This window comes from Tenrec ecaudatus, chromosome 7, assembly GCF_050624435.1.
Source record: "Tenrec ecaudatus isolate mTenEca1 chromosome 7, mTenEca1.hap1, whole genome shotgun sequence".
Lineage (NCBI taxonomy): Eukaryota > Metazoa > Chordata > Mammalia > Afrosoricida > Tenrecidae > Tenrec > Tenrec ecaudatus.
This window is the reverse complement of record NC_134536.1, coordinates 124,992,831-125,064,603: the sequence shown is the minus strand read 5'-3', so window position 1 is coordinate 125,064,603 and position 71,773 is coordinate 124,992,831. Positions and strand designations below refer to the sequence as shown.

At 45.4% G+C, this 71,773-nt stretch overlaps 2 protein-coding genes and 1 pseudogene across 3 annotated transcripts in view; 2 read left to right on the top strand and 1 right to left on the bottom strand.

Annotated features, from left to right (window-relative positions):
* Positions 1–1,173, top strand: part of TDRD6 (tudor domain containing 6) — a 9,761-nt gene extending 8,588 nt beyond the window's left edge. Inside the window, exons 3-4 of the mRNA XM_075553783.1 lie at positions 336–425; positions 1,168–1,173. Coding sequence (XP_075409898.1) covers positions 336–425; positions 1,168–1,173 — 96 coding nt within the window. The remainder of the gene's footprint in view (positions 1–335; positions 426–1,167) is intronic.
* Positions 1,174–16,489: 15,316 nt separating this feature from the next.
* On the bottom strand, positions 16,490–64,676 carry PLA2G7 (phospholipase A2 group VII). Of its 2 annotated transcripts, XM_075555000.1 has the most exons (12): positions 64,470–64,676; positions 38,723–38,878; positions 32,679–32,773; positions 32,088–32,232; positions 28,262–28,355; positions 25,636–25,704; positions 24,839–24,965; positions 23,921–24,034; positions 22,804–22,895; positions 20,607–20,777; positions 17,650–17,798; positions 16,490–16,698 (listed from the first exon to the last, which is right to left on the bottom strand). In XM_075555000.1, exons 2-12 carry the CDS (start codon positions 38,829–38,831, stop codon positions 16,595–16,597), a joined length of 1,269 nt encoding a protein of 422 aa, XP_075411115.1. In that variant the 5' UTR covers positions 38,832–38,878; positions 64,470–64,676; the 3' UTR covers positions 16,490–16,594. The 2 variants fall into 2 exon arrangements, with proteins under 2 accessions (XP_075411115.1, XP_075411116.1); XM_075555001.1 differs by lacking the exon at positions 38,723–38,878.
* A 6,731-nt stretch (positions 64,677–71,407) lies between these two features.
* Positions 71,408–71,773, top strand: part of LOC142452496 (nucleophosmin-like) — a 2,826-nt pseudogene continuing 2,460 nt past the window's right edge.

The following is a 71,773-nucleotide window of genomic DNA, read 5'->3' as shown; positions in this document are numbered from 1 at the left end:
CTGTACTTCCTACCTTGTCTGTGATCTGCTTTGAGGTCTGTCCGTCCACTAGATGTTGAACGTCTTGAGGTAAGATCCAAGGTAAGACCTTCATCTTTGATCTCCAGGTGCAGCTACTGTCTGTGCACCCGTTCAACGGAAGCACCGTGCAGTTAAAATGCAAGGTTGGAGTTTAATAAATCCTTTTAAAAGCGCAAGTGAGGGACTTCGGAACAGTGGAAGATAATTTTGGAAGCCCCCTTGTATTTCACTTCAAACAGGATTGTTGGCACATAAATCAGGTAGAGTTTTGGGGACCTGCCCGTTTTTATGAAGTGTTCTGTTTTCTCTTGAAGGTTTTGAACCTTTCGAATGGTCTGGAGGAGACAGTGGATCCTGAGAATGTCTGGAACGCCATCCCCAACTTGGCTAAGAGTCCATCTGAGGTATCCCACTGTGCAATCCAAAATTAATCAGAGCATTGCCCGTCACGTTGAAAGGTTACTTAGGAAAAGCATCCCAAAGTCCTTGTGGTAGGAAAAATGGAGACACAGCGATTCCAAAGAGCAACTAAAAAACAAATAATCAAGGGTTTCTGGACTTTAGAGAAAATGAAGGATTATTGTTTGGTTACTTGATTTTCACCTTGGGATTTAAAACATAGGAATTCGTTTGGCATCATGACTTTTGAAAACTATATTCTTGGTGCAGAAAACTTTGGAAATAGGACATTAAGGAGTGGACATTAACAGTCACATGTAGCATGCACACACAAGGTTAGCAGGCATTTTTATTTCGCGTGTTTACATTTTACATGGCACCTAAGTGTATCTGTGTAGGCAGGAGCCCTGCTGGGCCAGTGGTGAAGCACGGGGCTGCTAATGGACATGGGGCTAAAGGTTACAGCCAGAAATCCTTTTGGGGCAGTTCTGTGCCACACAGGGTCACTGTGAGTTGGAAGCAGCTTAGTGACATGCAGTGATGCCTACCTAATCTGACCATCATTGATTTCATTCGACATATATTTGGGGTGATGTTTTTTTTTTCACTTAAAACTATGGTAATTGTCATGCCATTATTTAGCCGGTTTGGAAATTGCTGAACTTTTATTTTTAAATCAGTTTGCCTGATGGTTCTACTACACGGGCGTCTCAGCTATTCCCTCAGTTGATGGCTTTTCCCCTTCAGCAATGATAGATTTTCCTGGTCCTTTGTACTCTGGGTAAAGGTAGATTTTTATCCTGAATGTTTCGAATAATATAAGATTCGGGGTTCTGTTAAAATCCTGTGGGGAAAGAAAACACCATTGAGGTTTCTGTTATATCAGGCAATCATCCCCGTTAGGTTGGTCCCACAGGTTCTCTCCCATCTTATGTGACTGACGGCGTCAATGGTCAGTTTAGTTTTCAAAACGTTCACCGTGTGGATTGGGCCTTTCTATTTTTACAGCTCGAAGACTTGGGCAGTGATTTATATTACAGTTTGGCTATTGGGTCTCTGGTGCTTCCTTGATTGTGTTGTGCACATATACATAGCTCAGGTCTCGGGCTGCTGATCCAAATATTTGAGGTTCGAGTCTCCCCAGAGGTACCTTGGCAGAAAGGCCTGGCTCTCCGCTTTCACCAGAGTCCTCTAGCTCCTGAAAGCCCTATTAGGGTGTGGAGTCCTGCTCTGACTCTCCTGGGTGACCCTGAGTTAGACAGGACTGACTTTAAGTCTTTCATATGAGGAGCCTTCAAAAAATGTGTAGAAAAATGCTCTGAAATGACATTGGGGTTTATTTCCACACACTTATTGAAGCCCTTTCAGACAGCATTTGTGGCCCATCACAGATGATATGATTAAACAGCTGCCCCTTGTCAGGAGCTTGAGAGTTGAAATGGGTTTAAGGGTACTTTCTCTGTGTGAGGCGTGGTCTGGTGGGGAACATTCCAGAGAAAGCGCATTGAGCCGTGGAAACTCTGTAAGGTGATTCTTAACCACAAAGTCAGATTGTCATCATTTTCCTTGGAATATATTTTTGTTGTTGACCCCACCCTTTTAGTTCCCCCCTGGAATCACCCACGGTCCTTTCTGCTTCTCAGTGCTTTGCACCTGTCGTAGGGAATTGAGAGTCACGCAGATGTTTCTTTTGCTAGGCTGCATCCCAGACTGGGGGGAAGGAGCTTCACTTCACATCACTGGATGGGACTGCCAGGAAAGGTAACGTGTGTTTTTGAAGCAAAACACCTGCACCACTCAAAATCACCACGGGTGAAGGCGATATTGTTACCTTGAGTCTCGCAAACTGAAACGATGGATTACTTTCCTTGGAAGGGAATCGTAGAGGTGGGGGAAATGCAGTAGGCAAAAATATGAAATGTTTTGTATGGTGCTAACCAAAGAAGATAATTTTTCAAAACGTCATTGGAAGTTTGTGGAGGGAATTAACCTTGGCGTGAAATTATGAATTGGATACTTTATTTAAGGATTTCTAATTTTTTTCTCAGAGTCAATTAGGGCATCAGTTCAAATGGTTTTCATATGTTAAATATGCTCTTGGAATGTTTCTCCGTTACTAGTTTCTGTACGTGCCGTGGACCATGTTGAACGTGTCTGGTTATTGCGTGGTATCTCGCATGTAATCGCATACTGGTTCTTGATTGGAGGAACAGGAGGGTGGAATCCCTGTTTGATGACTCCAGTTCTAGAGGAAAAGTACACACTAACCCACGAGTGAGAACCGTTTGGTCATCAGCCTGGTGGACATCATCCTAGTACAGTGGAAAATGTGGCACTTTGATGAATATCTCTGGGAAATTACTTTTGATAGTAGTGTATCAGGGCTGGGTTTTCCATAGAAACAAAACCAGCGATGCTTATGTAAGAAAGACAGTTCTATTGAGTCAATGTCCCACACAGTCACGGAGCCTCACCCCAGGCCTTCTCCACCCTTGCAGCCACCCGCTGAGGAAGGCGGACAAACCAAGAATCAGGCAGACCCCTGGCCAGTGCAGGCAGATTGAGTAGATCCAATACTGACAGGCTACCGACCACTCCCGGGGTCAGCAGGTCACACAATGGGGCACCTCGCCACCCAAGTCCCAAGAAACCAGAAGCAGGATCCAGGCCAGAGGAAGAAGAGAGCAAATTCCACATTCTCTGTTTACAGACATGAAAGAGACCACACCCCAAAGGAGACTTTGGCTGCCTGTGAGCTATGCCTTACGGGGGAGGCCAAACCCCTGTTGATCCTGGCCCAGCCTAGTGGACACAAAACCTAACTATCATACTGTGTGAGGCCCTAAATACATGAAGAGAAATCAGTTCTGTCGGAACAATTCACCGGAGTCCATGGAACACTCATCTGCTTCATCCCCCCACCCCATCCACCACTCTTTAAGGGATAGATAAGGTGCTCTGGCCATATCTGTGAATAACTTTTGTTGTCATTTCTCAAACTTCTGAAAATCTCGTTTTAGAAAAGAGTTCCGGAGGTGATGCGGATGGAATTGTGGGTCCCTAGATGTGGCCGACAGACAAGCTGCTCTCTGGCGAGTGCCATCCAACCAGGAGCAACGAGAGAATTTGGGGGAAAGTGTGAGCAAGTCACCACGTGAAGTCGTCATCTGGGGAAACTTTGCCATGTGCCTACAGCAAGATGGGTCTCAGGCGGACGGCGCGGGTGCCGTGCAATGGCATCGCTGCGTCCGCAGGTGTGGGAGATTGCCTCTCCTTGAACTGCTTTGTGCCTCTTCTGCAGAGCAGTGTGTTAACGCATCTATTTACGTTTCAAAAATGTATTTGGCTATCTTTTGGTCGTCCTGTTTAGAATAAAATAGAAAAACATAGCTTATGGCCAGTCTTCCATGCTTCTTAGATAGATAAGATAGCTGACTTTCTTGGGAGAAACTTCCTGCAGAATTTTTTGTGTTGTTCTTAAAAGCTTGGACTCATCTGTCTAGTTAAATATGCGACTAATCCCTGTTTGGATTTATGCTTCGTGTGTGAAGATTGAAATAAAAAGTTTCTCCTTCAAAGCATGGTGGTCTCATTTCATGATAAAAGAAGGTTTGGTTCTAGGATGGGTCTTAGCTCTCATGTCTTAAATGCTCCGCAGGTCCCTTAAAGACATGGTTCTATTTGATCCTCAACCATGAGGTAGCTTATTAACCATACAGTGATACTCCATCTCATGTACTGGGCGCATGCTTTCAGCAGAAGGACGTCATGCTTGGTAGAGGGACTGAAAACCGGGAAGCCCTTCAAAAAGATGGATTGACCCAGGGGCTACAACAAGGGGTTCAAATATAAGCACAATTGTAGAGATGGCACAGGACCAGGAAGGGGTTCGTTCTTTTATGCATAGATAGGGTCGCTATGGGTTGGGACTGACTCACCGTCCCTACCACCACCACCGAATTTTTATAGGTGAGAAACGTAACATTTTAGAGAAGTTAAATTACTTTCCCCGGGTCAAGTAGCTACTGAGGCGCAGACTCTTGATGAAACCCCAGGCCCATCTAATGGTAAAGCCCAAGAATTTAAACCTGGTTTGTGCAGCTTGTAGCTTGTACAGATCCTGGCTTTTGGACGCAGAACCTAGCTATATGCTGCTTATAGATAGGTGCAGCAAGGAGTTTATGAAGCATCGTAGACCCTGAAGTTTGGTGGGAATGGTAAGGAATAAGACGGGTATACTTTCAAGTACCAGATATGCTCAAGTACAAGTTGACCCGAATATCAGCCAAGGCACCCAATTTTACCACAAAAACTGCATTAAAATATGTACTGACTGACCCATAGCCCTACAGGGGACAACACTGGAGACAGTGAATTGCACCCGATCTGAGCCCACCACCCTGAGGCACAACACTAAGGGCGTGCAACAGAACAGCAAGGGGAGCAGAGCATGGAAGTCCCAGAGAGTACCAAAAATAGGCTTTGGGGCCAGGGCGTGGCACCCCATCAGACTCCAGAAAATACTCCTAAAGGTCAACAAACAGACCGTGAACTAACTACAAGCTTTTATTTTTCTTGTCATTGTTTTTTTGTTTGTTTTTATTTTTTAAACATTTTACTAGGGACTCACAACTCCTCACCATCTATACATCAATTATATAAAGCACATCTGTACATTTGCTCTCATTTTCAAAGCATTTGCTCTCCACTTAAGCCCTTTGCATCAGGTCCTCTTTTTTACCCCTCCCTCCCCGCTCTCCCCTTCTTTATGAGCCCTTGATAATTTGTTATTTTGTCATATCTTGCTGTGTCCGACATCTCCCTTCACCCCCTTTTCTATTGTTCATCCCCCAGGGAGGAGGTCACATGTAGATCCTTGTAATCGCTTCCCTCTTTCCAACCCACTCACCCTCTACCCTCCCAGTATCGCCCCTCACACCCCTGGTCCTGAAGGTATCATCCGCCCTGGATTCCCTGTGCCTCCAGCTCCTCTGCTCTATCCAGACTTGCAAGGTAGAATTTGGATCATGATAGTTGGGGTGGGGAGAGGAAGCATTTAGGAACTGGAGGAAAACTGTGTTCTTCATTGGTGCTACATCACACCCTGACTGACTCATCTCCCCTAGACCCCTCTGCAAGAGGATCTCCAGTGGCCGACAAATGGGCTTTGGGTCTCCACTCTGTACTTCCCCCTTCATTCACTATGGTAAGATGTTTTCTAGTTTTTCTCAGCTGATGCCTTATACCTGATCCCTTGGAAACCTCACGATCGCACAGGCTGGTGGGCTTCTTCCATGTGGACTTTGTTACTTCTGGGCTAAATGGCTGCTTGCTTACCTTCAAGCCTTTAAGACCCCAGATGCTATCTCTTTTGATATCCGGACACCATCAGCTTTCTTCGTCACATTTGCTTATGCACCCGTTTGTCCTCAGCGATTGTATCATGGAGGTGTGCACCCATTGATAGGATTTTTTGTTCTTTGATGCCTGATAATTGATCCCTTCAGAACCACGTGATCACACAGACTGGTGTGTTCTTCCATGTGGGCTTTGTTGCTTCTGAGCTAGGTGGCCACTTGTTTATCTTCAAGCCTTGAAGACCCCAGACCCTATATCTTTTGATAGCCAGGCACCATCAGTTTTCTAGAAGAAATTATTCATCCATTGAGGGAGTACTTGAGCAGAGGCCCAATGTCTTTCCACCAACTTAATACTAAACCTATTTATATAGGCACATAGATCTATTTCCCCATCCTCATATATATATATATATTTGCATATGTGCATGTCTTTGTCTACACCTCTACAAATGCCCTTTGCCTCCTAGCTCCTCTATTTCCCTTGACTTTCCTCCTGTCCTACTATCATGCTCCGTCCCCACTGGTGTTTCAGCTATACCTCTTCGTTACATTACCCTTGATCATTCCCTACCAGGCCTGCCACACCCATCTCACTACCAATTTGGATCACTTGTTGTTCCTTTGTCCCTGGGTTTGTTAACACTACTTCCTTACCCCCCACCTCCCCGTATCCCATGTCCCCCCAGAACTGTTGGTCCCATTGTTTTTCCTCCAGATAGCTCATCCAGCCTATCTTATTTAGACAGACCTGTGGAGATAATAACATGCACAAAAACAAGACAGAGGAAAACAAAGCAACAGTATACAATAAAACAACAACAAACCACTGACAAAGAAAACAAAACACAACAAGGAAAAGCTTGTAGTTAGTGCAAGGATCGTTTGTTGACCTTTAGGAGTGTTTTCCAGTCCAGTCTGTTGGGGTACCACGCCCTGGCCCCAAAGTCCGCTTTCAGCATTCCCTGGGAACCTTCCTGCTCCATTCCCTTGCTGTTCCGCTGTACTTCCCCAGTGCTCTGCCTCGGTGTGGTGGGATCAGGTCGGGCGCAATTCCCACACTGTGTCTCTGGTCCTGGCACCTGCAGGGCCATGGGTCAGTGAGGGATGTTTCATAGTGGTCCTCTCTATGGACTGGCTGTTCTAATTGGGGTCATCATCCTCAGGGCCTGGTGGGCCAGGATGTGCTCCACTCTCTCCTACTCCCCCTTCATCTGCTCCCGTGTGCTCTGATCAGATATGTCCCTCTCCCGGAGCTGCAGATTCAATGTCATCCTTTTAAATAAATTCTTCTGGGGGGGAGGGGCAGGCATCCACTTAGTATTTGGTACTGGGGCCAGCCTCCCAAACCTACTCCACGCCAGGATGTTGCATTCACACCTTGAGGCACTGGGTTGAATCTGATCCCTCTTTCCCTGTGGACATATAAACAATGCCCTCCCCTTGGGTTGGTTAGTGCCCCATGCCCCCACTCCCCTTCCTTATATTCATCTCCCCCCCCCCCTTTCCGCACCTCCTCCCCAGTTGTATACCATGTGCATCCCTGGATTTGATCTGGTCTCTGCAATACTACATGGTCCTCACTCCAAGTATGTTTGTATACAGTAGCTTTTTCCCTATATCCCTTTTGCTTTTTTAATTTTTAATTCCTCAGCGGGCTCATGTTGTACTTGTCCTTTTGTGCCTGATTTACTTTGCTTAGCATGATTTCCTCCAGTTCTTCCCATGCCGCTATGTGCCTCATACGTTCATCACTGCTTTTGAGTGATGCGTAGTACTCCATTGTATGTATATACCACAGTTTTTTGATCCAATCATCAGTTGATGGAAATTTGGGTTGATTCCAACACCTTGCAATTGTGAACTGTGCCGCAATAAACATTGGAGCACAGATGTCTCTCCTTGGTTTGTTTCTTGCCTCTTCTGGGTATATGCCCAGTAGGGGGATTGCTGGGTCATATGGTAACTCTATTTCCATGTTTTAGGTATCGCCAGATTGATTTCCATAGTGGCTGTTCATACTTACAGGTCCACCAGCATTGGATAAGAGTTCCTGTCTCCCCACAGCCCCTCCAACACTTGTTGCTTTCAGATTTTTTTAATTGGGCTACCTTTGAGGGTGTTAGGTGGTACCTCATTGTTGTTTTAATTTGCATTTCTCTATGGCTAAAGATCGGGAACATTTTCTCATATGTTTGTTGGCCATTCGGATTTCTGCCCCTGTGAAATTTCTGTTCCTTTGCCCATCTCTCAAGTGGGCAATTAGTTTTTTTTCTTTTTTGGAAGCTAGCAGAGTTTTGTAGATTTTAGTGATAAGGCCTTTGTCTGATGTGTCATTGCTAAAGATGTTTTACCAGTCCGTGGACTCTCTTATTACTCTCTTGGTAAAGTCCTTCACTGTTCACAGGTGTTTTATCTTCAGTATATCCCATTTGTCAATTTGTGCCTCCTCTGTGTTTGTGTCCTTCCCTATTTCTGATAGCCTATGTATTCCCTGCGCCAAAGTTCTCAAGTTGGTCCCAATTCCCTCATTGATGGTCCTAATAGTTTGGGGTTTAATTTCAAGGTCTGTGATCCACCTTGAGTTTATTCTTGAGCATGGAGTGAGATAAGGGTCTTGCTTCATTTTTCTGCAGGTAAATATCCATTTTTTTCGGTACCACTTGTTAAAGAGGGCATCTGTTTCCCATCTGATATTTTTGGGGCCCTTATCAAAGATCAGTTGTCTGTATGCTGATGATTTTATTTCTGGGTTTTCAGTTCTTTTCCATTGGTCTGAGTATCTGTCATTGTACCAATACCATGTGGTTTGACCACTGTGGCTGTATAGTATGTGCTAAAGTCAGGTAAAGCAAGCCCTCCCACAGTGTCCTTCTTCTTGAGGAGTTCTCTGCTAATTCTGGGCTTCTTCCCTCTCCATATGAAGTTGGTAATCAGTTTTTCCATTTCTTTGAAGAAAGATGAGGGTAATTGTATCGGGATTGCATTAAACTTATACAGTGCCTTTGGCAGAACTGACATCTTAACTATATTGAGTCTTCCAATCCCCGAGCATGGGATATTCTTCCATTTGTTGAGGTCGCTCTTGGTTTCTTGTAATAGTGTTCTATAGTTTTCCTCATATAGATCTTTTGTTGTTTTTAGTCAGCTATATCCCTAGATATTTCAATTTGTATTTGGCTATTGTGAAGGATACCACCTTTGTGATCTCTTCTTCTGTGGTCTTATCTGATGTGTATAACAGTCCGATGGACTTCTGTTTGTTGATCTTGTATCCTGCCACTCTTCCAAACTCCTCTATTGCTTCCAGTACTCCCCTTGTGGAGCTTTTGGGATTTTCCATATATAAAATCATATCATCTGCAAATAATAATTTCACCTCTTCCTTCCCCAGATGAATACCTTTGATGTCTCTTCTTTGCCTTATGCTGTTAGCTAAAACCCTCAGCACAATATTAAATAAGAGTGGGGACAAGGGGCATCCTTGTCTGGTCCCCCTTTTCCGTGGGATTGTATTAGTCTTTTCTCCATTGACTACTATTTTGACTGTTGGTTTTTCATATATAGCTTGTATTATCTTGAGGAACTTTCCTTCCATTCCTATCTTCTCAAGTGTCTTAAACAGGAATTGGTGTTGGATGTTGTCGAATGCTTTTTCTGCATCTATCGATATTATCATGTGTTTCTTATAGTTTTTCATGTCAATGTGACGATTAATACTAATGGTCTTTTGTATGTTGAACCATCCCTGCATCCCTGGTATGAATCCCACTTGGTCATGGTGAATTATTTGTTTTATATACGTTTTTATTCTGTTGCCTAGTATTTTGTTAAGGATTTTTGCCTCAATGTTTATTAGGGATATTGGTCTGTAGTTCTCGATTCTTGTGGGACCCTTGCCCGGTTTGGGTATCAGAGTTATACTAGCTTCATAGAAGGAGTTCAGGAGTTTGCCATCTTTTTCTATGTTCTGGAAAAGTAGGATTGGTGTTAGTTCTTCCCTAAATGCTTGGTAGAATTCTCCAGTGAAGCCATCTGGTCCAAGGGGGTTTTTTTGTTGGCAATCCCTTGATAACCTTGTCTATTTCTTCTATTTTTATGGGTCTACTGAGTTCTTGACGTCCACCGAGGATAGTCTAGGGAGGGATTGTTTTTCCAGGAATTTGTCCATGTCTTCCAAATTGTTGAATTCATTGGAGTACAATCCTTCATAGTACTGTGTAACTATCTTTTTTATTTCATTTGGGTCTGTTGTAATGACCCCTCTTTCATTCCTTATTCTTGATATTGAGATTTGTTCCCTCCTTTCTTTGGTTAGGTTTGCCAATGGTCTATCCATTCTGTTTATCCTTTCAAAGAATCAACTTTTAGCAGTATTAATTTTTTCAATAGTTTTCTTATTTTTCCTCTCTTGGATCTCAGCCCTGATTTTTATTATTTCTTTTCTTTTGTGATTAGTAGTTTTGTCCTGTTGACTCTGCTCTAGTTGTTGTAAATTTTGTGCCAGCATATCAATCATGAGTCTCTTCCTTTCTCAGGTGTGCATGTATTCCTATGAAACTTCCTCTGATAACTGCATTTGCTGTGTCCCATAAGTTTTGATACATCGTGTGCTCATTTTCATTTTCTAGAAATTTCCTAATTTCATCTCTGATCTGCGCCAGTACGCATTCCTTTTGCAGTAGAGAGAGTTATTCATCCTCCAATTGTTTGCTCTTGTTTTCTTTGTCTTCCTTTTGTTGATTTCCAGCCTTATGGCACAATGGTCAGAGAGAGAGGTCTGTATTACTTCAATGTGTTTAAATTTATGTAGATTTGCCTTATGCCCCAGTATGTGGTCTATCTTCGAATATGTGCCATGGGGACTTGAAAAGAATGTGAATTTTTTTGTATTTAGATGAAAAGCGCTATAAATACCTATCAGGTCAAATTGTCTAATTGTGGCGTTTAGCTCTCTAGTCTCCTTACTGAGTTTCTTTCCCTGTAATCTATCTTTCTCAGAGAGTGGTGTGTTGAAGTCACCCACTATAATTGTCGAGTCTGTGACTTCTTTTTTAATCTTTTGGAGTGTTTGCTTGACGTATTCAGCCGGTTTCTCATTCATGGAATATATGTTTACAATGCTTAGTGGTCCTTGGCCTACCATTCCCTTGAGCATTATATAGTGTCCCTCCTTATGTCTTTTTATGGTTTGCTCTTTGAGGTCAATTTTATCCGAGATTAGGATTGCAGCCCCTTCCTTTTTTTGTATTGCTGTTTGCTTGGTAGGACTTTCTGCAGCCTTTGATTCTCAGCCGAATTTTGTCTGTAGCCTTGAGATGTGTCTACTGTAGGCAGCAAATTGATGGGTTGTGTTTTCTAAGCCAGTCTGCTAGTCTCAGTCTTTTAATGCCTGAGTTCAGGCCAATGATATTCAGGGTTATTATCTCCGTCTGTGGACTCTGTGGTGTCATCATATACCTTTTATGTTGGGAGTTTTCCTACTTTCCTTTCTCATTAGTGTGTTGTGCATGTGTGTGTGTGTGTCTATCATTCTTGACTTCTTTCCATCCTTCAGCCAATGCTATCTTGGGGTCTGTTTTTTCTTTGTTGCCCTCTGGTTGAGCTTATTCTATGTGGCAATCTCTTATTTATGCTTGGTGAGTGTTGTTCTTCTGCCCATACTGAGTCGGCAAGGATCTTTTGTAAGGCTGGGTTTCTTCTAACATATTCTTTGAGTTTTTCCTTGTCTGGGAAGACTCTTACTTCTCCATCTATCTTGATCGAAAATTTGGCTGGGTAGAGTATTCTTGGATTTGCGTTGTTTTCCTTCAATTTTTGGAATATGTTACTCCACTCTCTCTTCTTCATAGTTTCTGCTGATAGGTTTGAGCATAGTCTGATGTGAACCTTTATATGTGATTGCTTGTTTTTCCCCTGCTGCTCTCATGATTTTCTCCTTTTCCTCAAAGTTGCATAGTTTAACTATTATGCACCTTGGTGACTTCTTCTTGGGGTTCAATCTTGCTGGTGTTCTTTCAGCCTCCTGAATGGTTGCCTGGTTTTCATCCATTAAGCTTAGGAAGTTTTCCTCCAAGAATTCTCTCACTATTGTTGTAGATGACTTCTTTGTTGTGTCTTCCTCCAGTAAGCCTATAATTCTGTATTTCCACTTCATCACATCAGACATAGCTCTTAGGTTTTCTTCAGCTTCTCTGATGATCTTATTAGATTTTTGTTCACGTTTGTTAAAGTCTGCTTGGCTGTCCTCCAATTCACTGATGCGGTTCTCTTATTCCTCCAATTGATTCTCAAGGCCTGTGTTTCTGCTACTGGTTTTTGTTATCTCCTCCCTAAGCTCCTGTATTTCCCTTTGGTGTATGACCTTTATCATTTCATCCCTTTTCTGTATTGTTTCCCTCATATCCTATATGATTCCAAGCAGCAGTCTCAAAATTTCTTTCTGTGGCAGCTCAATGTCTGCTTCTTCTATGTATGTTGTTATGTTCCGGCCATCTTCTGGCATTGCCTTTTGTTTCTCCTGTGTTTTTCGCTGGGGTCATTGGGTCTGATGGCTGTTTGCTTTGCATTGTTTTAGAGGGGTCAGGTGCCATTTTCCAGGGAGGCAAAGAGCACTGGCTCTCTCTGGGAGATTTCTAGGAATGCTTCTTCAACGGCCTACATCTAATTTTACTATGGGATTACCCTACCTCTTTATCCTCCTATGGCTTCCCTATCAGGGGATTGCCCCAGAAGGCTGGTGGGTTGCCTGCTTTGGTGTTGCAGAGGTTGGGCAGAGGTTCCTACAACAGTTTTGAATGTGAGTGTTGGCTGAGCTGCCTTATGCCCCCAAGTACACAGGCAGGAATTCCCTGGTGAGAAGTTGGGCAGAGTAATCCATGGAGGAGAAGCGGGCGTAAATGCCCTAGGGCAAAGGGAGTGTTCTATAGGTCAGCAGTGGTGTGTGAGAGAACAGGAAAGAGACAAAGAGGAGGAGCAAAATTAAAAAGTAAGACAGTTTAGACTGTGCAGGAATATTGGGAAGAGAAACAAAAGAAACTATGTAGCTGAGTCCCACTCCCTGCTGTGGAGCTGCAAGGGTTTAGTCCCTGCCCCGAGGCAGCCAGGCAAGCCCCAGTGGCAGGCCTCAGCTGAGCCACTAGAAAGACCAGGAGAAAGCCTCTGAGCAGCCCTTAAAGACGGTGGAGGGACAGAGAGCAGAGATGTAAACAGAAGCAGTAGTGTAGCTGAACCCCAATCCCTGCCTCTTGTCATTGTTTTTTGTTATCATTTTCTTTTGTCAATTTGTTTTGCTCTTGGTTTTTTGTGCATATTATTATCTCTGCAAGTCTATCTATCTACATAAGATAGGCTGGATAAACAATCTGGAGGAGAAAACAATGGACAGATGATTCCGGGAGGACATGGGAGAGAGGGAGGTTGGGGAAAGGAAGTGGTGTTAACCAACCCAGGGACAAGGGAACAATAAGTGATCCAAAATCAGTGGCAAGGAGGGTGTAAGAGGCCTGGTAGGTATTGATCAATGGTAATGTAACCAAGAGGAATTACTGAAACCCAAATGAAGGTTGAACATGATAGTGGGACAAGAGGAGAGTAAAAGGAAATAGAAGAAATAACTAGGAGGTAAAGGGAATTTATAGAGGTCTAAATACAGGCATGTACGTATGTAAACATATATATGACGATGGAGAAATAGATCTATGTGCACGTATTTATAGTTTTAATATTAAGGTAGTGGATGGACATTGGGCTTCCAGTCAAGTACTCCCTCGATTCAAGAACACTTTGTCCTATTAAATTGGCATTCCATGATGCTCACCTTACCGACAGGATTGCTGAAAACAAATGGGTGCATAAGCAAATGTGAAGAAAGCTGATGGTGCCCGGCTATCAAAAGATATAGCATTTGGGGTCTTAAAGACTTGAAGTGGCCATCTAGTTCAGAAGCAACAAAGCCCACATGCAAGAAACACACCAGCCTGTGTGATCACAAGGTGCCAAAGTGATCAGGTATCAGGCCTCAAAGAACAAAAAATCATATCATGAATGAGGGGCAGTGCAGAGTGGGGACCCAAAGCCTATCTGTAGGCAACTGGATATCCCTTACAGAAGGGTCGTGGGGAGGAGACAAGCCAGTCAGGGTGCAGTGTAGCAATGATGAAACATATAACTTTTCTCTAGTTCTTAAATGCTTCCTCCTCCCACCATCATTGTCCCAATTCTACCTTATAAATCCGGCTATACCAGAGGATGTCCAGTGGTACAGATAGGAACTGTAAATACAGGGAAACCAGGAAAGATGATCCCTTCAGGACTAGTGGTGAGAGTGGCAATACCAGGAGGGTGTAGGGGTAACCGATTATAAGGATCTACATATAACTTCCTCCCTGGGGGACAGACAACAGAAAAGTGGGTGAAGGGAAATGTTGGACAGTGTAAAATAAGACAAAATAATAATTTATAAATTAACAAGGGTTTATGAGAGGTGGGAGCGGGGATAGAGGGGAAAAATGAGTTGATACCAAGGGCTCAAGTAGAAAGCAAGTGTTTTGAGAATGATGAATGCAACAAATGTACAAATGTGCTTGACACGCAATGGATGTATATATGGATTGTGATAAGAGTTGTATGAGCCCCCAATAAAATGACTTTTTAAAAATGTGCTGAACTCTGCTACAGATAAGAGCCAGCAACACAGGGAATCCAGGATAGACAAACCTCTCAGGGCCAACAAGGAGAGTAGAGATACCAGGAGGATTAGGGGTGGGTGCGGGGAGAAAGGGGGAATCAATCAAGGATCAATCTAGATCCCCCTCCCAAGGGAATGAATAACGTAAAAGTGGATGAGGGTCGATGGAGGATGATGTAAGATATGGGGAAAAAAAATCTATAACTTATTAAGGGCTTGTGAGGGAGGGCGGGTGGGGAAGGGAGGGGGAAGAAATGGGGAGCTGATATCAGGGGCTCAAATGGGAAGAGAATACTTAGAAAATTATTATGGTGGCACATGTGCAAATGTGCTTGCTACAGTAGATGCATGTATGGATTGTGATGAGATGTAAGAGCCCCCCAAAAAGTATTTTTTTAGTGTGGTGGAGAAACTCAGCTTATACACGAGTATATATGGTAAGTAGAAAGGAGACATTTTGCAATAAAAAACCCATTGAGGTAAGTGAAGGCATTGTTCATTCTTGGGAAAATGAATAACTGCTCATTCCTGTAGGAGAAACAGCTGTGACTTACCAGGAAAACAAAGCTAGCCAGGATGTGTTAAGACCAAATTATACTCATGGCTAGCTAGTCAATACTGCCACTTAGCAACCCAATAGGACAGGGTAGAGCTGTGCCTGTGGGTTTCTGACATGTACGTCCTTTGTTAGGTCACTAGACGGCCTCATCTTTCTCCTGAGGAACAGCTGGTGGGTTTAAACTACTGACCTTGTGACTAGCAACCTAGCGCATAACCAGTATGCCACCAAGCTGAGGGACCTTAATATTACTCCCTATTTAAAACACAGTAATCCGAATGCTTAAAGAAGTCAGATTTCTCAAAGTGATTTTATACCTTCGAGTAACCATAAGGTGCCAACTCAGAATGGACAAAAGGTACAGACAGGAACAAGGACATATATAAAACAGTTAACCACATTCACATTCATGTGTTAGACCTACTGCTATTGGGTTGATTCTCAAAGTATGGAGTACACTGTCCTATGGGGTCTCCAAGGTTATAGATCATTATGGAAGAAAGCCTCGCTTTCTCCCACGTGGCTAATGGGTTCGAGCTGCTGATCTTTGGCTTAGCAGGCTACTGCATCACCCCTTATCTCTCCAGGGTTCATTTCTTTCTTCAGAGGCTTAATTATAGGGGATTCATAGGAACAAGGCTAATTAATACCTATCCCCCAAATAATGAAGTGGCGACAATTTGTATACCCCTGGGTGTGTGTGAATTTCTTTGACCCTCCCTTTATTATCTTCCTCTGTTTCCACTACCACAAAAAGACCCGAAAAGAATCCATTCAATCCAATTAATTAGAAAACGAGGGCTGTGAATGTTTTCTCTATTACCCTGTGTCATTGTTGAGCACATATCTAGTAAGTGTGATCGCTAGGACCCCCGGCCAGTCTTTCATAGACACCACACCAACGGTGCCAGTCTTTAGGAAGGAATGTGCATGAGAGAGAGCATTAGAATGGTGTACATACATGATCTACCCTCTACCTTTATGCAGCTGCCTTGCCCTGCCTCCAATAGTCTTTCCTTTGCCCATGACCATTTAACCTTTGTATTGAACTAATTACTAATCCTGTGGGAAAATAACAGCTTTATTTTCAGTTTGATCTCCTGTTTCCTGCCAGGACGAGAAGTCAGAGGGCAGTGGTGTCAAATAAAAACTGTACCGAGAGCGCCATGCTGCATGAAAACCTGCTTCCATCGCCTTTGCAGGGAGCTTCCCCTGGCATCGCGCCCGCTTCAGCATACTCTCCCATGCAAATACACAACAGAAAAGCAGTTTTTAATGCGATCCTGAAAGCTTTCATCTTAGTAAAGTGAAAAGTAGGCTGGTATGATTTTTGAAGGGTATAGATTGTCTTTATAGTTAAACGGGGAAAAGTCCCAGTTATGAGCTCAACGGAGACAGCCTGCATTTTAAATGTTATTTGGGAAAATATATTTAAAGTCATATATCTCTATAAACACACACACGTATATTTATATATATATATTTTAGACAGTCTTAAAACTTTTAGACAGTTTTAAAACATGACATTTATGAAAGTCCTCTGAGTTCTTGTTTCCTATGGCTGTAGAGTTATGTGTCCTGTTGGTTGGTTATGTTAATGTTGGTCCCGGGAATAAGATGTTTATCGTCCCCTTCAATCAAGCGGTCCCACTGGTCAAAATCTTTCTGAAGTCCTGTAAAATAAAAATTTCCATGAGCATGGCCAGTATTTGAGCTCTGTACAGCTGGATGCCTCTAGGTGGCAGTAGATATTCACAGACTACACAGATGTTCAGTGACTGCCAAATGTCAATTTTCCTAGCTACTTCTGAGTACACATAGGACAAAACCCTCTCCTGTCAGTATCCCCTGAAGTCCACTTGAGTCTTCACACGGACCATTAGTATAAGCAAGTGAACTTGCACCCTATGATTTATAAACACAAACCAAGCTCACTGCCAATGAGTTTATTACGACTCATAGTGTCTACAGTGACCCTATTGGACAGGGTATAGTTGCCCTTTTGGTTTCTGAGGCTATAAATCTTTACGGAGCAGAATGCCCCTTCTCTCTCCCTGAGAGAAGCTGGTGCCTTTGAACTGCTGACCTTGCAGTTAGTAGCCCAACACTGGACTCAGTACACCGCCAGGACCCCTTTTATGATATACGTAGTGTGCTGCTACTGTTGCCCTTAGGTCCCCTTGAGTTGATCTTTGACTTCTAGTGACCACATGTTCAGAGGAGCACTGCTCCACTGTGGGATAAGCGGTGGAATGCTAACTCCAAGGTCAGTGGTTCAAATCCACTCCTCTGGAAAGAGATGAGTCTTAGAAACCCTATTTTGTAGGGTCCTGATGAGTCGGGATCTATGTGGGGGTAGTCAGTGGGTAATCTTTACCGAGGCAGATTGCTGGGTCCTGCTCAGTTGGAGCTATTGGGTGGGTTCAAGCTTTCCACCTCTGGACTGGCAGTCAAGAGCTGAACCACTGCGCCAGCCAGACTCCTTATAAAGTAGCACAAAAGAATATCTTAAAACTGCCAAACTGATGGACAAAAGTGGAGACAGCTGAAACCAGAACAGATTGCATGAAGATAGGCAGTTTGGTCTGGAACACCATCTGATTTATGTCTTGAACGTGTCTTACCTAAATGCTTTTGTAGGAATGCTAGGGAGGCTTTGTTGTTAAGATCAATAGCGAGATTTGAATCTATATCTCCTTTTAATGTGAGCATTTTCCCCAGGACGTTGCCAGCGACGAAAGTGAAGTCATCGAAATTCTGATGGACCGAACCCCTAGAAGCAAAATGAGACATTTACAAAATCCTTTGCCATGTTTTTTTTGTATAGTGAGGCGGCAGAAAAGATACTGGCCTGGATGACTTACTTAACTGAAGACTTAGAAGTCTTCAAAAGGTGTGGATTTGCTCAAAGTAGCTATTATTTCAGGGCCATAGCCTGCTCAATAAGCACACGTTCATCTTCTCTGCTGGAAAACAGGTCTCAGAGAGACTGTTCCATTGAGCTGGAATACTTCCCATCTGAAGAGATGGGATGTGTTTGAAGGGGCCCCGGATGCAGAGTCACATCCTGCCACCTCACCACTCTCACTGACTCAGGGTCTACAGGAAGCTGGACACAGCAGTCACTTTGGACTGGAGCCTTGGGTTTAACATAGTTCAAAACCAAATAAACCACCAATAAAACATTGTCCTTGTATTATTGAAACGCTGGTGGTGGCGGCGGGGAAGAACCCCACAAAACCTAAACCACTGCCATCTAGTCAATTCCAACTCATGAAACGAAAACAAAACAACAAAAAAGAAAGCTCACTGCTATCAAGTCAATTCCAACACATGGCGACCCTAAAGGACCGCAGGATAGAAATGTCCCCATCAGGTTCCCAAGACTGTAAATCTTCCTGGGCATAGAAACCCTCATCTTCCTCCTGCAGAATGTCTGGTGGTTTCCAACTACTTACCTTGAGGCTGGAAGCCCAATGCCTCACCCATGGCGCCACCAGGTCTTCCTTAAGTGTCCTTTAGATTGTAAGTACCTTATAAACACCATTCACACTGCTCTCTCAACTCACTATCAACAACCCAACCCTGGCATTTTTAAGGGCTCATTTTCTACAAATGCTCAGACATTTGACATGAGATGACTTTCCTTTCTGTCTCTCTGTTTCCTTGACGCTGCACCCTCCATCAGGCGCCACATACTCTGCTCATCACTGGCTCTTCACTCTCTCCCATCCGCCAAAGGCAGACAACCCACACCACTTTATACTTGGAGAAATCTTGCAAGGTCATCTACCCCAAAGGTTTCATGTCTGGCATCGTAGGAAATCCGAACATCTCCAGTCTATGGAGATGTTCTAGAGACTTCTACCTGGATTTCCCAAGTCTCAAGCTCCGAAATCCCAACATAAATATACTATTTCCCTAGCTCGACCAAATACAACTCTCCCTCTTTATTTTTCTGCTTTTTATAAGCAACCCATTATTCTATTCATCACAAGAGTTCAAAACAGCCAATTCCCTGACACCCTCTCCCTCTTCTCCACATTCCAATCAAAACTTGTGTGCAGACAGAAAGAAAGTAAATAGAGAGAGGGTTCTGGGAGAGCCAGCAGCAGGAGCCGGGGCCCACTGACAGTCCAAGGATGACCTGAGGAGGAGAAGGTGTTGGGGGAAGGGCAGGCACAATGAACAAGATGCAGGAAGCAAGGGTAGTGTCCAGCTAGCCAAGAAAGGAGGAAGTGGGATATCCACAAAGTCCATTGACTGTAGAGAGAAAGGCTCAGATTCCAATGATGGTCTTGGGTGTGGTGTGTAACATCTTGGGGTCTTTGAAAGGGGCTGTTTCAGCAGACCAGTGCGGGTTCTGGGTGCCAGACGTCAGGAGTGAAAGGAGTGCATGCAGTAGGGATGTGAAGTATTAAATATGTGCTATCATTTCATGGGAAGAAACAGATAAAGAGCCTACCAAGAAAGCAGTGGAAAGATGGTGAGTTCTGAATTCTTTGCGTTGGAGAATCCGATGGGCTTGCACATACAAAAAGGACCAACGAAAGCCTTTACCTGAAATACTCCAGAGTAGTGGTTCTCCACCTTCCTCATGGCGTGACCCTTTCATACAGTTCCTCATGTTGTGGTGGCCCCAACCATAAAATTATTTTCATTGCTACTTCATAATGTCATTTTGCTACGGTTATGAATGGTGACCCTGTGAAAAGGTCGTTCGACCCACCAAAGGGTCATGACCCACAGGTTGAGAACCACTGCCCTAGACCATCTATCTACTGTCTACTGACTATCTGTCTACACTCACTCCTTTCTTCAAGACCCAGTGCTAGCCTCATCTCTTCTAAGAAGCCTGGCCATCTCCGTTGTTGGTATGGCCCCTCCATTCTCTGTCCCCCATTCTGTTGCTGGCCTAAGCTTGATATCCTTCCTCCCTGCTGTCCCTTTCCCCAAATTCTGAGCCAACTAGATTTCAGATCAAGGAGGAATGAACTCAAACTTTTTTTTTTTTGGAATCTCACCTCTCTGCTGTCCCTTTCCCCAAATTCAGAGTCAACTTTTTTTGAATCTCACTGTGGGATTCAAACTCGGAAGAGATCGTCTTCATGTCGTGGATATAGGCACATTACTGACACTCAAGGGATGCCCCTCCCCCCACCCATTTAGCTTTTGAGAATCTATAAACCCATACTTTTCTCAACAAGTAATTTTACATCCCAATCACTGATATTTCCCACTCTACTCTAGGCTACTGATGGAATTAATTGTTTCCTCCCTTTATGAGCCCCCCCAAATGTGTAGATAGGTCCTTTAATTAGATAAAAGTAGCAGACATCCTAAGGCAAATTTTAATTAACAATATATCTTCTATTTACATCAACACTACTCAAAACATTTTCATTTCTGAAAAGTCTAAATGCCCTTAGAAACTGTGATGCTCTGTGTTTCTCCTCTATTGAAAGCCCAAAGGGTGACCTTACCAGGTCCATCACGTCTACCAAATGCCATGGTTTATGTTTATCCAAGTTTAAAATTTATGTCCCCATGAGGATGAAGCCATTCAATTGCTCATACTCACTTGATGGTGATCATTTTTCTTTCTCTATCAGGTAAGAATAATTTTTTCATTTTTTGGATACTCTCAGGAGATTGGAATTTTTCAGAGTTGATTAAAAAGAGGGGCTGAGGAATTCTGGAGTATACTTCATCACCCAGTGGAAACATCCATGCATCCAAGGCGATACCACATCTGTAGATATTTGTTGGCAAGGATAAAAGAAGGCTGGTTAAACAAGGAGCGACCCCCACACACCAGACCAGACTCAGTCGCCTTGAGCAGACTCCATCTCCTACAGCTCCAATAGGACAGAGTCGAATGGATCAGTAGTGTTCCTGGAAGAAGATGGCCACATTTTCTCTGACATACCTCTTACCACGATGCTATATGGGGGATTCTGCTCCGGCTACAAGTATAGATGATGTCCGTTTATTATGGGTTGCCTCAGTGGAGTTCAAAAGCTTTAACACCTGAGTGTGTAGAAGGGGCTATGACTAAGTTTATAAAATAGCAGACTGGGATTACATCATCATTTTCTGAGAACATACACCTGTTTCCACCGAGTCACTCTGACCAATGGCAAACCTCATGATAGAGAACAGAACTCCTCCCTCGGGCTGTCTAGGCTTCACAGTCAGCGAAAAAGAGGAGGACCCCCCTCCACACACACAGGGTGGAGCGACCCAGGGGCCTCGCCCCTAGAACAATTCTGAGCATGGTGCAGGGCCAAGGGGTGTTTTGTCTGTGGTGCACAGGTTTGCTATGAGTTGAAACCAAGTCGATGGCATCGAACAACAACCACAACCACAATCTTTACACAAGCCGCCTGGCTGGGCTTTCTTTCACAGTGCCCGCTGTGGGGGGTTCGTACCACCAACTTTTTAAGGCTGGCAGTTGCTTGCACACTATCTGCAGGGTCCAGGGTTCTAGATTTAGGACTCCCAACTTTTAAAAGGAAATTTTTGTGAATCTGTAGAAACAGTAACAGGATTAATGACTTCTTGGGGGTAGGGCAGGGGAGACTGGGAGAAACTGGGAGAGCTAATAACAAGGAGTACAAGAGAAAGATGTTCTCATATGATTGTGGCAATGATCGTACAACTTCTTCATGACATGGCAGAACTATGGAATTGTATGGTATGTGGCTTATGTCCCAATAAAACTACTTTTTAAAGATATTTGTACGATTTGTTATTATTCACTTCTTATATGGTTTTCAAAATAAAATTTAAAAGCAATAATGTCTTCAAATTGGGGGGGGGGTACAGAGAAAAGCAAAACCAGTGCTCCATCTCTCCTATGGCTGCAGATTTCTCAGGTACGTCTGGCATGTGTATTGTGGCGCACTGTTGTACACGTGGATGTACAGCATGATGCTGAGAAAAGATGCAGCGGCTGAAGAAAAACAGGTTGAGCAGCTCCCTGGAAGACATAGCTTTCTGTTTGAAAGGAAGTCTATCGTTTGCTTCCTGATCTGATGGACCTTTTGAATGTATACACCACATGGATGAGAAAAAAAAGTCCCCTTATACAGAAATTTAAGATTTTAAGAAAGGCGAGGGGATGTTTCACCAATGATCCTGCCCACTGACTACAGGGTAACTCAACATGATCCCAGCAGCCAAGAACAAGTTGATTCGAGACAAAAAAAATATTCCTGTAAGTTAGGAGACTGAGGTGTCTGGTTCCAATTCCCAATTCCTATGTAAAATTCAGAATCAATGCTATGTTAATGATATATATAGTAAATTACCTACTATTGGTAAAGTCCTAGAAGTAAAGTAAGATGGCAATATTACTACCATAATTATTAATTATTAGCAAAAAATCAAGATAAATACCAGGAAAAAATTAGATCCCTCAAACAGATCAATGAGAATGAGGAGGGGCCACGGGGAAGAGGTGGCTCATCACATGTGAAGCAGATAGTTTCTGCCCATCAAGACGGTCTCTTTATGGAAAGCACCAATGGAGGCACAGAAAGAGACTGGTCAAAGCCATAATCCTTTCCCACTCAGAATCTGATTAGATACTATGTCGATATGAGGGGGATTCAAGAAATCCATGGAAGAATCATATTATCTTTTCCTCCTGCTTTCCTACAAACTATTTGAGGCCTCCCTCAGAGATCTCATGTGTGTGATTACTCTCCCTTCTCTCTTCTGAGCCACCCCAGAGGTGACCGTCCTCTCACTCCACAGTGACCTCACCCTCTTACCTGAATCTCTGATCTTCACTCAGCGTCTGAAGAACGGTAGCTCCACCAAAAGAGTGCCCCATTATCGCTATTTTATTCCTATCGATGGAGCCCTGAATGAGAAAGCATAATACACATGCATAAGTATATCGCAGGCTGCTAGAAGAACAGATTACACGCCTTTGCAATTCATGCACTTGTTACTTTCTTCATGGGCACGCATGGAGAATACACGTCTATACACGCGTGTGTGTGCGTGTTGAGAGCTTATGAAAATGCGGAAGTGAATGGAATCATTCCACCAGCCACCCACATTTGCAACGTCAACATCAGTGCTGACTTTGGCATCTGGCACTCCGGATTTGGGGTACGCTCCGTCTGAGGAGTTACTGGGCGTCTGCTCTGTGCCAAGCCACTGTCCTGGGTTTTCAGTGAGTTCACGGTCTACTGTGGAAGAGGAAGCTCCGAATGCCACCCAGGGTGGCAAGGAACAAAGACAAGACACATCTAATTTAGACCAGGGTGGGCACTCGCTCCTTGTTCGGCACCATGCCTGAGTGAATCTGGGATGTGAAGCAGGATTTAAAAGCATGGGGAAGGCTTAGAGGGTGACAATTCATGGAGAGAGGCGAGCATGCTCAGCAGAACAGGTCATCATCTTACACCCTGACTAAAGTACTTCTAGTTCTGTCTCCTTCCGATTCTCCTCCCGGCTCCATCCCCCTGCCCCTGACACATTTCAGATTATTTCCTAATGATAATCTAGGTATTCTGTTTGATGTTCTCCCACATTTTCTCCCAACCTTTTTTTACAGATTTTTCACGATCAAGCTGAAAAATATTCAGACCCCGTAGTGGGGATTAGTCGTGTTGTAGCTGCGTGGTGTGGAATTAAATATTAATGAATACATTCATGTAAGATGTATTAAGTTGAATCTATTGAAATAGTCACCTTGGTGGGCTAAAACCAACGAACTATTGTCAACGTCACACGTACAAGCTCCGCATGACCATAAGATGTTTTTATCGGTGCTCGTTGGTAATGGTAGCCCTTCATCATGCTGTCCCTTGAATTACAGACGAAGGACAGACTCTAAGGAACTAGAGGCTTAAGGGACACAGGCTTTACAAGGCTCACCTTCAGTTGTCTGAAATCGAACTCTGAATAGATGGCATTCGTCACCGGCTTTCCATGATCAAGGTCAAGAATCAAATCGAGAGCTTGAGAGCATTCCTTCGCTCTTTGCCGCACCTGAACACAATTAGGAGGAGGAGGAGGAGGAAGCGACCCAGTGAGAAGGGCTGCTCTGACTTTAAAGTTCGTGTGGAGACTGCATGCAGGGAAATCAATTGGTTGATGATGACCTCCAGCCCATGAAGGGCGTTGGGCCCTCGCTTTGGAGCTGGGTCCTCCGTGCAAATCCTGACAGACCTCAGATAACTTACCTAACCCCTCTGAGCTTCCATGAGCGTTTGCTAATGCTTCCCTCAATGAAACATAACTCACCGCCATGGAGGCAATTTCAACTCAGGACCAAGTAGAAGGGCCCCTGTGGGTTTCTGGAGACTATACAGCTTGATGGGAGTAGACAACCTCTTCCTTCTTCTGAGGAGGGGCTGGTGGTTTCCAACTGCTGACCTTGCAGTTAGCAGCCCAATGTGTAACTGATTAGACCCTCAGGGTTTCCCAAAGAACTGTGGGTAGGATTCAATCTGACAATATACATGAAGTACCCACTGCAGGGCTGAACACCAAAGTGGCAGTCAGTGGTCTTTATTTCACTTAATCCTCCCAATAATCCCCAGGACAGACATTTCCTAGTTATTATTTTATAACAGTAAACCAAGGAGGCACAACAAGACTAACTTGTTCAAAGAAGATCACTGCTAATTGATGGGTCTGAGGTTCAGCCTGAGACTCCTGAATACTGAGGTCTGTCCCAGGCAACCTCTCTGAAAAGGCTTTTTAAACATTGCTTTGGTGAACCATCTAAAAAAAAAAAAAAGGATTTTCTTTGTTGGTCACCAGACTGCCTATCCTCTCCTTGAAATGTACCTGGTTGTTCCGTATAGCTGTGTGATCCTCGTTGCTGTTTATGCTTCTAATATAGACCCAAGACTTGTCCCCTTTTTCTGCGGCAGACTGGTCCTTGAAATAGTATGTTGCCGATGCAGATTCATCTCTATAATACAAACAGAATCGATTACTTAGGGACTCCCTCTGTCCCTTCCCCATCTCCCTGTTCCTCATCTGCATCCTTGACTCCACTGCCCTCTGATCTTTCTCACTTCCCTTTCTTCTCCTCTTCAGGTGTGTGTGTGTGTGTGTGTGTGTGTGTGTGTGTGTGTATTCAAAGACATGCCTTAGAGACCTAGAGAGAAAAACAAACAAACAAACAAACAAACAAACAAACCCCCAAACCTTCATGTGATGCTAATCCATTCAATATGCACCATTCTGGAAGGCACTACCAGTCATGTTGGATGCTCACCTCTAAATCTCCATGCTTCCACTTGTTAGTAGTGAAACCCCGAGCCCATCATTTACCTCCTGATTTCTACCCATTCCCCACCTTTTCCAAACAGGGATGACAGTCGCTGATAATACTGTGTTTTCAAAGCTAAGGGGCAATGTTATGGGAAAGCTACTCAGCACAGTACGTGACCCACAAATCTGCATTTCAGAAAGATAGCTGTTTGGGCTTTTTAAAAATTCTATTTCCCCCTTTTCTCCCATCTTCCTAGTCAACAAGTCTGTCACTGTTTTCATGAAGCTTTCTGAGATGTAGGAGTGTGGACGCACACAGCCCCTTTATTTGTCTCAAGACCCCAGCTCCATTCCAGGGGACATACCTGTGTTCTACAACAGCAACTACAAGTCCGTGAGATGCCAGGTCATTGCCGATAGCGGAATAAATTGTCCTTCGAAGCAAAGAGAGGGCAGCATTCAACTACCAGCCAGATGGAATGAGAAAACGTGACCACGAGGCTGGATGCATAACACAACTAGGACCTTGCAGATGATCACTCCCTGGAGACATTGTCTTGATCAGGGCTGGGGAGAGAAAACTACTAACAAGTAGTGACTGGAGGAAGGCTTTTATTAATGGGACAAGTCTCAACTGCAAAAAACGCTGGTTCAAAATGTCAGTAGTACCAAAGTTACACCTTTGACAGCTCTGAGTTTTATCCTTAGCTCTGCCACTTACCAGCTATGATTTTAAATAATCATTGACTCATGCTGTCAAGTAAATGCTGGACTGCTAACCTCACGGTCAGTAGTTCAAACACACCAGTCCCTCCTCAAGACAAAGATGAGACTCTGCTCCCATAAAGATTGAGTCTTGGAAGCCCTAATCAGGCTCACTATGAGTTGGAACCTACTCGATGGCTGTGGTGGGTAGAAGTTAATTATGATATTTTCTGAGTTTTGTCTGCAGCTTTAAAATGGGCCTAATCAAGCCATTGGGTTAGGGTGGTGGCAAGGTTTCGATAAGCTCGTGTCTGTAAGGGGGTCATGCAGTCTGGTGGTGAAGAGACTGGGACCTACAGTGTCAACACCTAGTTTCAATCCTAGACCCATCTCTGACTCACAAGGTCACTTGTCAGTTTGTTCCCAGCTCTGGTTATCTGCCTGTTAATGGGTGCTACCATAATAGGCTAGTACTTTGCAGGATTACTGCAAAAGATCAAGTGGCTTAATCCCTATGTCTGAAACATGTGAGCTGTCACTTAAGTGATTGGGCCAGATGAGAAACCGTAGCTGAGTTCGATGAAACGACTTCTATGAACTAATTCACTCTGCCGTAGCTGAAAAGCGCCCGCAGATAACGCAAACCATGAAGGGGGTGGCTGTGTTCCCATAAAACGTCATTTACAGAAACAGGCAGCAGGCTAGATTTGGCCCTTGAGCTGTAACTTGACAATCACTGGTCTAGTAGAAATCCAATAATGAGCTAGGCTACTACAATTAGAGGCCTGAATAGAATTCCGTATGACAGGCGATGCCCAGCTTCTTCGCAGCTAAAACCACCATTTGTTTTCTGGAAATCTTAAGATCCTCGCAGGGGGGAGAAAGGGAAGCAAGAGGAGAGCGTGGAGATGTGGTGGCCGTGGCAACGTACCTCTCAGACAAGCTGCTTGCCGCAGAGAACACATTTGACTTAAGACCCAATTCAGCTCTTGCTCTTCAAAACTGACTACCACACAAGCTGAAGCCAAGCTTCCTGCAGGCTGCTCCCTGCTAATGGCTATGGGTGGTAACCCATTTCTGTAAGATGCAGGATTCATGTGAGTGTCTTAGGCGCAATATTTCCACCATTCGTCTGGCCCACACATTCACAGAACTGGGCTACAGTCTAAGGCCCTTCTCCCTCAGTCGCTTCCCGTCCCCATCTCCCTCCCAGGTGTACAACCTATATCAGGGTCCAAGCTATGGAGGCCTGGTGGTGCAGTGATTACAGGCTGGGCTGTAATCCCCATGGCCAGCAGTACAAGACCACCTGCAGCTTCTCGAGAGAAAGACCGTGTTTCCTTACACATGTGCAATTTTTCATGAATCATAGGACACTGTCAGTAGTTGACTGTTCACGAGCCACAAAAACTGTAATGTCACATAATCTTTCCCTAAAAAGGTTCAGGCAGTATCTACTGGATAAAGAAACTCCTCTATCAATGGCAGTATCCTCCTGGATTAAAGCTTCATCTCCTTCAATATGTTTTCTCTACAGACAACGCAGGGAATCATTGTACCTACGTTGTTGGTTTAGTGTGAGGAGGAAATAATTTCTTATATACAAGCCTTAGTAGAGCTACTAGCAGAGTCAGTGTCTCGTCATTGGCAGTTATTTTCTATGGTATAGTTGGTGTAGTGGTTACACATTGGGCTGCAACCCACATGGTCAGCTCTTCAAAACCACCAGCAGCTCCGTGGGAGAAAGACTGGGCTTTCTACTCTCATAAATGGTTAGTCTCAGAAACCCACAGGAGGTCATGACTAAGAGTCAGTAATGACTCGATGGTAGTGAGTTTTTGGGTGAAATCATGGTCGACGATCTCTCTCTGCCTTCCCTGCCTCCCTTCCCTTTGTCCTTCACAGGCATTTCTCCCAATAGTTATCTTTCAATGTTTATCCAGTCTTGGCGTCTGCTCCTTGGAAGAAGTGAACAAGCATAAAGGATGATTTTGTGAATGTGAATACTATCATAAAGAAGGGCCATCAAACATACCCACTACCAGAGAGCCTATTTGAATTGTCCTGACCCTAACATGGAGGGAGGTGATCCTCTGTCGTGAAGCTAATCCTCGGGAACTGAAGGACGAGCGCCAACCACATGTACCTTGATTAAATCATTAGACCACAGCCAGTTCTCTGGGACCCCCAACTCCTCTGGGATGTATCTGTGTGTGTGTATGTGTGTGTGTGTATTCGGTCATTGATCCCCAAGAATGACAATCGTTCAGCTGCTCATATAATTACCTCAAGGCGGCGAGACCATGAGAAAAAACAACGAGGGGGTACTTTTCACCAGTCCTCAGAGGGGCATTCCACTTTGCTGGAATTGTCACTGAACCTACACAGCAAGAGAGATGACCGTGAGTCTTTCTTCTGCCTTGAACATTGCTAGTCATTTTAACATGCATCTGTAGAGCACCAATGCCTGACTCATGGAATGCATGTGTTTTTATAGATGAATAATGAATCTTAATTTATTTTTTAATTTTAAATATATATTCCCTAAAAAATTAATCATTTCACTGAGGGGCTCTTAAAAATCTTATAACAATCCATCATTCAATCGTATTAAGCACACTTGTACATGTGTTGCCATGAACTCTTGGTATCAGCTCCTTGAATTTTTTCTTTAAGTCTGCTGCTTGGTACCCATCAACCCAGGATTCGAATAGCATGTACTTCCCTAAGACCATACTCCCTACCACTGAGCCCATCCCAATGCACAGTGCCCTACAGGCCAGCGTAGATGCTCCACAGAGTTCCTAGCCTGCGATCTTTACACAAGCAGACTGACACATTGTTCTCATGCAGAGTGGCAGCAGGGCCAAACCACTGCCCGTCGGGTTAGTGACCCAACACTTAATCACTACACTACCAGGGCTCCGCCCTAAGACCGCAGGATCATTATCCGCTCAGTTAGTTCTCAACGTATACCGACAGCTTGCTCCTCCCTAGAGGTGTATTCGGGAAGGCTGCTCCTGATGGGCATTCCCAAACCTTGACAACCCTGTGGAGTGAATGTTCTAAAGCTGGACTTACCCTGTAGGTGACATTACAGAGCAAAGATTCATTTTCTCACAGTTTAGGAGGCAACACGTATATATCCAAGGCACTAGCTCTAAGGAAAGAAGCCCTATGGGGTAAGCATTGGACGGTTACCCTCAAAGCCATCAGTTCAAATCCACTAGCCATGGGGAAAGCTGAGGCTGTCTGACCAAGTAAAGATTGACAGCCTGAAGCCCCTTCTACAGGGTTGCTTTGAGCCAGGATTGACTCCAAGGGAGTGGGTTTGGTTGGGGGGGGTGGTGGACAGGCTGTAGGGAGAAGCCCTCTCATCTATTTTAGTTTCCAGTAGCCTGCAACCCCTGGAATGCCCGGGCGTGTACTCTTCTGCTTCCACTGTCTTCAGTTAGTAAACACCATCCCCACCAAGGGCTCTTGCCGAGGCGTTGAGGTTGCTGCTGGACGACGCTGAATGGATTCCAACTCAGGGCAACCCTCCACAGCGTTTCCTCAGCTCCCATTTTTACAGGAGCAAATTCCCATGCTCTCCTCCCTTGGGGCAGCTCGGTGGGTTTGAACTGCAGAAAGGCCTTTTAGTTAGCAGCTGGGTACTTGGTCACCGCACCATGAAGCTGCGCCTTCTATCCTACAGGGATTAGGTGTAGGACATAAAGCACACCGATGAGACCTAATCCACAGAACCAAGAAAACCCTGTTTCCATTAGAATGAGGTCCACATGGATAAGGCTAGGATTCCAGCATATATTTTAGGGGACAGAATTCAAGTCAAACCACCAGGAAGTTCAGGAATAGTCCCCTGAGAAGCAGAACCTGGGGACTGGAGACTTCAGTCAGCCTGGTCACAGCCCCGTCGTAGGTAGAATGAGCAGGGACCTCCTGACTCATCTTTTGCTACCTGCTGGCAATTGGTCTCAGACAAGTGACGGGGACTCTCTTGAGTTCCAGATTCCTCTCTTATACAGTGGGAGAAAACAGCATCTCTCTCACAAAAGTTTTGTGAGACTAATATTTAATTACAGTATAATAATATTTAATTTCCTTATAGTGTAAGGAAAGCCTCCAGTCACATAGGAAAACAGTTAAAAGGACAGGAGTGATGGCCTTCTCTTCCCGTCTTGGTACTGCTGTCAGCGCTACCAGCGAACCTTCCCTCAGAAATAGAGACGTCTTCATAAAGGCGGTGGAGATCACTAGGGAAAGGGATTCCAGCTATGTGGTTGCTGCTCTTGAGTCGGACCGGACTCGCAGTGTGACCGCGCAGAACAGCGTCAAAGGGTTTTCTGGGTTGTAGTCTTTATGGATGCAGATGGAGAGGTCTTTCCCTCATGGGTGGGTTCGAACGGCCAACCTTTTGGTTAACAGCCAAGTAAGTACCTACTCACTGTGCCACTTCTCTCAGAAGATACTCAGAGTGCCAGGAAAGCATGCAGGTATAACCGTATCATTCTTATTATAAAATGTTCAATTAAAAACAACACAGGGATGTTTAAAATGAATCTAAAATATTGCAGATAGTTTAGAGGATGTTATCAACGTGGGCTACGCAGTGGCATCTGGTCAAACCCATAAGGAAGGAGAAGTCTGTGATCGTGTGCTGTAGATAAGAGTGGTGAAAGACACACACAAGATTATCAGGGGCGGAAGCGCGATCTTAGTGAGGGAGACTGGTCCTGCAGCAGGTGGGGACTGCCATGAGTCTCTAGTCTCTCTCATTTATGACACTGATGGGACATTTCTTTTAGATCTTGAGCATCGTAGTTTTGATTTTTGCTTTCTCACCCCCCCCTTCTGCCTTCATTCCCGCCCTCCTGCCCTTCCTGGTTCCCTCCTTCCCTCCCTCTGCTAGTCTTCTCTCTTTCCCTCCTCCCTTCTCTTCCTGCCTTTAGAACAGTGGTTCGCAACCTTCCAGATGCTGCTACCTTTTAATACAGTTCCTCGTGTGATGATGACTCCCCCAACCACAAAATCATTTTCATCATCATCACTGTCATTTTGCATCTTTTATGAATTGAACAACCCCTCTGAAAGGGTCAACTCCCAAAGTTGTCGTGACCCACAGGTTAAGAACCGCTGCTCTAGAAGGATCCCAGCACATTGCAGACGGATCCCCGGTTTACTCGTGTTTCAAGCACCACCTGTTACGGATGGATCACAACATAACTCATGATTTCTACACGCTGTCTTCAGATGCCATCTGCTTGGATATATTTTAACTACCTCGTCTATTTGGGTGTTTACATCAGTAGTGAATATATCAAACATGGCTGTCTTCATGTTCGTTTTGTTTATTTAGCATTTTAGTGCATGTTGTTTAAATCAAATAGTTACTATTTGTTTGAATTGTTTTGCAAGGAGTTGTGCACTGATCAGGCTCAAACCTCAGTGAAATATAAAGCATCACCTCAATCGCTCAAGTCATCTCCCGTTACACAAACAGACATGAAGACGTTCTGAGCCTTAATTCTTCTAATTTTTCAAAGCATTATGGATTATGATTATTTTTACAAGTTTATAATTTCATGAAGATTATAGTTCATAAAAGTAATAATGTTCCACATACATTGCAAAACATCGTTTCATAATGTGAGACATTTTATATTCAAAAGCTGAAAGTTACAAATAAATATGATAAAAAGTTGAGGAGATGTAAACCTATTTATGGTTTAATGCATAAAAAAAAGTAATAGCCGATAAAATACCGTCACTGGGTAAGTTGTATATATATATATACACATATCTCCGGTCTTGAATGTGCTAGCATCCCAGCCCACGTGCTCCTCTCCTGGCACTGAAGGAAGGGCATGGAGGAGCAGTCCTGGGGCTTGTTAGCATCAGTCTGCTCCTCTCCCGCCCTCACCCATCAGATTCAGAAAGAATCCTTGCTTTCCTCACAGTGGCCTGGGCTTTTCTTTGCCATCTTAGGGGAAGTTTAGGTAGGGGGAGATTGACTTGGTCTGTAACTGCCTGCAGGGCTTGCTGTTTTCCAGGTTGTGTTGTGGTTGCTTAAATTCCAGAGTGTACAAAGCAAGACCAACAGAAACCTTACCAAAGATTACGTTCAAAATTTTGGCCATAAAATTGTGTGCTCCAAGAAATTTACTAATCCCCCCAAAGTATTCTTTGTTCGGGATCCAAAGAGCATCGCCACGGTCCTCGTCTTGGCATGGATAGTAGAGACGCAAGAAGCTGCCCTGTTGAGACAGAACAATTATAAGAGCTTGCAAAATTATTTCTCAAACATATCCCAACAGGTCTTTTGCACATGTCGCTCATGAGGGCCCACGTACAAATGTATTTCATGAAAAGAATCCGAAACACTTGAAGCCGCTGTGATGGTGACTGAAAACCACTCACCTGGAAAAGGGCAACAGAGCAATCTGCTTGTGAAGAGAAAAGAAGTGATCAGCAACGTGGCTTTAGCCACCAATGAGCAGGAACACACAGACAAGTTGCAGATGAGTCCGTCGGCGGACAGCAAAGAACTGGGGAATGGCCAAGCTAGCCGAAGCCTTCTGATGCTGCTGCTCACGTGGCCAAGTGGGCCGTTCTCGGCATCAATTTCCAACAGCCCCTCGTGAGGCATCACACAGGCAGTACAAAAAGCACGTATGGAGAAGCTGTAATCATCCAGCGTTACCTTGTTGGTGTAGTTGGACATCAAGTCTGCACAACCAACCGGATAACTTCCTTTTCCTCTGGGAATTTTACTGTGGTTTAAAGAGGTCATCCAAGCTTGCATGTTATCCAGTCGCGTTAAAACAAAAGAACAAGACATGGAAACAACAGGTTAATATCATCTCATTTGTCATCAACTCCAGCCCTGACTCGATTATGCAAAAGAATCCCAAGGGCAGCAAGGTAATGGCCCTGCTATCTGGTCTCCCTGTTTCCAGCGCATACAATGATTGAGGCCCTGGTGTGTACAAGGCGATGGGGTATGGGGGCGGGGGGCACAGTAAATGATGGAGGCAGATATAACCTTTCTGGCAAGGCATGTAGGACCATCGATCCCATAATACAGAAAACTTTATTCTATGCTGATCCAGGTCACATGAACAGTGCCTTGCCCTATTTGTTTCCTATAAACATAACGACCACCCCACATTTTAGATTTGTGCTTCTAACTTTCCATCGGCCAGATGTGCTTCACAGAGAAGCATCAGGGCCCAAGGTTCAAAAGGAAACGAAAGGACTCTTCCCCACCCTTCTTCCCCGAACCTACACGGTGGAGCCTGAAACTCCATCAGCCCAATCATACCCATCTCAAGCCAGAATCTGGGAGTCATCCTATCCTCCCACCTCATTCTTATTAACTCCGGATAGCCAATCAAGCCTCAACTTCTTGGATTTGGATTTAGCTTAGAATTATTTTTTCTAATATATCCTGACCCCCTGGCTCAATTTCTTCTGAGTCAACACTCTCACGGTCTCTGGGACGGACAGTTGCCAACCCTCCTCACCGTCTTACACACCTTCGATCTACCCATCGTCATCTGCATCCTCCCACAGCTCCCGGAGACGGGGCAAGAGCACAAGGCAATTAGCCAATGAATTTTGAGTTATTCTAGAAGCAGGAATGGATTGACATCTTTTGTCGAAGGCAGTCTGATGTGCGGTTCATATCTGCCAGGTCCTTCTAAGCAAATACATCATTGACGGACAACGAACACCGTCAGTTGTTGTTGATGCTCTGGCGAACCCAGGTGTGTCAGAGTAGAATGGTCCCAAAGAATTTTTGTGCCAGTGACCTGTCAGAAGCTGATCACCAGACTTTTCTGCCAAGGTGCCTCCTGGTGGGTCCCAATGACCCACCTTTCGCTTAGTGGTCTAGCTTTAACTGTGACACCTTCTAGTGTGCTGGGATTGAAAGGCATTGAGATTCATAGATGTACAAGGTGAATCTCAAGTCCATGGGCAGGCCCTGGGTCTATTGGAACTCACAGCCTGACACATACTAGACGGCCAACTGCTATCAGTCCCTTCTATAGAGGTTGTTCACTCTATTTACCAAAATAATGCACGGTGTACCTTGAAGACACATTTCAGCAGATATACACTGGAGCGAAATATTTCCCCTGGGATTGGATTCTGAACTCTGACCTGTCTAGACAGTTACCCAGGGATTTTTTTAAAAAAAGCTTTACCTGTGAGGCTATCATTTCAGAGTGTACTTAGAACTGTCTGAGGGTCCTCCTAGCCTGTGAAAGACTGCCGCCTCTGCCATGCGTCATGGTGTACCAGGAAGACATCAGTCGGAGGATGGCAGGGGTTGTGTCTACATTCCCTTCCAGTTAGGAGCAGCCTGTGAGCCTATGTGCCCTGCTCTGCAGAGAGCCCTGGCAAGGTTAATTAAGGGCTTGCTAGAAGACCTCTACAAGACCGCTGGTGGTATAGTGGTTATGAGTTAGGCTGCCATCCTCGAGGCCAGCAGTTCAAAACCACCAGCTGCTTGGAGGGAGAAAACCAGGGCTTGTTACTCCCATAACGAGTTAGTCTAGGAAACCCACAGGAGCAGTTCTACCCCGTCCTATAGGGCAGGGCGTCAAACTCCATGAAAACGCAGGCCATTGGTGCAACAGGCAAGAGTCACGTGGGCTACATCACATTTACAAATTTTGTTCAATTTGTATTTTGAAGTGAAGATTCAGGAATATGGATAGGATAATTAAAACACTATATATATATAATTGCTTTTATTTAAACATTTATTTTATTTAATGTATTTCTAAAACTAAAATTATTCCTTTTTTTGCCCGAAACTTGCCAGCAATGTTCCTCCTACTAGTTTTCCAATATCTAGATTCAAAGACTGAGAACAATCTTCAATAAGGCAGATAGATGTTTATCAGTTAATCTTGATCTGTATGCCATTTTATTTAATTTAATGGACAAAAATAGCTGTATACTCACAATGTGAGTATACACTGTGGGCCTGTGGACGCGTATAAATGTATACTCATTTTCAGTAGTTCAAGGGTTAATGAGGGAATTGTGTGTACAGTATTTTTTTATATTTTCATTTTATTTCAGAGCATTGCGGGCCACAAAAAATTACCTCAGGGGCCGCATGTGGCCCATGGGCCACCAGTTTGACTCCTCTGCTACAGGGTCACTGAGAAAGGGCACTGACTTGATGGCAGAAAGTTGTTTTTTTTGGCACACATCCCCAGAGACGGGAACTCGGAGGCTTTGAGTTCCATCTTGGAGCCATGAGCATCCCAGGTTCCTTGTGTGAGACCTAAGGTGCATCTGGGCCCGGACAACCTTTTCCTACAACCCAGAAGGGCCTCGTTCCACCACATCTACTTGATCTTAGGGGGCCCCCACAAATCAAATTGAGGTTCTAGGTTTTCCCATTCCAAATAGCTCTCAGGAAACTTTGAGTTCACTTGAATTTGAACATGGGTCTTCTGAATCCCCTACCTGGCCAGATCCAAGGCATCTGCAGAAAGAGCTCAGCCACATGTGGTTGGCTCAGCCGGGGTCTCGAATCTCTGTAACTATGAGGAGTCATCCTAAAAAAGGATGTTTGTTCAGCGCAATGGCCACACTCCAGATGACAGAAATCTGTGGTCAAAATGTCTCTCTTCTGCTGTGGTAGTTACATAATCATTTGTCAACTGGAGGATTAAGAGGGAAGTGGTGGAGTCTAGCCTGTCCATCATTGTATAGCCAAGGAGGCCTTTGTGTGGGCATGGCCTTCCCCTGAGGATTCTGGGAATTCCTGTATTTTCCTCCTTGGAGGCCAGAGACACTGTCCCTTGGCTCACTCCCTGCAAGACATCTCTGTGGAGAAGACACATGAAGAAAGGTGATGGGGCCAGATCTATGGAGCCAGCGAAGCCACATGGAGACCTCTGCTAGTGTTGAGATGCTTCTACTGCCACTGGATCCACAACACATCCCACCCACTGGCCTGTGATCTTCCTGCAGTTGACATCATTGCATGTGTTTCCTGAATCAGAAGACTTTCTAGATTGTTATATATGGGCTAATATCAGACTTATGGACTTGATCTGAACTCGGCTGGAATGTTTTCTCAATATTCTATTGCTTTTGTATATAAACTTCTTTCTAATATACACATGAGTCTCCATAGATTTGTTTCTCTAGTCTACCCAAACTAACACGTCTGCTTTATTTTACTTATTTATCTAGCCTTTTCGTCTCAACTGGGTGAAGGTTCGCAGAGCAGATCAGTATTCCCTGTAACAATTCTCACAGTTTGTTTCATCTCATGGAATAGAATCCCCATCAGGAAATGCCACTTATCCCACTTTTCTGTGGATCTTGTTCACCTCATTTGCCTTCTTTTCCGGGCCCTGCTGAACTGTGTCGTTGGCTAAATGCTGCCCTTTGGATCTCAGTGCTTGATGGATCTAAGCTGCGCATATAGATCTACTGCTTGGTTAAATATAGAGCCATGAGGTAAATTCATTTCCAGACCTGCATGGTGACCAGTGGCCACAGTCTCAAGAATTCCATTAGTTCCTATCCAACCAGCAAGCCAGGTCTTTTTCATGAGTTTTGAATGCTGTTTTACATTCTTCTTCTACTCTATCCAAAGCCAAACCAAACCAAACTCACTTTCATTGGGTTGATGCTGGCTCATAACAAGCCTACAGGACAGGGTAGAACTACCCTTGTGAGTTTCCGAGGCTGTCCCTGTTTACAGGAGTAGAAAGCCCAGTCTTTCTCCTGAGGAATGACTGGTGGTTTCAAACTGGTGGTCTTGTGGATCACAGCCCACTACATAACTACACCACCAGGACTCCTAACTCTATCCAGGATCCTCTAAAGTGTGCCTCACTTGCTTTGTTTTAACCTAATGGTGTATGATTCTTCCTAACGGTATACAAGCCAGGAAAATTACCTTTTCTTGGATGGTTTTATGTCCTCCTTTAGCAAATGAGATCTGTTGCCCATATTTAATGGGTGCTGTCGAGTGGGTATTAGATACCAACCACAAAGTTGCAGTTCAAAGCCACCAGCTGCTTTGCAAGAGAAAGATGAAGCTTTCTAATCCCATCAAGATTTACAACCTTGCTAGGCTCTTTTTTTAACCCATAAGTACAAGCCTTTTACCAACAGAGTCCTATTTTCTATCTTCCCATTTGTGGTGGTTACATAATCTGGTGTCAATTTGAGGATTAAGCGTGAAGGGGTGGTGTTTATCCTGTCAATCAGGCGACTTCTTTCTCTAGTCTACCCGTACTAACACACCATTTAATAAAAATATCATAAACAATGATGCATTATTGTAATCATTACTTAATAAACCTTGCCCACTAATTTTGAAAAAAATAATTATGCATTCATTTGATTAAACAAACAAACAAACTTACAGTACAAGGATGGGCATTGGCTCACTGCTGGAAATACATAGCCCAAAAAAGCCATGTCCCTGTCCTCAGGTTTCTACAGTCCCATACCAGTTTCACAAATAATTCTAAACACGAGGGATACACAATTCTGTACCAAGGAAAAGTGAAAGGTGTCATTTTATCCTAGTTGGTAATTTGCCAATTGTGCGAAAAGGCTCTGGAAAAAATTAACTTAATCTCAACTAGTCTGTAAAGCTCCTTGAGCTTGACTGCAGGCTTTTTGCCCGAGTTACTGGTGCCCCGAGCCTCCTGGTACTAAAGGAACAGACCTAAGAGAGATTATACCAATTAGGCAATTGAAGGGTTAAGATGCAGCCCTTTTCCTGCTAATGCATTCATTTCCTCAACCAGGGCAGAACTTATTCATAAACCACAGGGTTATGAAAGATCTTCTGTAAATGTCACGCTCATGAGTCACCTGCCAAGCCTGAACATCTGGATCTAGGTGCACATGTCTGTAGGCAGAGATTATGTGATGCCATCAGAGGCCACCCCCGCTGCTCCCATTAGGAGACTAGATGGGGCCTACAGCACCTTCTGAGAAGAGCAACAATAGAGACCCTTCTGTCTAGAGATCACTACCCAGTTTTAGCCAACCTTCCTAGGCTTGCCTAAGCCTTCCTCTATCTCTTCTTCCTTCCCACCACAAATGAAGAAAGAGTAAGTGAGGAAGGGCAATTCTCATCAGGAGCTTCTGACCACTTCTTGGTTCCTACTTCCATGATTCAGCAGAAAAGACTGCTTCCCTCTGGACCCCAAGACCATAAGTTGCTGTCTCCCCACACTATCCCCACTACTGTGCTGCCTCATGCCAGTTGATCAAGACACCTGCCTCTTCCTCACCCCTGTGGAGGCAGACTGTAAGGTTGCCCTTTGAGTGGACTGCGGAGCCATTGAGTTACTGGGCAGAGCGAGTGGCAATGACTAGGACATGGAGGCAGGGAAGGGGTGCAATTGAAGAACTTCTCCACAGTGGTTGAAAGATGAGTTTCAATTTGTCTTAAGACGTCTCACTCCGGTTATATCCTCAGTTATGAGAGATGAGAAGAGAAAAGACAGGACAGGAGAGAAGAGAAAAGGAGGAGATGCTTCTTCAGTCCCAGCTGGAACTGGGCGAAGGTGGGTTCTCAGACCTCAGGAGACTAGAGCATCCTCATACGCATGCTTCTCAATAAGGCTTGCTTTGGTGGTCTCCCCTCTCCCTGTCCTACATGTAATTTCTTTGGGGCCAGCTGTCAATTTGTTAGTTGCTCAAGTTGTTAAATAATAATAATAATAATAAAAAGAAATCTCTTACCTGATGGGGTGATATAGGAAATGGGATTGAGGTCTTGCCATTCAAAAGGATAAGCCAGCACAAGGCAGCTGCAGAGGCAGACAAGGGCGTGCAATTTGGACGGCACCATCTTGGTGGCCTAGTGGTGGCTGCAGCTTAATGTTCTTCACAGCGGATCTGAGAGAAAAGAAGCGTGCAATAAAGAGGGCTGACGAAGGCTGACAGGGAGTGATGTGCTAATAACAGGACTTTATATGTTATAAAGGAAAGAGATATTATGCGGGGTGGGGGGATTAGAACATGCATTTTCCTGGGCTGGGTTTTAGATGGGTACAGGGCAGGGAGACGCATTAGTAATGCTGGGTTGCAGATGGACTTCAAGGCGGTTATCGGTTATGGTAGGCTCGAGTGTGGGCATACAGGATAGCATGAAACTCTGGTGGTACATAGCAATCGCATATGATAGCCCTGATAATACCCATGCGTGTCACAGCTGGTATGCGGTAAACATCCACAAGGTTTTTGTTATAATTATAAAGTCATTATATCGCCGCCGCTGCCGTTGGGGATGATGATGATGATGATGATGATGATGATGATGGAGACAGCACAATCTTTGTAATCCTGGTAGACTACCAGCTTCCTAAAGGCAGAGGTCAGATCTGGCTTGCTATCCCTAGTGCCCAACAGAGGATCTGCTATCAAACTGAAGTTCAGTAATGTTTGCTGAATGGCTGGATGAAGCAAGCTCCAGGCTAGCTACAGTTAGGTGTTATAGCTAACACAGTTCCCAGAGATCATTCTCAGATGCGTGTGCATTCCATTTTCCTTTAAGTTTTCCCCCTCTGATTTTCTGCGGTGATGGCACACTTCTAAGCCCCTGGCATCTCTAACTTGGATGATGGCAATAACCTCTTAACTGGCTTCCATTTTCCCCATGCCCTTATTCCTAAGGCAGCAGCCTGGGGCCATTCCTGATTCAGCCATAGAATCCCTGCCCTTCCCATTGGAAGGAAGCCCTGGTGGAATTCCTACCCATTGCACATCATGCACCATCACCACCCACCTGTCAGTGGAGGCTTGCATGTTGCTAGGAGGCTGCCTTTCAGCAGAGGTTTGAGTGAAGTTTTCTAGGATTAAGAAAGATTGGGACAAGAGGAAAGTAAAAGGAAATAGAGGAAAGAACTAGAGAGGTCTAAATACAGGCATGCACCTATGTAAATATATTTATATATAAGGATGTGGAACTAGATCTATGTGCATATATTTATAGGTTTAGTATTAAGGTAGCAGATGGACGCTGGGCCTTCACTCAAGTACTCCCTCAATGCAAGCACACTTTGTTCTATTAAACTGGCATTCTATGATGCTCGCCTTCCCGACACAATTGCTGAAGACAACGCGGGAGCATAAGCAAATGTGGTGACTAAAGCTGATGGTGCCCGGCTATCAAAAGTTATAGCATGTGGGGGGTCTTAAAGGCTTGAAGATAAACAACCGACCATCTAGCTCAGAAGCAACAAAGCCCACATGGAAGAACACACCAGCCTGTGTGATCACAAAGTGCCAAAGGGATCAGTTATCAGGCATCAAAGAACAAAAAATCACATACTTATATGCTTATCTCCCTGATACGATTACTGAAGATAAATGGGTGCATAAGCAAATGTGGCAAAGAAAGCTGATGGTGCCCAGCTATAAAAAGATATAGCGTCTGGGATCTTAAAGGCTTGAAGATAAACTGGAGGCCATCTAGCTCAGAAGCAACAAAGTCCACATGGAAGAAGCACACCAGCTTGTGCGATCACGAGGTGTCAAATGGAACAGGGATCAGGTATCAGGCATCATCAGAACAAAAAATGATATCATTGTGAATGAGGGGGAGTTCAGGGTGGAGACCAAAGCCCATCTGTAGGCAACTGTACATCCTCTTATGGAAGGGTTGCAGGGAGGAGATGAGCCAGTCAGGGTGCAGTTTAGCAACGATGAAACATACAACTTTCCTCTAGTTCTTAAATGCTTTCTCTCCACCCACTATCATGCTCCCAATTCTACCTTATAAATCTGGTTAGACCAGAGGATGTACACTGGTACAGAGAGGAACTGGAAACACAGGGAATCCAGGGTGGATGATTCCTTCAGGACCAGCGGTGAGTGGCAATACCAGGAGGGTGGAGGGAGGGTAGGGTAGAAAGGGGGAACCAATTACAAGGATCTGCCTATAAGTGGGTGAAGGGAGACGTCAGACAGGGCAAGATATGACAAAATAATAATTTATAAATTTTCAAGGGTTCATGAGGGAATGGGGAGCGGGGAGGGAGGGGAAAAATAAGGAGCTGATGCCAGGGGCTTAAGTGGAGAGCAAATATTTTGAGAAAGATGGGGGCAATGAATGTACAAATGTGATTTACACAATTGATGTATGTATGGATCATGATAAGAGTTGTATGAGTCCCTAATAAAATGATTTTTTAAAAAAAGAAAGATTAGGGAGATTTACTTTGGAATTTACAATGGATTACAAAGGATTTACTTTGGAAAATCAGCTGATGCAACGCTATGGTTCCCCATGGATATGATTGTCTCCTAGGACGGGGCTGGCTCAGGCCTGGAGAGCATCTCTTTCCACTGTGTCTCGGGTTGTTGGACTGACTGAGCTGCAGCTCACCAGGGCAGCACAGAATAAGAGCTGCAATCTGCACCACCCGTGTCTTTCACTTCCACGGATGCAGGAAGAGCAGTGGGATACAGAAAGCTCTGCCACCGGCCTCGGGCCTCCCACCTTTGACTGCGAGGGATAGACATGCTCCACTGGACCCCAGTGCTTTGCTTCACCTGCCCAGGCCCACAAAGGGCAGTTTCCCAGCACTGCCCTTTCCTGGTGTGTTGGGATTGAAGTTATGCTCAACTCTTGCTAAACTGCCTGCAAAAGGGGGCAGCCCTTACGAAAGGGCCAGGAAAGAAGTCTTCTTTGGACTTGACTCCCCGTGGATTTCACCAGGGAAGGCTGATCCCTATGGAGAGGCACAGTCTGGTGGACAAGCACAGTCAGGCTTCAGGCTCCCTCCTTTTAGCTCGCATAGCAATCTGTGCAAGATGCCGTTCTAGCCAGTTAGGGGTTCTCTTGTACTCGTCTGTTGACAAAAATGCTTCGTCAAAGCCAGGGAGCTCCTGGGGGACGGGACGATTCTCATTTGTCTTTGTATTTCTACTGGTGAGCAAATCCACTGGAGGAGTGGGTTCTGGCTCCTGATGACCCCATAGGACAGAGCAGAACTGACCCACAGGGCTGTACATTTTGACGGAAGTAGACAACCACATCTTTCCCCACTGAGGCCCCAGTGGGTGGGGACCACCTCCTTTCAGATCGTAGTGGAGTGCTTAACTATTGTGCCACCAGAGTTCCGGACACAAATCTGAGCATCCGTGGGTTACCGCCCCGGCATGACTCATCGCTACGGGTAAGTACAGCTGCTGTTAGGTGCCATGGAGTCGGTAACTCAGAGCGACCCTGTGTCCAACACTGCCTGGTCCTGTGCCACCCTCACCAGGACTGCTACATCTGAGCCCATGGTTGCAGCCGCTGGGTCGGTCCTTCTCCCTGTAGGGCATCATTTCATTCACTGACCTTCTCCTTGACCAGGGACTGATTTCTCCGGATAACATGTCCTACGTACCTAAGGCCAAGCCTCACCATCTTCCCCTCTAAGGAGCATTCGGTTTTCCAAGGGAGTTAAGCAGTTGCACAATATGCGTTCACAAAACGAAAGCCAAGCCACAAACAACCCTTGCGGGAAGGACAGGAAGCCCTTGTATTTGCTAACGGAAAAGCACTCCTTGGCCTTCCTCCCCTTGCTCCATTGAGGGGTCGAAATCCATTTCTAGGGTTTTCTTAAGGGCTCCAAGTTTCCCGAGAAATTGTCATTGCTATTGTCCCTGCACTTCTTGGTACACTTTGTGCTCATTGACCTTCTTTCTGCCCACAGATATTAGTGCCTCAGCAATGCCCACGCACCTCCCTGTGGGCTCCCACGGTGACCTACAATGTAACCTTAAAATTACTACACCCTTGACTTCTGGCCCTACAAGTTGTAAATCCCTCATGAAGAGCAAGCTGCTGAGAGGCTGGGGTGGTTTGTTGCCATCCAGCGGACTCAGACGCATGGTGGACGTCTGTGTAACAGAGTGAAACGTGGCCACCACCCGCACCATCTTCAAGATTGGTGGCTCCCGAGAGTCGTGTTGCCACCACTGTGTGGTTTGAGTGAGTGCCTTCCAACCTGTGGAGCGTCTCTCCCAGCTTCTTCTTAGAAAGTATTGTGTTGTGAAGGAGCATTTTCATTAGCTAAATTCTAGAGGTAGATGGCCAGGCCTTTCTTTCTAGTCCCTCTCAGTCTGGCAGCTTTACTCCCGTGGCTTATCATAAGTGATCCTGCCGGTAGGTGGAATACTGGTGGCATAGCTTTCAACATCAGAGCAATACAAAGTCAACATGGTAAGAAAAAGGTGTATTAATTAATTAAAAATTTTTTTTCAATTTCTAATCAGGGACTTCTGTTGGAACATCATTTTAACACCCTGAAGTTTATTCCAAAAGAAAGTGTTGTGGGCCACTGGAGAGAGATGTGAGAGATGTTTTAGAGCTCAGACGACTTTGCAATGTTCCCCAAACCAGATCCTCAAAGCTGGCATCCACTCTGGCTCACACAGCAACAAACTTTAGGCCGTTTCTGACAGGAGGAAGTCAGTTGCTCTCTATCGCCAAGCTCTGCTAAGAACAACAGCCAGCAAAGTCAGTGTTGACATTATTATAAGAGATCAAACTTCTGCGTTTCAGGGAGAGAGGGGACAGACAGCGCTCACAGAGGAAACCTCCCAGCAAGCAGTTCTGTTCCTGGACGACCACCTCTTCTCATGTGTCCACCACTGAGTCCGTCCCACGCCTAGCGACCCCACAGGACAGAGTGGAAGCGTCGCCGTGGGCTTCTGAGGCTGGAAATATTTACAGAAACCTCATCTAGCTCCTGTAGAACTTCTCAGGGTCTTGAACTGCCGACCTTGCAGGTAACAGGCCGATATATAACCTACTACACAACCAGGCCTCCTTTCTCTTCCTATAGTGTACCGGCAAACAAAATCAGGGATCTTTTTTTCTTCTATAAATGCAAACGGTTCCCTTGATCTGGAAGCTTTACCTGACTGGCTTATCACGGGTGACCTTGCTGGATGTGACTCTTTAAGCCAGACCTCTCTCGGGAGCTTCAACTGTGAAACGCAGTTCTGGACACATCTTTATGAAATGAAATTACAGATAGGACAGCCAAGGCCCCACATGGCCACAAGAAAGATTTTGATAGCATTTGCTTCATCGGCTTTACCTTTCGTGTGTTTAAACAGGAATGGCATCCCTGGGGTCGGGGAGAGGGCTTGATGAAGCAAGGTTCTGGAAGTATTCACAAGTGCTCCTGACAAACCTATCACAAGCCGCTGACGGGAGGACGGGGGCTAGGTTCCCGGCCTCTCGGCTCGTTTTGGGGCCGTCGCTGTCAGCTGCTCCTTAGGACAAGCAGAGGCCGAGTCTAACTTCAACTCAGACCGTCAGAGCAGCCTCCAGTGCGCTGGTTTACTTAAGAAGAAGGGAAAAAACCAGGTGAGGTAGAAAGACCAGTTGCCATCAAGCTGACGGGCTCCCGGTGACCCTATGCATGTGAGAGTACAAGTGCGCTCTGTGGGGTTTTCAATGGCTGATTTGGGGTGGGAGGGAGGGGGGAAGTAGGTGGATTGCCAGGACTTTCTTCTGAGAGACTTGAACCTTCCATGTTTCTGTGATTAGCTGCCTTTGTTAACTGATTGCACCACCCCGGACTCTCAAGGCAGACACAGCCATCACTGACTGATGGATGGCCAACGATAGGCCAACCCTTCCTCGCCCTGCACTTCATGTTTTCGGCCCTCGTGGAAAACCACTGAGCAGGCTAACGAGGTGGCTCAGGAGAAGAAGGCAGGCCCTTCAGACACAGGGCATGTTCCGTCGTGCTGAGCTGAGGTCTTGATGAGAAAGACACGAGGTGGACTGGGAGTGGGGCGTTGAGAAGGAAGCGGAGGCAAGAACGGAGAGGAGCCTTAAAGAAAATCCGTCTGAGTTTGAACGGCTATGCTTCACACGGTGAGGTTTCCCCCTGCACCGCAGCAGAGAGGGCCTTTCAGCTGTCTGACGTTGGTGAATCCTGCTGCATTCACACAGACATGACTTCTGAACAGAAAGGAGAGCATCCGCAGCCCCATGACACAGGTGTGTGGATACGTGCATGGGAGGAGGGGAGGGACAGCGTGGAAGGTATGAGATGCAGCGAGGTCTGGAGCTTCCATTGATCTGTTCCGCCTGGCTGTGCTCCGGGGCTTCGTCCAGCTAACCTCTGTCCTAATGATCCCAAGGCCAAAGCACCCATTTTCATCAAGTTGATCCTGATTCAATAGAACTGGTCCCCAGGGTCTCGGAGGTGCACAATTAATGGGACTGGGCTGCCACCTGGTTGTCCTGCAGAGCAGCTTGTTCACTGTGTGCACCACCAGGGACCCTTGAGGCAGACACAGCTGTCACTGACTGATGGGCTATGAGAGGCCGACCCTTCCTAGCCCTGCCCTTCATGTTGGCACCCCAGTTGAAACCCACTGAGCAGACACGTCACACAGAACATCTGGATTATAATCCCGTGTGAAGCCCTCCTTCCTTTCACTGCTGATTCTGGTCTACTAGTTCTTATCAAGGGGTTAGACATTGTAAGTTTTTAAAACCTGGGCCCCCAAATGTCCACGGTAGTAAAGCAAAAACAGCACTTCTTGCTTTTCAGAACAAAAGTTTGGCCTCATGTGGCCGCCAAGTCCCCAGTTCCCTAAGAAACTGGCTTAGTTTCTCTTCTGATGATCAGCAAGCTCCCTGAGAGGCTGACCACAGGACAGGGGGACATGTCTGAACAAGCCTCTCCACTTTCAAAGTTCTCATACCACAGAGAAGTGGTTTTGTTTTGTTTTGAAACCGCAGGCTTTGAGTGTGGTAAAATGTATTTACACTTGAGAACGCTGGTTACAGAATGCCCCCATGGACACCAGAATGGGACACGGCCTGGTCCTGCACCATTCTCTCAGCCCTTGCTCTACTGGAAAAACAGGAAAGTACCCTGCTGACTTCCAAGATTTAGAACAATGCGAATCTAAGATGACTAGACAAAAGCCCGTGATCCAGCAGTGAACAACGATGGATGGAAATCCACTTCCATCAGCGACTACACCACAACAACCGACACTCATCAATGGCCATTGATGATTCAGGAAGCATCTCCAGTTGAGCATCTGACCCATGGACTTCAACCAGACTGGGGTTTGCTGCTCAGTGACTATGTGGACCACTTTCATCCTAGATATTTCTTTCTTGTACATCATATGAATGCCACTGGTTTTGTTTCTCTAGAAAACCCAGCCTAACACATCATGTCAAAGCCATTACATCGTGTTTTGTGACTATAGTGGGGGCAGGGGAGTGTGTGACTTTTATAATTATGTTCCACACTTTCTACAGTAACATATATTGCTTTTCTAATAAAAAAGGGAAAACATACTTAAACCTTTGTAAGATCCTGAAGAGTGTTTCTGTTTAATGTAATGTATCAAGTCAAGTAAGAATTACTTGTGATCCCAGATACAAAAAGCTTTGTGAAAAAAAACTCCATGATCTTTTAGTGCCATTTGTCCCCAAACTTTCTGTAGCCCCTCATACATAAAACCGAAAGGAAGAGGAGAGGGAGAGGCGAAAGCAAGCAAATGTGTACCGTGGATAACTGAAAACTACCGGTGAGTCTTTTGTTCTAGTCCATTTTCCAACGGACTTTAGACCAATGAAAATATTCACTTTGAAAAAAAATACTTTTGAGAATTTTATGCAGTTTGGACCCTTTTGACTATTAGACAACATTTCTTCCTGACAGATCAAAAACATTTCGGAGAGCTCTCAGATACCATGCTCTATGTATGGCCATTTAAAACGTGGCATCACCTTTTCCCCTTTCTTCTGAGGACCTCATGTGCTCAGTCGGGTTTCCATTTTCTGTTTTCCTCAAGACTCAGCTAAGATCTACATAAACTAGCTGCGCTGACGCCCTCTTATTGTAACACCACTGTCATGCTCTCAGCAGACACCATTTCCTTTCTTCAGGAGACAAGCCCAAACATCTCTTAATCCACCCGTTATTGTAAAACAGGTCCAGAGCATCAATATCAAGAGCAGACAAACTATGAGCTGTCCAATCGCACCTAGTCCTGCCAAAATCTAGAGTATGTCTGCTCTCATGATCCCATTACCATTAAAGACTCAGAAATGAAAACATCTTTCAGTGTCAGGACTCTCTTTGCTAGAGTTGTTGTGATTGGCTTCCAGGATGAGACCAGAATACTTGCCCCTCCCTTTAAAGGCTCGCATCATTATTTCCAAGACCTTTGAGTATGCTTGTAACAAGGCAAAGGAGAAGTAAGTTGCAGATGAAACGAAGGTTGCTTAATGAATTGACCTTAAAACAAACAAATGATCATGGATTATGTGGGTATTGCTCAATGTAATTGCAACGCAGTGGCCATATTGCTCATTCCAACTCCTGACATTTCCGGCAGTGTCAGAGCAAAACCGAGTTCCTGGGGAATTTTTTTTTTAAATCACAGTTGATTTCTCGGTGGTAGGGCACCAACCTCTTTATTCCAAGGCAACGCTGGGTGAACACACTCCTCCAATCGTTCAGTGACCAGCCAAGCACATTCATCCTCTGCCCCATTCAGGGACCTCAATGCAACCACAAACATTTTTTTTTAACGGTAGACTGAGGTGGAGGTCACCATCATGCAATGTGAGAAGAACTCAACCTGTCATTTTTAACTTTGAAGATGGAGGGAGTGGGCCATGAGCTAAGGAATGTGGGCAGCCTCTAGGAGGATAAGGCAAAGAGACAGGTTCTCTTCTAGAGACTCCAGCCAGGAAGGAACGTATTCTTGGTTTTAGCTCAGTGTCAGATGTCTGACCCGTAGAACTGTAAAAGAACACGTATGCTGGTATAAGCCAATAAAGCTGCAGTAATTTGCACAACCTCAATAGATAATGACTACAGGAAGAGTGAGACCAGAGAGCCAACGTTGTCCACTAAAGTTTAAAATAACTGCTTTTTAAAAATCACAAAATATACCCAAATCCACACTGAACGATTAAGGGAAAAGATAAACTCTTCTGCTTGGGATATTTTAGAACAAGATGAAAAGAGGCGAGTATCAATCTTCTAGCACTCGTCTCTAACCAAATTATTGTAATGTCTTTTGCTGTTGTCTTACATAGTATTGCATATTGTTTGTTAAAAAGGTTAAAAATTGCAGAAAAGTGGCAACTTCGAAAGCACACACGCATGCACACACACATGCACACAAACAAAACACCACCCCCCCCAACAAACTCACTGCCATTGTGTTGATGTCAACTCATAGTTGACACCTTCCTCATGCCTCATGTCATGTCTCGTTGTAGTGACACCCCCCCAACCATAAAATTATTTTCATTGCTACATCATCACTGTAATTTTGCCACTGTTATGATTGGGTGACCCCTGTGGAAGGGGTGTACAACCCTCAAAGGGGTCTCAACTCACAGGTTGAGAACCACTGCCCTACAGGGTATGGGTAGAACTGCCCCCTGTGAATTTCTGAGACCATAATTCTTTAGGGGAGTAGAAAGCCTCATCTTTCTCCCACAGAGCTGGCTGGCTGGTGGTGTTGAACTGATGACTTTGTGAAGCACAAACCAATGTACAACCACTAAGCCACTCAGGCTCCTTGAAGGCACAAGCCTCTAATTCTACACCCATTTCCTCCTCAGCTCAAAAACCAGTAAAAACTACTGTTCACAATTAGATGGAAATGAGATCAGGAGTTTCTCTGTGAGCAATATTGCCTAAGCAACTCTGTCCTTCTTTGACAAGGAAACAATATATATGAACCAAGTAAAGAACAGCTAGAACACCAGCCCAGAGCAGTAATTTTTAACTAAGAGAGCAAGTTTGCCACCACCACCCCCAAAAGCCATCTGGCAATGCCTGGAAGCATTCTGTTGCTCAGGGAGGGGTGCCCTTGGCATCTAGGGAGCAGAGGTCAAGAGTTCTCAACATCCAATAATGCACAGGTGAGATATTGAAAAAAAATCTACCTTATGACCCAGCCATCCCTCTACTGTACATATACCCGGTGGAAGCAGTCAATAAAACACAACCAGTCATATGCGCTCCAATGTTTATTGCGGCACAATTCACAATCACAAAGACTTGGAAACAGCCTAAGTTTCCATCGATAGATGAGTGGATTAGCAAACTTTGGCACATACCCACAATGGAGTACTATGCAGCACTGAAAAGCACGGATGAGCATATGAAACACGTTATTTCATGGGAAGAGCTGGAAGGAATTATGTTAAGCGAGGTAAGCCAGACCCAAAGGGACAGGTACAACATGAGTCCCCTGAGGTAAGTACAATCAGCATGACAGAAATAAAAGAATAAACATCCGTCCCACAATAAACGGGGAGAAGCACAGATAGTTGGAGGGAGGGCAGGCCACACTTAGGGAGGTACATGGGAGCCCAGCATAAAGAAGGAGTAGTGGGGCAGGGAGAGGGAGAACTGGGAGGTGGAGAATCCGAGTGGATGGTATGGGGGGGGGGGAACAGGGTACTAACCCACCCGGGGGAGAGTATCGGTTGTGTCCCCACAGAACTGGAACATGCATACGGACCCCACCACGACACACCAAACAAGGAGGGCAATGTAAAGTACGGAGGACTACACAAAGAGGCTGGACCATACGCTGGCCCAATCCAGAATTAGCCCGACTCCCACATTTGAAGGGAATACCACAGAAAATGAAAATAGATAGTCTGGAGTGGGAAAGGAACTGACCCACCACACCACATCCAGAAGAAAGCTGAAACAAAGGAAGGAGAAAGGACGTAGTGGAGTACACCTGGGCCCACCAAGCCCACAGGAAGATAGCCCAGCTCAAAGGGCCCATCATACAGAGAGGACCATACAGCTGGCCACACTGCGAGATGTGACATCCTGCACCAACCCATGGACCTACACCGGACAGCACCTGAGACACAGTGGGGGATGGGCGACTGAGCTGATCCCACCATACTGAGGCAAACACTGGGGGTGTGCAATGGAGCAGCAGGGGAAGCAGAGCAAAGAGATCCCGAGGGAGTATAAAGAATGGACTTTGGGGCCAGGACGTGGCACCACACAAATTTCATCTGGAAAACACTCCTAAAGACCAACAAACAGACCTTGAACTACTAGCATTTTTTTTTTGGCTTTTTGTTTTGTCTTTTTTTTTTTTAACTTGTAAATATTGTACGTTAGTGGCTTTTCTGATTATCAGCGTGTCGGTGTTGCTGCTGTTGGAGCCATGTTCATATGGGCCACTTGGGCGCTGTCAAAGTCATCTGCATTTGTATGCACATATTACTATATCATCAGGTCCGCCTAGACAAGATAGGCTGGACAAACAATGAGAGAAGAAAATAATGGGACCAACGGTCCTGGAGGGACATGAGAACGTGGGAGGTAGGGGAAGGGAGGAGGAATCGGCCAACACAGGGGCAAGGGAACAGCGAGTGGTTCAAAACCAGAGGAGGGAGGGGAGGATTGGTAGGAAGTGACCAAGGGCAAGGTAACTGAGAGGAATTACTGAAACCAGAATGAAGGCTGAACATGGTAGTGGGACGGGAGGAAAGCAAAAGGAAATAGAGGAAAGGAGTAGGAGGCAAAGTGCATACAGAGAAGCCTAAATACAGACATGTACATATGTAAATATATCTATGATTATGGGGGAAATAGACTTATGTGCATATATTTATAGGCTCAGTAGTAGAGTAGCAGATGGACATTGGGCCTCCTCACGCATACTCCCCCAATACAATAGCACCTTGCCCTGCTAAACGGTCATTGCATAATACTCACCTTCCCGACATGATCACTGAAGACAGATGTGTGTGTAAGCAAACGTGGTGAAGAAAGCTGATGGTGCCCGGCTATCAAAAAGATATAGCGTCTGGGGTCTTAAAGGCTTGAAGGCAAACAAGTGGCCATCTAGCTCAGAAGCAACAAAGCCCACAGAGAAGAAGCACACAGCCTAAGCGAATACAAGGTGTTGAATGGACCAGATAGCAGACACCAAGGAACAAAAACAATCATTGTGTGATCACCTTCCTCACATAAACGCTGAAGACAAAGGTGTGCATAAGCAAGTGTAGTGAAGAAGGCTGATGGTGCCTGGCTACTGAGAGATATGGTGTCTGGGGACTTAAAGGCTTGAAAGCAAACAAGCGGCCATCTAGCCCAGAAGCAACAAAGCTCACACAGAAGCAGCACACCAACATGGGTGATCGTGAAGGGCAGAGGAGACCAGGTCTCAAACAACAACAAAGGCGGGGGGTGGGGAGGTGGGAAACACATCACTGTGAATGAGGGGGAGTGAGGGATAGGGACCCAATGCCCATCTGTAGACAGCTGGACATCCCTTGCAGAGGCGTAGTGGGGAGGAGATGACTCACTCGGGGTTCAGTATAGCAACAATGAAACTCAAAACCTTCCTCTAGTTCCTGAACGCTTCCTCCCCTCCCAATTATCATGGTCCCAATTCTACCTTGCGGACCTGGTTATACCAGAGGATGTACAGCGGTGCAGTAGGGATCTGGAGGCACAGGGAATCTAGGACGGACGAACCCTTCAACACCAGCGGTAGGAGTGGCGACACTAGGAGGGAAGGGGGTGTAGAAAGGGAAAACCGATCTTGGAGATCTATGTGTAACCTCCTTTCTGGGAGATGGGCAATGGGAAGGTGGGTGAGGGGAGATGCCGGGGAGTGTAAGATAAGATAAAATAATTATTTATAAACTATTAAGGGACCAGGGGGAAGAGGGGAGCGGGGAGGGAGGGGGAGGGGGAAAAAAAGGAAACCGAGCTGATTCCAGAACCCCAAGTGGAAGGCGAATTTTGAGAATGACGAGTGCAAAGAATGTATAAGGGTGCTTTACTCAATTGATGTATGTATGGATTGTGATAAGAGTTGTATGAGCCCCAATAAAAAGATTAATTAAAAAACAAAAAAAAATCATTTTTATTTTAAAGAAACCACTTGCTAGGGTCCCAGTTCATGGAGACCCATGAGTATCAGAGTAGAACTGTGCTGTAGAGAGATTCCATTGGTTGGTATTTTGGAAGTAGATTGCTAGGCCTTACTTCCAAGATGGCGCTGCATGAACTAGAACCTCTGACCTTTTGTTAGCAGCCTAAAATGGTAAACATTTTACCAACGTTGTTCCATAATGACTAGGGCTGACAGAAGAAAATCCTGGTGTAAGAGGATGCTGGAAAAACTTTTCTTAATAAGAAAACTATATATTTCATTTTGAAATAGACTATAGGAGGCAGATGTCTGCTAATGAGGAATAGATTTTAATCATTGTGGGGGGGAAAGCTATTTATTACTTAGGCAAACAAAATAGGACTACCACCTTCCATGGCTAAAGGTTGTGGGAACCTGCTGACAGCTCATTGGGGGCTGGGAGAGGGGACTGATGAATCAGCTGCTGGCCTGTCTTTCCACCTGAGATTACTACTATAATTTTTTTTACATTTTATTAGGGGCTCATACAACTCTTATCACAATCCATACATATACATACATCAATTGTATAAAGCACATCCGTACATTCTTTGCCCTAATCATTTTCAAAGCATTTGCTCTCCACTTAAGCCCTTTGCATCAGGTCCTCTTTTTTTCCCCCTCCCTCCCCGCTCCCCCCTCCCTCATGAGCCATTGATAATCCACAGATTGTTATTTTGTCAGACCTTGCTCTATCCGGAGTCTCCCTCCCCCCCTTCTCTGCCGCCCATCTCCCAGGGTGGAGGTAACATGTGGATCCTTGTAATTAGTTCCCCCTTTCCAACCCACTCACCCTCCACTCTCCCAGCATCGTCCCTCACACCCCTGGTCCTGAAGGTATCGTCCACCCTGGATTCCCTGTGCCTCTAGCCCCTATATGCACCAGTGTACAACCTCTGCCCTATCCAGTCCTGCAAGGTAGAATTCAGATCATGGTAGTTCCACCTGAGATTAAACAAGCACATTGCCTTCTGCTCCCTGGCAAAAGCTGCAGAAAGCAGCCATCTGCAGACCTATCCGTTACTTCATGTCCCCAGCCTCATCCTCTGTTCCCATCTCTGAATAACTTCACGTTTTAACACTCCTTTACATGGGCTTAGAGAATTGTAAGCTGTCCTTTTGTGTAAGCCTGTCTCTGGTTGTCAGGCGACCTGCAGGCAATGTATTTAAGCCTGCCTTTGATAAAGTTCAAGGCCCTGGAGTGTCTAGTGTTTCAGGACAATGCCCGCCCTCCACCCCATCCCCATCCTTCCTCTTATCTGTAAGTTTTCTCATTACAGACGGAGCCCCTCTCAAGCCTGCTAGTAATATAAGGTAAGAGCGGATGTCTATAGCAGTGTGATACTGGCCTCACCACAGAACGAGAAGGATTCAGACACTGCTGACCAGTCTTTGGCCGGAGATGCGCAAAAAGAATGGAGGCATGGGTGTGGATGAATTCTAAGGGGGGGGGTGTCTTTCTTTAAGGATGGATGACGTCACACTCAAGAAGCTACAAAAGAGAAAACAACAATGCCTCTCCGATAAACCATGGGCGCGATTTCCCCTCTTCCATACCGGCCAGTCCCTAGAATGAAACGAAGCAGGACCGCACCTCAGACGCATGATTCATTCTCAAGTGACTTCTCACAAGTGTCTAAAGCCCCTTAGCATGAGCACAGTGGACAGCACATTCATGCGACCATTTCGCAACCTATAAAACGGGTAAGGGGGTGGGGGGCGGGGGGGGTGTTATGGTCAAAAGAACAAAATAAGAAGCAGTTTCTAGTTGCAGAAGCAATTTAACAAACCAGCCATTTGTAAGCACAAGAAATTAAAAGCTGCCTGCAAATTAACACGGATTGATCCCACTCCCATGTTGCAGGTGGGAATTCCTCTGCTTTAGGGGTGGTGAGGGAGGATGGTAATCAATGTCTAGACACTTGAGACCTAAGGGTCAAGACAGTTCAAAGTTACCTCAGCTTTCTGGGCAGGGTGATGTCATACTGCAGGTCCTTATCTTACATTGCGGGGGTGGGGGGAAACTCTAACCCCAAATTCTCATCCTTAATTGCACAGTGGAACCACATTGGTTTGGCCAGGGGTAGCGAAGCTTTCGGGAATTCCATTTGCCTAGGCTAGGGGGTACTTAGGGCCCCAGTGCTTTGTAAAGCTTCCCTGGAGATTGAAAAATACGGCTGATTCAATACATGCTTCACAGAGACACCCGGGAGTTGCTTTGTAATAAAAGTGAGCAACCGAGACGGTCTGAATGATGGTCTTCGAGGCCCAAATCCTACACACGCCAATTGCATGTCATCTCCCAGAACTTCAGAGAAGATTCTCCAAGGGTTCAAGCTCCTATTCCAGGGCCATGGAATTCCAAAGCACTAGTCTTTGAAAGTTGTGCAGTGGTTTCTGTTGTGCGCTTTAGACTCCCGCAGCCTGGTTGTAGAACCCAGTACCTGTGCTTTGCTGTGCTGCTCTGGGTGAGTCACGTGAGCTCTTGGAACGCGAGTCTGGTCATCAGACACCAGGTGGCAACCACACCTTCCTCTTGGGTTATTCTGAAGGTGAAGTGAAATGAGGCGTGACTGTGTTTACTCCTGTGCTGGCTGTTTTCTGATAGCGGTACGGTGGTTTGAAGGAAGATGGGGTGATGGCGGGCTCACACATTTGGATGAGAGCGGAGTGATTATGATATGACCAAATATTCAGAAGGTACTACTCTGCCCTTAAAGCTATAGGAACGTGATTTAAACCATCACAACAAACCCTGTGGGTTGATTCCATTCTCTCCAATGCCCCAAATCACTAAGCAGAAAACAAGAAACAATAGATAGTCATGTATTGACCTCTACTACCAGCACCGTCATCATTGCAGGTCGTATTGTTGTGTGTCACTGAGTGAATTCTGAGTCATAGGTCCCTGTAAGACAGAGGAGAACTGCCCTATCTGGTTTGCTTGAATGTAATCTTCATGTAAGCGAAGAGTCAGGTGGTTTTTCTCACAGAGTGACTGGTGGGCTCCAATCAACCATCTTTCAATTAGCAGTCAAGTACTTAACCAAATGGGCTACCAGGACTCCTTACGGCCACATTGCGGTAGACGTTAGCGGCTGTTGAGTCAGTTCACAATCCTCGCTACGTCTGAACCCATCGCGTCAGCCACTGTGCCAATCCCGCTCATTGAAGATCTTCCTCTCTGTCGCTGACCCTCTGCTTGACCAAGCAGGACGGCTTTCTCCAGGGTGTGCGTCCTCCTCTGACCTGTCCGAATATGTACTTTGTGGTGAGTCATCATCCTCACTTCTAAGAGACATCTGGGCCGTACTTCTGCCATTGCAGATTTGGTCATTCCTCTGGCCGTCCATGATATATTTAATATTCTTTGCCAACTGTCAAAGGCATCAATCTGTCTCCTGTCTTCCGTATTCATTGTGCAGCTTTGGCATGCATATGAAGCAAGTGAAAACCCTATGGCTTGAGCCACAGACACACTTTGCTCCTTAAAATGGCATCTGTTTGTTTGTTGTTGTTTAACATTTTAATGAGGTCTTTTGCAGATTCGCTCAATTCAGTATATTGACTTTTCAAGTGCCGTTTCCATAAGTATCGACCGTAGACCCAAAGAACATTAATTTCTTGGCAACTTCAATCTTTTCTCCATTTATCATGATGTTGTTTTGGGGTCCCGTTGTCAAATCTTTCTTTATGTTGAGGTATCACCCACACTGAACAACTATAATCTTTGGTTTTTATCAGCGAGTGTTCAGGTCTTCCATTTTACCAAGTAAGGTGGCATCAGCATATCACAAGTTGTGAATGCCACCCTTACCACTATGGAAATACCCTCATTGGACGCATTTCATCATAAAAGTAATTGAACAGCACTTGCTAACAATCAAAGAAAGCGGATGGTGAGAAAGTAGGAGAAAAGGACAAACAAATCAAAGAGAAGACACAGAGCACTATCTTGGGGTCAGCTTTCAACTTAAGTGACAATGGCACGATCATATTATAATCGGCCTCCTACAGGGGCTCTAAAGAGTCACAAGATTAATCCCTCTGGGGTAGCTGGGAGACAGCTGGCAGGGCCAGCAGCAACACAATACACGTTTCTCTGTAATCCATGAAAAAGGTTAGGATCTCCTCAAGACTCCACTAAGTGGTGGAACACAGGTGCTTCCAAAAGTGCACGGAAAAGATCACGGGATTTTGCTATGAACGTTCTGAAGTCTCCTTGTATAGGTAGCGCATGGTGCGATACATTACAGGCATTCAACACTGCGACCGCTCCCAACGTGCGCGTGAGAAACCGTCATGTCAACAGGGCACAACTGCTTCAGGGACGATGACAGGTTTCTGAAAAGCCAGGTGCATGAAGCGCTTTTACAAGTTGCAGCATCTGGAGCAATTTAACAAAGTCAGAGACAATGCTACCTAAATAACTCCAGAGCATGTGATTTTATTTTCAAGGATATTTAAACATGTCTTCCATTTCCACATGTTCTTCTGAAAACTGTTTGTTTGCTTGAACTTCAAGAAGGCCATCATTATTACCCAACGTTGACCCATGGGTGCTCACGGCCGGCAGCTTGCCACGCAAACACCAGTCATGAAGATTGAGTGTGCACGCGGGGAACCAAAGAACAAACAAAAACAAAACACAGGCCATGAATAAGCAGATCCTCTACTGCAAAAGGGATGTTCGCTACGGGGAGAGCCCGATGGCACAAGACAGCTGTGGTGCTGCGAGCAAGGTGCCCTGGATTCGGGCGGCAGAACTCCAGTGGGAAGAGCTTTCCAACATTAAGTAGCAGCCTCTTTAATGAGAGCAGGGGTTTAGCACAGGCCTGGGAGACCAGGAACAGGGAAAGGATTCCTGCATGGGACATCAGAATGGGCAGACTAAACGAGGTAAGTCCAGTCCTGAAGTGGAAAAGTCCAAGTCTGCAAAGGCCAGCCAGGTCACCTTAATGAATTAAGCAGGTGCATGTAACAGAAGAGAGTGGTAGGGTCTGCAGGATAGAGGAGCATCTAACTGCTGGCTACTGGCCTGTCAGGAAAACAGCAACTTGTGACTAGATCTTCTGATGCTCTGTTTCCAGGGGGAACTGGAAAGTCATGTTTGTATGTCACACTGACTAAACTTTAAAGGATAACAAGCCGAGATTATAGAACATGAGTCACACAAAACAGACTTGTGACCTACCAAGAGAGACTGTGACCTCTTTAAAGAATGCCCCTGTGTTAGTCCGGGTAGAAGAGTGAAACAAATTCATAGACACACATATGTGTATAAGAAAGAATTTTATATACAAGAGCAGGTGAATATTGAGAAAACGTCCCAGCCCCGTTCAGATCACGTCCAATGTTAGCCCATATGTCTGAAACCAATCTACAAAGTCCTCTTCAGACTCATGAAATACATGCCAAATGCAGGAGGATCACAGGCCAGTGGGTTGGAAATCTGCATTGTAAGCATCTCAGCACTGGCAGGGGTCTCTACGTGGCTTCTCTGGCTCCAGAGGTCTGGTTGCTTCAGGTCCATGCGGCTTCTCCAGCTCCCAGGGCACAGCGCCATATGTCTTGTCAGTAGAGATCTCTCAGGGAATGAGCAGAGAGTGTGTCTTTCCTGCCCCCAAGCAGGAATTACAGGAATTCCCAGAATCCTCAGGGGAAGGCCATGCCCACACAGAGGCCTCATTGGCTATATAATGGTTGACAGACTAGACTCCATGCCTTCACTCTTAATCCAATCAAGACCAAATTGACATCAAATTATGTAATTATCACAGCTCCCAATCTCTTCATGATGGTAGTTATTACAAAAAAAATTAATGGCTGAATAAAAACCCAGGTGGGTCCTGGAATAACTCTCTTTAGTGAGATCTGAATCACCAGACAGGCCAAGTTGAACTGTATTCACACTGATGAAGAAATAAAGATGCATATTATTGGAAAGAAGAGAACCCAGAGGCACCAAGTGACAGAGAACTGAATATGCCACTGCCCACAATATGAATGAGGAAAGGCCTCTGCTTTCTTCTACGCAGTTGCATTTACTTCTAGTAAGTTCTGTCTAAGTGAGGCAGGAAAGAGGGACAGGGTTGCCTCAGTGTCGCCATACTTGTTCTGTCCCTTAGAAGGTCATGCCTACTCTAGTACGTAAACAACTCAGAAACTCTCCCTCGACTACTTAAAATGGGATTAACTGGGGATAATCCCAGAGTTTCCTCTCACGGAAAATACATCATTAAGAGATACAAATCTAGTCCAGCCTGGCTCATGGCCCTATCCATAAATTCCACTGCCATGATGAATTTCAGTTACCAATAGATCTTTGCACTAAAAGATAATCTGTGTACAGCCATATTAACAACAAAAATCCCTGTGTTTTATATATATATATATAATCATATTATAATTATAATTCTCCATGTCTGATATTCTGTTTGAATTTTTCCTGGACACATTCAACTTTCAAAAGTAAGACAGTCATCATGTTTGCATTATTTTCACTCCTTTCGATGATGGTGTTGTTTTACTGATGACTCTTAGGTAGCCTTTTTCAATACCTTCAAACACAGCAAAATATTTCATAGCAATGTAATGGATCATACTGATTGAAAAGTATGAAAGAAGCAAAAGGATATTAGAATCTATTAACAGAGCCTGTGAAAACGAAACCCAGGGAATTCAAAGTAATATAATATTAGCAAATAATAACAGAAATCTTACACTGTTCTAAAAGCTTCTCTGACTGTACAAGATGAGGAGCCGAGATGGAATCTCCATTTGCTATATGGGAAATTTGAGACAGCGAAGCAGTACGCAACTGCTTCCTCTACCTCCCCACATAGTACTTCCATGTACTGCTGTCACCCATCACTAACTGGAGTTAATGGTCTTAAGAACCCTTCTCTCCCCTATAACCTATCCAGTTCCCACACGCCACCCAGAATCATCTCTTCAAAAGGCAAACCATGGCATGTCACGGCCCTGCTTGCATCCTGCCTGTGGCTTCCCATGGCACTCAGGACTCAACATGAGGCTTCGTGAGACCTGGCTCCCCAAGCTCTGCAACTCTCACTTCTTCTGAAGGTCATTGAGCACATTGTGTTATTTTTCTGAGGAATTATGTGCTGCTGGTTCCCTTTGCGCCCTTCTTCCTGGGGTGTGTGATCCTCTGGACCACTCGCCATGGCTCGACAAACTCCCGCCAAATACTGGCAGAGACCGTGCAACTGAGATGCTTATGGCACGCCATGGGGATCTGATCGCTTGCTAAGCATGTCAATAAGGTGTGTGGTACTTTTGCAAAAGTAGAACCCTAGCTAGGGGGTTGGTCGGTTTTTACCATATCATTAGGCTACAAATGAGCCATGCCAGAGACGGTGAGGAAGAGACCACTAGCACCGAGAAAGAAGAGCCAGAAGTGGGGTATGCTCTTTTGGCTCCAAGATTCCTGTGCTGAGTACCTCTCAGCCCCAGGAGATGGAGACAGAGGGAGACAAACAGAGCGAGAGTGAGAGGAAGAGAGAGAGCTCTGTACCTCCAGGAATGGTGAGGAGCAGTAGCAGAGGCAGCGGAACTGGGCTTCCTGGCCCATGGAGTAGGGGAGTTGGGGTCCTTGAGGAAGGAGGCTTCCTGGTGGAGTAGGTCACCAACGGGCATTTATTAGTGAAGGTAGAGGAGCTTTGTCACACTTGCCCAAGCAGGGTAGAGGCTAGGTCAAGGGATAGAGAGGCCAGAGAAAGGTCTGCATGCTGGCATGCCTAAGAAGAGGCTGTCCTGAGTAAATAGCAACCGTGATTCTGTCTGGTTCCTCCCTAATAAATCCCATCATCTGAGCACAGTCTATGAATTCGGCATCACCATTGCGACGCATTTTGGAACCCAGCAGAGAAGTAGAGTGCTGTTGGCAGGTCCATGGGTATCAGAGTTTGGTAAAAAGCTCGGGAGAGAGGTGTGTCTGACCTCTGCTTCATAGGAATTAACTTTGGGCTGTTGATCTTGATTCACCTTCCCTATTGTGAGGTTAAAGGTGGTCAAATGCCCACCCCACCACCACACCATTTTTACAGGGTCTTATTTCAATGCTGTGGCTTCAGAGAAAACTCTCCTCTAAACTCAAGCAACCCAAGAAGCCTGCCCCTTCCACCTGTCCTTCCTAGACACAGGGCCTTCTCAGCATGCTCCCACAGCCCTGCCTCGCTGACTTCCCAGCAGCCGGCACTGCCTGCACTGACTTTGCTCAGTCCACAGCTACTAGTGTGACCTTCGCGGCAGAGTGCCTCTGTTGTACCCACTGACCTACGAACAGTGTCTGGCAAACAGCAGAGGCTCAACCAATATTTACTGAAATGAAGAATAAACCAAGCTTGTGCTAGAAATCGCAGAGCCAATGAAATCTGGGTCTATTTTTATAGTACGCTTTCCCCCTCTCTTTTTTTTTTAAAATCATTTTGGGGGAGGGTGTCTGACAGCTCTCATAACACTCCATGCATCAATTGTATCAGCGTATCTGTACATATGTTGCCATCATCATTTCCAAAACATTTTCTACTTGAGCCCTTGATATAAGCTCCTCTTTATTCCCCTCTCTCCCCTACCTTCCCACTCTCCTGAATCCTTGATCAATTATATATTATTATTATTTCATATCTTATACTGTCCGTTGTCTCCCTTCACCCACATATCTGTTACTTGTCCCCTTGGGGGGGGCTATATATCCAACCTCGTGATGGGTTCCCCCTTTTTCCCCCTGTCCCCTCCCCAGCCACTCCCCTCTCCTTATGATATCACTACTCCCACTACTATTCCTGAGGGGGTAGCTGTCCTGAATTCCATGTGCCGAGAGCTCAGATCTGTATCAATGTTCTCTGGTCTAGCCAGATTTGTAAGGTAGATTGGGTCCTGGTAGTGGGGGAGGAAGCATTCCAGAGCTAAAGAAATGATGCATGTTTCATCGGTGCTCTACTGCACCTGTTGTTTTTTAAAAAAAAACAAATGACTAGGCCTCTATTCATGAGTCGGTTTGTGTCTGTGTGCTACGAGTCATAAATGCAAATAGGAGCAAATGGCCGTCAGGGTGCAGAACAAGTGACTGGCATCACAGAGAAGGCCAGGAGAATGGGCTGGGTATCACCTCAAACCACAAAGCTGCCCTGAGATTCTGGAACTAAATGAGTCTCTGTTATTTCTATTTACACAGTACTTTCGCTGCAGGGGCTTTACTACTGGATACATTTTTTTATAATCATTTTAAGGGGTCCATAGGACTCATTTTCTTGGGGTCTTTTAAAGAAAGACATTTGAAGACATAAATAGCTTCCTTTCCAAGAAATATCAGTCTTCTAGGTCCCAGGGTGGTGCCAACAGTTTGTACTCAGCTAAGTAAGTATTAGACTGTAAACACAAGGTCAGTGGTTCAAGCCTACCAGCCAGTTCCTCGGGCGAAAGATGAAGTTGTCTGCTGCTGTAAAGATTTAGAGCAGCGGTTCTCAACCTGTGGGTCGTGACCCCTCTGGGGGGGCCGAATGACCCTTTCACAGGGGTTGCCTGATTCATAACCATAGCAAAATGGCAGTGAAGTAGCAACAAAAATAACTTTATGATTGGGGGTCACCACAACATGAGGAACTGTATTAAAGGGTCACGGCATTAGGAAGGTTGAGAATCACTGATTTAGAGCCTTGAAAACCCTGTGTAGGTGTAGGGTCTCTATGCGTTGGAACTCACTGGATGGCAGGGAGCTTGGGCTTTGTATTTACTTTTGGTTTTGATTTACCCCCTCAAAAGGCACCTGAGAGGACAATGCTCATGATCGGCTTCTGAAAGGTCTCATTCTTGGTCATTCTATAGAAGAGTTAGACTCTGCATGAACGTTAGGCACCAGGACTTGGGAATGACTCAATAGGAGCTAACAGCAGGAGCCCAAAGGTTGGTGGTAAAACACATCCCGGGTAAGTTGCTTCTGAAAAAGTGATAGCCAAGAGTCCCCTATGGAGCTGTGCTAATTTGGACCATGTCAGGTTGGTCAGAAGTCTGAATTGGCACAGTGGCTACTGCTTTGCTGCTTTGAGTTGTGTGTGTGTGTGTGTGTGTGTGTGTGTAGGGGGTGACTTTAGGGAAGAGACCGTGAATTAAAGGTGACCCCTAAATTCTAACTGATATTCTCAGGCCTCCCATTCTAGTTTCTCAAGAAGCTAGTTGGCACTTTGCTGAAAGCTCTATGCAGAGAGAGCCTGAGAAGGGAGGGTAATTTGTATCCCGCCGCACGCATCACTGGGTGAAAGCCAAAAAACCAAGCTCACTGCCACTGAGTGGGTACCGACTCATAGCCACTCTGCAGCATAGGCTAGAACTGCTCCTTGTGGGTTTCTTGAAGAGAAGCAGCTGGAGGGGGGGGGGTGTTGAGATGCTGCCTTTGGCAGCCCAGGGCCCCTTAAACTGGGTGAAGGACTGTGGTTCGGTGTGGACAGGCTCCCACTGTCAGGTGCAGAGCCCAGCCGTCTAGTAGAAAGGAAAAAGGCATCAGCTGCCCAGGGTGCTATTAGAGCAGTGGTTCTCAACCTGTGGGTCGCGACCCCTTTGGGGGTTGAATGACCCTTTCACAGGGGTCGCCCGATTCATAACAATAACAAAATGACAGTGATGAAATAGCAACGGAAATAATTTTATGATGGGGGGGTCACCACCACATGAGGCACTGTATGAAAGGGTCACAGCATTAGGAAGATTGAGAACAACTGTGCTAGAGGGACACGCCCTAGGGAGCCGGGCGAGCCCATTCATACCTCAGATGAGATTCCTCATCTGTAAAATGAGTGGCTGAACTGGATCAACATCCTTTCACACTCTTCGGCTGCTTCATTCTCAGCGGTTCCCCTGACAGTGACATCTGTGGTGCACGCTCTGACTAGAGAGGGCCCGATTCAATGTGGAGTGTCACCACACAGACCCTAGAAGTTCCTCCAACACAGATGTCTGTTGGGCAGGAACCCTCAGTGAGGGGGCACAGGAAACTGCATGCCAGCAGACTCTGGCAGCTCAGAGCTGGATGGGTACCTCCGTGCTTCTAGTGGGTCAGACCAATCCTGGGTGGTCTGATCCCTAAATGAGTCCAAGATTTGGTCCTGAGCATCTTCCTCTTTCTGCAGACCAGCGCTGCCATGGACAGGAACACTCAGCTGCCATGGAGTTGACTGACACTCGATGGCCCCTTGGACAATGGAATGAAGCGATGCCCCATCTCAGGTCAGAGGGACCGCATTCCCTTGTAACCCGCGGGGTCTTCTTTAGCTAATTTTCAGAAGTTGATCACCAGGCCTTTCTTCCTAGTTTGCTTTTGGTCTGCAATCTCTCCACTAGGTATGATCCAGCTGATAAGTGAATTACCAATGACACAGTGTATCATGGAAGCACACAAGCCACCCCAGAGCAGCAGGTGGAAAACCACCTGAGGGCAGATATTCTCTCGGTCTTACTCATACTGGGCATTCCCAGCTCAAGATTCTCATTTGGGTCAAAGGTAACTTGTGAAAGACTGACTTGAAAACGCTCTCACACCTGAACTGCTGTATCCTTAAAAGAAATCATACTCCCTGGGGGGACTTTTCTGTCCTGGTGAAGACCGATACATCGAATTTCCCCTCTCAGTACCTAATTCTTGGGTTAAAAGCAAACAAATAAACAAAACTCTTTGCCATGGTGTCTACTCACAGCAGAGTAGAAGTGCCCATCGGGCTTCCAGAGCTGTGAATCTTCACATAGGGAGAAGAGAGGTGGCTACAAAGTGTGCCTCATTCTCCCACAGCAGAGGACCGGCGAGTTCCCAATGGGAACTCAGTGGGCTCAGCCAGGAAGCCAGGCACGGAGCCACCACAAAACCAAGGTTACTCATTCTGTGATGTCTCTGAAAAAAGGACTTGGGATCGACATATAACCCCCTCCCTGGGAGACAACAGCAGAGAAATGGGTGATGGGAGACTTCTGACAGTGTAAGATGTGACAAAATAACAATAATTTATAAATTATCAAGGGGTCAATGGGGGAGGGCAGAGCGAGTAGGTAGGGGAGAAATGAGCTGATACCAAGGGCTCAAGTAGAAAGCAAACGTTTTGAGAATGATGAAGGAAACAAATGTAAAACAGTGCTTGACACAACGGATGTGTGGATCGATTGTGATAAGAGTTGTAAGAGCCCCCAATAAAATGATTAAAAACAAAAATAACCCCAAAACAAATGTACAAATGTGCTTGACACGATGTATATATGTATGTGTTGTGATAAGAGCTGTATGAGCCCCCAATACAATTATTAAAAAAAAAAAATTTAAAGGGCTTGGGAGAACTGGGTCGCAGTTCCTTCCTCCGGCGAAGACTTTTGAACTATTCCCTGGGGCCGCAGGGTCTGCAAGCCCAGGATCAGCCCATATCCTCCCCAGCGCGTCTTCGCTCCAGTGCGGTGGCAATTCTCCCGGAGCCCACCAGCACCTTCCCGGAGGCTCCTGGCTCGCCCCAGGGTCCCTCCTTACCGGAGCGCTGCCGTTCGCTGAGCCCGGGTCTCTGGGGCACCTTCGTCTCCGCACCAACGCCGCCCCAGCGCACCAAAGCCCACTGCTCCTCGCCGCCGCCGCAGGGTGTCCTGTCCCGCAGCTGGGAGAGCGGCGGGCGGCTTCGCTGCGGGATGGGTTTCCGCTCCGCCGGCCCCGCGCGCGGCCTTTATCTGCCCGACCTTGACCCCCGGCGGCGCGGGAGGAGGGGCCGGGGAGGAGCCTGCGGCCGCCCGCCGCCCACTGGCAGCTGCAGTCCGCACGCGCGCAGGCGCTCCGCTGGGCCAGTGTGATGGCCCGGGCGATCGAACCTGCGCCCCCGGGGCCCGGATAATGCTTGCATCTGGCCTTGTGCCTTCTGCCGGCCCTGGGCGGGCTCTCACACCGAAAGATCTGCTCCCCTCCGAACCCATCCCAAGCGCCCTTGGCCTTGCTGGTTCTCTGTGTTGCCAGGTAACGCCCTCCATCTGCAGTGGGAAAAGCCAATACCGATACTGGGTGCCTATGCTCGCTGGGGGTCGACCACCGCACCCAGCAGGCTCGGAGCTGGGGGCTCCTGTCGCTGTGGAATCCACGGGGAAGGACCAGCAGGAAGAGGCCGTCTGCAGGCTTGGAACAGGAAACGATGCCGGGAAGCGGCCGCCTCCGAGCTCAGTGTAAACCAGCTTCAACGGCAGCCCTCCTTCATGGGCAAAGGCTTCCCCCTGAATCCACTTTCTCATGAACTTTTTAGAACTGTCAGAGCCTTTCCAAGGAGAGGCCCTTTTGTGTCCGCAGAGGGGTCGGCAAGGGCAGCCCTAACTCCAGTTTGGGGCTTGACGTGAGTCAAGGGTTCTTGTTGAATTTTAAAAGTCGCCTTTTCTAGCAGCGAGGCGCTCCTGGTGGCACAACGGGTTAAGCGTTGGGCTGCTTGCTAAGTAAGGAAAGGGGTCTGTCTGGTCGAACCTCCCAGCGGCCCCAAGGAAGACGTATGAAGTTGCCTGCTCCCATAAAGATGGACAGTCTTAAAAACGCTGTAAACCCAAACCAAACTCTCTGCCATCAATGATGCCGACTCATTGCGACCCTATAGGACAGGGTAGAACTGCCCCCGTGGGTTTGCAAGACTAACTCTTTACAGGGCTAGAAAGGATTTCTGTCTGATCTAGGGCTACCATGAGTAAGAACTGACAGCAGGAATTTCTTCCCTCCCCCCAGCCCCCACACACACCTTGACGACTGTTTCTCTAACTTTGATGCTGACCTAGCCATACCCCTTTGAGGATACTTTCTCTTCCTCTGAGGTCGGCCAGGTGCAGGAGATCACAATCTGTACGCAGAGGATCATTCCACTACGGACAGACAGATGCAAGATGATGCGTGCATAGCAGGGTCAATCGACCATTACAATCAAACCCCCATGAAGAGGCAAGATTAGGAAAGCAATTTTTAGAGCAGTTCAACCCTGCCCCTCCACCGCCCACCCCCGCCCTGTCATTGTCCTGTGATGGTGCCGTAATAAACTGAAGGGCGCATACACTTTCAAATTATGTGCCTAGAAGGTGGGTTAGAAAGGGGGAAGCGATTACAAGGATCTACATATAACTCCTCCCTGGGGGAGGGACAACAGAAAAGCGGGTGAAGGGAGATGTCGGACAGTGTAAGATAAGACAAAATAATTTATAAATTATCAAGGTCTCAGGGAGGGGGGAAGGGGGAGGGAGGGGTAAAAATGAGCTGATACCCAGGGCTCAAGTAGAAAGCAAGTATTTTGAGAATGATGAGGGTATCAAATATACAAATGTGCTTGACACAATGGATGGATGTCTGGATTGTGGTAAGAGTTGTACAAGGCCCCAATAAAATGATTTTTTAAATTATGTGCCTTGAATCAATTATGCAATTCCACAGAGACAACGGGGCTTTCAAAAAATTATAAGGTGGGGGACAGAATCCATTATTTGAAATCGCATGCTCTCCAAATTTCTGAAGCCCACTTGTATGTATCCACTTATCCCTGTTATACTATTATATTTCATAATCTCTGCCAAATGCCTGCTCTTAGGTATGTCGCCTTTGACTCTCCCATTGTCTTTCAGCCAATCAGGATTTTGTAACATTCAATTCTGTCACAGTCACACCATGGTACACATTTTCCTCCTCACTGCCCAGCACAAAGATCATGGGCATTCTGTGTCTATAGAGGTCTTTCCTCTCTGGACTGGCTTTCTGCTGAAATGAACCTCTTTTGCTTTATTTTAAGCAGCCTCCATGATGATGCTCTATGAAAAACGGATTGGTTTATACCAGTGGTTCTCAACCTAGCTAATGCCAGTGACCCTTTAATATAATTCCTCATATGGTGGTGACCCCCAACCCTAAAATTATTTTCATTGCTACTTCATCACTGTCGTTTTGCTACTGTGATGAATTGGGTGACCCCTGTGAAAGGGTCGTTCCACCCCCACCGAAGTCTCGACCCACAGGTTGAGAAGCGCTGGTTTAGGGTTTGAGCTCGAGACTCAGGAAAAATGGTGCAGAAATCATTTGTGGCGGTGTTCGCTTTTAGGAACTCAGCTGTGAGTTGAAAGGCAGAGGCAGAAAGGTCAAGTGGTCTGCCCCCATAAAGATTCAGAGCTTGGAAACCCTCCGGGAAGTTCAATGCTATCCTATAAGGTGACTGACCATAGGCTGGAATCACCTTCATGGTAGTGAGTTTGGGGTTATTAGTCTTACTTTTTCGAAACATAGATTCGTCTTGTGGAGGTGAAAAAATGCAGGTCAAATGTTATTTTATCTTATTTATTTTATTCTCTGCTTAGGCCCGGGGCCTCTGCAATCAGAGGCCCTAGATACAATCTTGGTTCTCCCATTTATTGGTGGTGTGACCTTGGATGAGATCTTCAGCTTGTGCTTTTCAGTTTCCTCATCTATAAAGTGGAGATAATCCAAGTATCAGAAAGGCCTTTTGAGAATGAAATGGGAGGTAGTTTGAAATGCTTAGGACAGTCTAGCATATGGAAGAAACATAAGCGACGTCCTCTAAAATCTGTTGGTAGCAACTCACAGTCAGTGCCAACCCAGAACCACCCTGCACAACAGAATGAAACACTGACCCATAAAGCCTCGCAGCCAATGTGTCAGTCCATCTCCTGGATTATGGCCTTCTCTTTCACTGACCTTCTGCTTTACCAAGTATAAAGTCCTTCTCCATGGGCGATCCTTACTGATCACCTGTCCAAAGTATGTGAGATGAAGTCTTACTGATCACCTGTCCAAAGTATGTGAGATGAAGTCTTACTGATCACCTGTCCAAAGTATGTGAGATGAAGTCTTACTGATCACCTGTCCAAAGTATGTGAGATGAAGTCTTACTGATCACCTGTCCAAAGTATGCGAGATGAAGTCTTGCCATCCTCATGTCTAAGGAGCATTCTGGGTATACTTCCTCCAAGACTTAAAGAAGCAGTGACTTACCTAAAATAAATATTAGAAGCAATCTTAAAATAAAAACTTTTTTGATAGTACTTCATAAGCCCTCTGTGAAACAAATTTCCCAAAAATATTAATAAGAATTAATATTAACATAATCAACCAAACCATAGTCTGTGCCCTGGAAGATAAAGAAACAGCAGCATAAAATTCTATTCTGTACAGGTGAGCAGTGAGGAATAGGGGAGCTCAGAGAAGTGATTTACTTTTTCTTTTTTTTCTTCAGAATTCAAACTGCTTTCTTAGAATGTTCTTGTCTTGTTATAAAATGGCACAACATCTCCACCTGTGCACATAAAAACTCTTAGCAAAGATTCTTATAAGGTAATTAACATGAATTATCCATTGAGTTCTATATATTCATATATGTTCTGAAATGATTTTTTCTCTTTTTATTTTCCACCCTCTTCTCTATTTGTTTTTTTTTAAATCATTTTATTGGGGGCTCATATAAGTCTTATCACAATCCATACATATATTATTGTGTCAAGCACATTTCTACATTTGTTGCCCTCATCATTCTCAAAACATTTTCTTTCTATTTGAGCTCTTAGTATCAGCTCCTTCCTTTTCCCCCCTCCCCTCTCAAAGTGATTTATTCTTTATTCTGGGAAAAGGGTGGGAGTCAAGAATGTCCAAACTCTTTGCATCCAATGAACAGTAGTTTCACCTGAGACGAGCAGGAGAGAAAACCGGGAAAGAGCCGATCCTTCTTGTAGGAGGAGGCCGACTGGAGGAAAGAATGCGATTCAGTAAAGTTGAGTGTGTCGTTCGGTGGTTGAAAACGCTCGAGGAAGTTAGAAAATGCATGGTACAAATGATTAATGCACTCATTTACGAGGTACCTTGGGAGAAGGTCCTTGTAGTTTGCTTCCAGAAAATTTGCCCTTGGAAACCTTGGGAGCACAGTTTTATGCTGACTCGCACAGTCAGCATGAGTCAGAATCAACTTGGTAGCAACTGGTTCAAAGGTGACACAAAGCAAGAAAATGCTGAAAAGATGAAATTGTTTAAATTATGATAAAATAAAAACTCAAATCAAAACTGAAAAGGAAAGGGATGTCCAAGAAATAACATGATACAAATGACAGGCAATTTAAAATAAATTCACTTGGAGAATCTGGAGGCATTTAAGGAGCCTGCACGGTTCTGTAAAAGTCCTGGTTTCCTCTTAGGGGTTGCGAGTTCAGCTGGTAACTGCAGGGTAAGCCATTCAAAACCACCTGCCCACCTTATGGGAGAAAGCTAAGACTTTCTACCCCACAAAGGCAGTTCTACCCTGTCCTAGAGCATCCCTAAGAGTCGGAATCGACTCTACGGCAGTGAGTTGTGTTTTGTTTTGCAGTTACTAGGAAATAAGCTTTGGGCCGCTGCCCACAAAGTTGGTGGTTCAAATCCACAAGCCACTCCACAAGAGAGAGATGAGGCTATCTTCATAAAGATCTAAAGTCTCACAAACTCAGAGGAGCAGCTCTACCCTGTCCTACGGGGTTGCTGTGAGTTGGAAATGCCTTCATGGTGGTGAATTTGGTTTTCGATTGAGTTGGAATTCACTTGATGGCAGTGAGTTTTGGTCTGGGGTGGCAGTCACCAAACAGGAGTCTCCATTAAAATCTGACCCCCCTGCTCCACCAAAATATTCTCTGAATGGCATAGAGGACAAACAAGTCTGGTCAGAGAACCTCCACTGGAGAATATGCACATGCTCATAATATTGAAAACGCTGCTGTTGGTCTACAAATTTAATTTTTATACATAAGTTAAACTGCTTTTAAAAATACAGAGGAGAAATGACTAGGGTGTTAAGTTTCTATTGTAGTGAGTGGATAATCAAAGGGTGCTCCTGAAGGTTGGTAGAAGGGGAAATAACAGTGTGGTGTGCAGTAACATTACACACACACACACACACACACACACACACAGCAGTGAGGGCCCAGAGCAATTTGTTGCCCTATTTTGTTTTTAGCCTGACAATATTATTTCATAATTTGAACTATGCATGATTGCATTGATGAAACATTTTGAAGTGTTTTTTTAAGATTAGAAAATTGTAGAAGGCAGAGACTTCACCAAGACCGTAGACTTGAAGAACACGCGGAGCTCACCTGGCAGAAAGGGGAGAAAGCCCATTAAGCAATCACAGACTGGGGTGTGCAGAAGCACAGGGGCCTAGACATGAAGGATGCAGCTGGGCAATGTTAGTGCTCCATTGTGTCCAAAGCACCAGGCGCTGGGTCGCATGGCACAGAGAAAGGGATAACCAGAGAGGCTGGGTTTCTGAGTACTGCTAAGGAAGCTGAGTATGAGTTTCTTGAGGATAGGAACCACACTGTTGTGTTAGCCTGGGTTGACTAGAGAAACAAATCCAGAGACATTCATATGTGTATAAGGAAGAGTCTTATATACAATAGCAATCAAATATTGAGCCCAGTCCAGATCAAGTCCATAAGTCTGATAGTAGCCCATATGTCCGATATCAATCTATAAAATCCTCTTCAGACTCACAAAACACCTGCAATGACACTGACTGCAGGAAGATCACAGGCCAGTGGGTGGAAAGTCTTTTGACTCCAGTGGCGGTAAAAGCATCTCAGCACTGGCGTTGGTCTCCACGTGGCTCCTCCAGCTCCAGGGCTTGGGCTTCATTGGCATAGATCCACTCAGGCTCATCGTCAGTAATGTCTCACAGGGAATTAGTGTATCTGGCCTCCAGTGAGCTAATTATCTCCGTGGCACCTCCCAATGAGGTAATCAAGTTGCAACCTGATTGACAGGCTAGACTCCACCCCTTCCCAAATTGACCCCCGATTATGTAACTGGCACAGGTGTTTTTATTTTCCTGTATCTAGTCCAGACAAACCTGTGGGCACAAAGTGTTTTCTGGCTGAATGAATTAATGAGTGAAAGAAAAATATGTTGCGGGTAATAGGGAGGCATTTATGTTTTTAAAGCAGGAGAGTAGTATTGCCTATTTTTAGAAACCATAATTTCATACTGTATAAAAAATGAATTACCATGGGAGATGCCAGAAATAAGGCACAAACTAGGAGGCTGTTGTCATAGTGAAAGATGTCGAGTGAAAGATGATCATGTAAAGCGGAATGGTGCTATTGAGAATGAAAGTGGAAGATCCATTGTGGGGCAGGGCGCACATTTCCAAGTTAGAGCAGAGAGGCAAAGAAAAGGGCTGAGTCCCCAAACCCCAAGATTTTCAGGTGGGAAACAGCTAGAGATAACAGTCATTAATTGGGAGGCAAAATAAGGACAGGTACGGGCTGTAGAAGCAAGAGGAACGGAATTCTACGTGCATTCAGCTAGAAGGGTGTCTGAGAATGGTGCTTTAAAACTGAGACTTCAGGTGTGATTCCGTCTTGCGCTGCTGTGTGTCGCAACAGCAGTGGTTTACCTCTGTTTTCCGTTTCTATCACCGAAGTGTGTGTCACCACTCAATGGAAGATTCGATGGATGTGGACATCTGAGGCCCCAAAACTATCTTTTCGGTTGTGAACTAAAGGCCGACAAAGATGATCACTTTAAGGTTGATAATGATGAAAATGAGTACCAGTTATGTATAAGAACGGTCAGTTTAGGTGCTGGTGTAAAGGATGACTGCAGATTGTTGAAGCAGAAGCAATGAATTATGAAGGCATCCCAATTAAAGTAACACTGGCAACTTTGAAAATGTCTGTACAGCCAGCAGTCTCCCTTGGGGGCTTTGAAATAACACCACCAGTGGTCTTACGGTCTAAGAGTGGCTCAGCACCTGGGCATATTAGTGGACAGCAGTAAGTAGCTGTGGAAGAAGATGCAGAGTC

Coding starts and splice junctions, on each gene's coding strand:
- PLA2G7 (XM_075555000.1), bottom strand. CDS start 38,831: ATGGTGCCGTCCAAATTGCACGCCCTTGTCTGCCTCTGCAGCTGCCTT. Junction 20,778..22,803: donor AGTGAAGATCAGAGATTCAG/GTAAGAGGGTGA, acceptor AAATATCTACAG/ATGTGGTATCGCCTTGGATG. Junction 16,699..17,649: donor ATTCCTACAAAAGCATTTAG/GTAAGACACGTT, acceptor TTTATTTTACAG/GACTTCAGAAAGATTTTGAC.